Source organism: Podarcis tiliguerta, assembly GCF_965153285.1.
Source record: "Podarcis tiliguerta genome assembly, chromosome: 4".
Lineage (NCBI taxonomy): Eukaryota > Metazoa > Chordata > Lepidosauria > Squamata > Lacertidae > Podarcis > Podarcis tiliguerta.
In genome coordinates, this window is record NC_139537.1 from 23693542 (window position 1) to 23749503 (window position 55962).

The window sequence follows — 55962 nt, forward strand, 5'->3', positions numbered from 1 at the left end:
GATAAATAGGTACTGCTCTGGCGGGAAGGTAAACGGCGTTTCCGTGCGCTGCTCTGGTTTGCCAGAATCGGCTTAGTCATGCTGGCCACATGACCCGGAAGCTGTACGCCGGCTCCCTCGGCCAATAAAGCGAAATGAGCACCGCAACCCCAGAGTCGGTCATGACTAGACCTGATGGTCAGGGGTCCCTTTACCCTTTAAAGGACCCCTGGAGGGGTAAGTCTAATCAAAAGCGACTATGGGGTGTGGTGCTCATCTTGCTCCAGGCTGAGGGAGCTGGCATTTGCCCACAGACAACTTTCTGGGTCATGTGGCCAGCATGACTAAACCGCTTCTGGAACAATGGAGCACCATGACGGAAGTCAGAGCACAGAGAAATGCCATTTACCTTCCCACCGCAGTGGTATTGGATTACAACTCACATGATTCCTGATCATTTGAAGTGTTGGTTGGGGCTGGTGGAACTTGGAGCTCATTGATATCTGAAAAACCACAAGTTCCCCATCTCATAGTTACAAAGTTCTTTCATATCCTTTTCAAAATCAAAATCCCAAGTATATAACCACTCAGATATCAAGGTCAGATAAAGCATTCAAACTGAGCATGTTTTGTACTATATATGTTTGGGTGTTTTATTTGTGCATTATTAGTGCAAAATATGAAAGTTCTGAATTTCTATCCAACCCTCCCTGCAAGTAGATCAGGACACAATAAGAATTCCACTGAACCAAACCAAAGATCCTAGCCCAAATGGCCAACTTGGAAGCTCACAATGATCCCATGGCTGCTCCCCAGAAGCTAATTTGAAGTGGCATACTGCTGAACTTAGAGGCTACATATTGACATGACTCATTGCCATTGGTAGACAAATCCTTCATGAATGTGTCTAGTTCCCCTTTAAAGCCATCTACGCCAGTGGCCATCATCACATTTTGTGGCAGCAGATTCCATAAAGTCACTACTATGTGTTGAGTAAAGAAGTACTTTCTTACGTCTGTCCTAAATTTATTGCCAGTCACTTTCATTGAGTGGTTCCAAGATATAGTATTGTTGCGTGCACCCCAGTCTCTGAGCTGTGAGAGATTCCAGGGTTGCCGGCACTTACTCAGGGTTTGATTTCCTTGGAATAAAGGTCACTGGAGACTGGGGCATCTTTAGGATATATGGCTTTATTTACACACATATATAATGCGAGCATAAGATGGAAGGACTGACCAAATTTATAACAGGTCTTGCTTGCGCCCCACTGTTGTTGTTGGGTTTTTTTGGGGGGGGGGAGAGCAAAGAGCAAATTTAGCCTCTGTTTCTTTCCAGCTTCCAGCTCCAGACCAAGACTGGCTCCTGGCCTTTTGTTCTCCTACTTACAAGATGACACAGACTGCAGTCCAGTGAAGGGTCCTACATTCAAATCCCCTAGTCAACAGGACCATAGATTTGTACCAGGACCTGTGCCTTGCTAATGACAATGCTTTGTTTAGCTGGATCAGCCTTCTCCAACTTGGTTCCTTCTGGGTGTTTTGGTCTACGACTCCCATTCACCACAGCTAGCCCAGTTGTACTGGCTTGGTTGATGGGAGTTGTAGTCCAACACATCGGGGGGGGGGGATTAGGTTGCACAAGGTTAATCTAGACCCTCACATGTTCACTGTGTGAGTAGAGGTGTATTGCTCACATAATTTTTTCCCCCAGTAATGAAAAATGGGCACAGGTGTGTGGTGGTGGTGGTGGTTGAGAAGGTGGAGCTTTGAGTAACTTTGGTGACGACATGTGCTTCCTGTCCCTGTGCTTACTCATAAGCATATTAGTACTTTCCCATCAATGCTACTCCAGACAACAGAGGAAAGAAATCAGCATCCAGCAAGACCAGAAGAAAGAAGAACAGATTAAGGGATACAGAAGTACTTAACAGTGTTGCACAAGGTACCAGTAGCCATGATGAGCAAAGCAATGCAATTGTCTCCAAAGGCTCCCTCTTACTGTCATAGTTCATCCAGTTCACATTAATCCTGTGAGAGTATGCAGATTTACTTATCAGGAAGTCCCAATCAGCGGAACTAACTTCTGAGTAAACGTGCACAGCTTGGACTATGTCCCCCCCCCCCCCATTCAGAACACACTGGTGTCCAACTGAATTCAAGTTGCTTAAAAATTTGTAGACTTATTAGGACATTTTTCTCTAAAGCCTCTTTGGTACTGGAATTGAGTGTGGGAATCTGGTCTTTCTTTTGGTGGTTTCAATGGTAATTTATTGGCAGCTGTTACAAATCATCCTACAAGTTTATCATTTAAGCCCGTGTGGGAAAATTTGATTTTGGTCAGTCACAATGCTGGAAGATACCCTTACTTGAAGATTATCTGATAACTTTATTACACAAGGACATGTAAAATGCACTGCCTCTTTCGTGACTTCATATGAAAATTCCAAATAACAGAAACTTTTGAAGGACATTCTTGCACTGTTTACCACAGCTAACTCAATTAAAAACTGCACAGACTCTTGTTGCAGTTCAGCTGTGTTTCCCCACAGGCTGTATTATAGCTCTCCAACCAGTCCCACAGCATTGAATGATGTCATGGGATCAGCTCAGCAAGATGAAAGGCATAAAGCGGAACCCGCTGGCACTGGGGAAAGCTTCCAACACACAATCCACAACGAGCACAGCTTGGGAACAAAAAGAAAAGAGAGAGAGAGAGGACTACAGATCCAGCCATTCAGCTCCAAGAATCATGTTTTTCCCCTCCTCACAACAAAAAAGGAGGGTAGGTGGGCTTATAGCAATGACTTTTTATTAACCGTATTTGAGACAAGAGAAAGGCAGAGAATGGAGCACAACTACCTGCTATAAAGAAAGTTCTTTCTCTCCAGTCTCCCAAGCACTGCCTTTGATGTATGGCAACAGATCACTGATCAGATTACAGGCACTGCTCGTCTCCCTTTGATCTGCCTGCTTAATTTTATTTTCCTGGATTTGAATTTTGCCTGGGCTTGTGCTGACATACTTTTTTTTTTTTAAGGAGATGAAGGCATTTAATGCAGAAGCTCTGGCAGAGTGAAATTCAGTTGCAGAAAGGGTGGCTATTGGATAAACAACGGCATACATCAGGTACTGTATTTTTTATTTCATTTTAATCTTACAATGTATTGACAGGCTGTCGGTTTTGATTTTTTTTAATGGAACAAAAGCTAGCTTGAAAGTTGAATAAATGATATTAAACATCCATGCAGATAATTACAGTTTGAGAAAGGCATATGGTTGAATGTAGGAAATATTTTAACAACAGTCTTGTTGGGGGAATTTAGTGTGCGATATTTTAATAAGAATAAACCTCAAAACATGGTTCAGAAAAGAAATTGAAAGCACTGATAGTAACTAGTGTTCTTGGTACACTCTGTGTTTTTCAATCCACAGTTGGAATACATAAAAAAGTTACATATGTAAATCTTAAGAGTTGTTCAGGTTTGCTTAGTGAGTACATAAGCAGCTGATATCTTTACACATATGCATTCTCACAATTTCAGAAAATAAATGGAATATGTATTGAAATTATTTGAGGATCATGATCTGTACTTGTAACTCCATGCCTAGTTACCCTCATGCTATATACTCTTAGGGTTCCATTGAAATCGGGGGGCTCACCTCTAAGCAAATGTGTTTAAAAAATGGAATGGAGTTGTCCATGAAGTGAAAACACTGAACTATAAACTGTATGTGTTAAATAAAGAGCACAACTACTCTAACTTTGCATGTTTACTCTGAATGAAGTCCCACAGAATTCAGTGTAGCTTATTCTCTAATAAGCATGCTTACGCATTTACCTGGGAGTAAGTCCTGTTGAACTCAATGATACACTTCCAAGAAGTTATTATATGTTGTATCTTGTCGTAGCATTGAAAATTCTGGCTTCAATCCACGTGTCTGTGTGTTCTCCAGGTTCTCCAGCTGTCAGGTTCTCCAACTGACTACCGTACATTGTCAGGACAGCTCCATATACAGATGGAGATGCTGGAAGCACTCAATGCGCTAACCCTTGCATTGGCACAAAATCAGTGTGCACAGTTGCAATCCTATCCATTCAAGAAACAACGCATGCATGTCTCTGGGAGGCAATGCATAATTATCATGGCAATTTATGGCCATGTTTATATATTCATTAAAAGTTTTACGTTTTAGTAGTAACACCACAATCCTAAGCATGTTTACTCAGTAAGTCCCACTGCATCCAATAGGCATTACTCCCTATGTTTAGGATTACAGACTAAGGGCCTACTAATCATAAAAAGAATATCATAAATGTTACTTTTATTTGTAAATAAGATTAACACACACTTTATTTATTTTATTTATTGCCTTTCATCTGATGATCACTCTTAAAAATCCACTCTATTATTTTTTTGAATTTTAAACAGGAAAAACAATGTAAGCTATATTATATGCTTGTTCATATCTCCGTATCTTAATCAGACACTGCATACTTCAAACAATTTCAGGGTGTGGGTTTTTTTAAATAAAGAGAATTAACAAATCCCAGTATTTTTCAACATGAGAGTAAAAGAAATGAAATATAAAGCAGATCACTAACTCCTGCTTAAAAAGAAAAGCAGCTAATACCTAAAACATGCTAACTGAGGATTAACTGCTCTTAACATATTTTAGTCTTGAACATCTGTTAAAGGGTTTTGGATGTTATGTTTGAAAACCCAGCCTCTCAACATGAGATCATGACCATATTTTTTAGGACTGATAATCTATACCATGACCTCTGGCTAAACATTTATATACTTTGAAGAATATTAGTTGTTTTATTAACTTAAATGGAAGACTTTCTGAAAATATGGTCCTCAATTGCTGGTGCTCTGCATGCATGAAAACTGGATAGATGATAATTTTAAAGAACTCATCCCATACAGTAAACTGGGATCAATTTAGGTCTCCAGATAGTTGTTTAAGAACCCTAATGTAAAGTCTGTCAATATTTTAAATGTCTTTTCTTCCTGCTTTTAGAGCTACAACTTAAAGACATGACTCTCATGAGGCTTTAAACAGATTCTGTACAGTTACCCAACTTATTTTTTTTAGAACAAGTTTACAGTATTTCCCCATTTCAATTTCTTTTATATCCTTATTTTATAACAGATTAGTATTCAATCTCCAAAAATAAAAAAATAAAACATTTTTTTTTCTTCCTACACTAATTTTATTGTCACAGGCACATTGTGATCAACATAAATATTGCTCTCTTAATTTTACTAAATTATATATTGAAGCAACAGTATAATCAGTTACAGAAGATGTGCTGTGGTAAATTCAGTGCCTCTGGGATCTTCTTTCTTATTTACTAACCTATTGGAGTCCCTTGCTATTACAAACTCATTTTCAATCCACCCACCCACAATCCATTCATGAAATCTATTTTTCCACAAGGCTGCTTTTGGCTATTATCAGGGCAATACATATAGTATCAAGCTTTTCTAGGGTTTAATTTTACATCAATAATCAATAATCTGCCCTAATTGACTGTTATAAGATTTGTCTAAGAGTATATGTCTAGCAACTTTTTCTCACAACCTCTTCTTTTGGGTCTGTAGGTTATTATATAAATATTTCAAAGACTACTAATTTTATCTAATAGAGGTCTCTTGCTCCGTCTTTTCTTCCTCCAACAACTTTTCACTTTAAAAGGACTGTTTAAAATAGTCAAAATTCCTGTCATCAGTTTTAATTTATTCAGTATCTTTAGAAGATAGTGGTGGATTATCAAATTCTTTAACTCTTGGCACATCAGCAATATTGATAACTAGGTTAGTGCAATCACATGTTAATATAGTGACCATTAATGACATAAACAATTTTATATGCCATATTTTCCTTTTTTGAAATACAGCTGGCATGGAATTTTTAAAGCAAAAAAGTAGTAAATTGTCATTAGGTCATGTCAGTGGGATGCCCTCATTTTATTATAAATTACACTTGAATTTCTGAAGATATATTAAACAGGTGGGCAATCTCAGAAGCCAGGTGGGAAATAAGCATGCCCTGTCTTTGCTGCAATTAATATCCCTTCCAATATTTCACATTCTAGAAACACAGTCACTCTGGAAACATACCAGACACAATCTAATACAAAGTTAGACACACCTTTCTATTGATTTTAATAGGAATAAGTGAACTTGTCTATTGAATTGATACCTATAACTTTCACACACTAAGTAATAATTTCACCGCAGCCACCAAAAAACATTTTTAATGGTAGCTAAACAGAGTTCCAGCAAAATTCCAGAACCCACTCTAGAATTATTCTTCCATCACCAGCTACAATCTTGGGTTTGTTTTTTTTTTAAAAAAAAACAAAAAACCTTCTGTGTGACAATTATTAGGAAAAAACCTCCAATCAGTGTCAACGCAACATATAAGAACAACGTAAAAAACGTAAACCAGTTAAAATAAATCAAATTAAGAACAGATTTAAAGCCTGGCAAAATAGGCCTACACCCAACTTGATAGCAAGCTAGGAAAGCTGATAACTGGGGATGTTGTCACTTCTGAGAAGGCCATAGAAGGCCTCTTTGACACTTCACACTACAGGGCATCCCAAACAACCCCAAAACAACATCTTAAGGTTCAGTTATGCCAATATGCTGGACAGGTAGTCATTCAGGTACCCTGATCCCAAGCCAGGAAATGCCTTAAGTCAAAAGCAGCACTTTGAATTGGGTCTAGAGACAAAAGTTGCTCCAGATCTGAAAGAACATGAGCCCACAATCTTGCTGAAGCGAAGCAGGCCTGGGTCTGTTCAGTGCTTGGATGGGTAACTAGCTGTGAAATTACATGAGTTGTAAGAAGAAAACAAAATGGTATAAATTCTGCAACTCTGTTGAGATCATATTCAAAGCCCTCCTGTGGTCCCAGCATCCCCTAAAATGCTTGGTTGGGAGAGGAAGAGGACCTTTTTCATGGCTGCCCCTGAAAATCTGGAATTCCCTCCTGTGGAAAATATGTCTCACCCTATCCCCACCTGCCACTGGCCTTATAGAAACTAGCAACATGAACAACAACAAAACTTCAGTTTAAAGAAGAATTTTGGTTTTTATATGGTGGTTTTATTGTATTGGTTTTAACTTACTGCTATGGAATATTTTTTACCATTGCTGTTGGTATTATTGGAGGGGTTTTTGTGTTGCTTCTAACTGATATTTTTAATTGTGGTTTGATTTTGTTGTCAGCTGCCTTGAGCATTTGATAATGAAAGGAGGACTACAAATGGTTTAAATAAAGTCACTGTATACTTAGAACTCCTCAAAGTGCAGGATACAAATGTGAAAGGTATAAATAACTAGATATGTAGGCAGAATAACCAGAAGCAATGTAAAAAGCAAAAGCATAACATAAAAAAACACAGTGCAGCATTCTGCCACTTTAAAAAACCCGCTGGTGGTTTAGTCTTTCATGGGCCTGATTCATACAGGATTTAATAATAATACCTGGCACTTATAATACTTTAGACTTCCAAAGCACTACACAAACATTCTTTAATCCTTTGCACAATGTTTTCAACAAAACTGACTTCAAAAGCCACATGTACATATACTATTTATTTACTCAACAGATGGGAGCAATTATTGATTCCTTCCTACAATCAAACTGTCTCAAATAACACCATAAACATATTTTAGGACTAGTAGAAGTAAAGATTACTAAAACACTCTGTAATATAATATTGACATCAGTTTCCAACAGCTGTCATAACAAGTACAGATCTGTCTTTAGACTCTAACGTTTAGAGCTGTCTCTGTCATTGAGCTACACAGATAATATTCCATATACTTCTGCTTTCTCTTAAGGGTCAGTTCAGTTAACATCTCAAATAGATCATTCTTGCTTTTCCACAAGTGATTAAAATTAGGCAATAAAGTCGAACAATAATAGGCGAGTAAGCTTTGCTGTTACACTGAACTCTTCACCAGATATAACAAAGAGCTGGTTTGTTTTCTACAACTCATACAGGACTATTAAATCCACTGGTCTATCAATGTGCTTCTTAGAATCTCAAGAAATCATTCCCTATTTCCTAAGCTCATGGGTGACTAGCTCTTACTCATGTAGCCAAGAACGCACCACAACAACAGAAGGGAACATCCAATGTTTCCTGGTAGAAACAGCTGCTGCTTCCATAGGATGGCTGCAGGGATTAGGTTGTCACTGCTTCTGATAGTTCTTCATGTTATCTCTCTGTAAAAAGGTACACCTCTAGCGCACCTTGTCTCTTAGAGTAGTGCAATGGAAAATCTGCAGAGGACCAAACTGTTAATGTGGGAGATTAAACACATATTCGGTGCAATTATAGTTGATTCAGGCCTCACCTGTGCAAATGCCAAATGTAACATGTAGCTCATGTCTTCAGAGTACAGAAATTGACAGAGAAGCCTTGAAGTAATCACATCAGAAGGTCTGGTCTGAAGTAAGAGTGGGTGCCTTAAATGGATCTGAATATGCAAAACACTCAGAGAACCCTCAGCGACCTTTGAAATGAAGCCTATGGAATATTATGTATGTTCTATCTAGGGTACATTCTTCATTCACATAGGGTAAATAGAAAGTCCAATAGGAATTGGGAGGGTGAAGGCAAGAGTCATGTTCAAGGATACATTGTTTTCTGCAGGGGTTACATAGCTTTCCCTAAGAAACAAGTTGAAATGAAAAGGATTTCCTGAAGGCAGAATATCTGAAAGCTACTGCATCACATGAAGAGTCAGGCATATGCAAGATATTTCAGTAGTAGCAAGTGACTGACACTTTAATCCCAAAGATTGATAGAAAACAACATGGCAATCGGAGTCAAGTTCTCTTTGCTACTCCACAATGAAAGATCTAATATTACCAAAGACAGTCAGTGATGGCTTTTCTGTCCTAGAAATCCAAATGCAAATTTGCACTAGCACAAAAACTTTGTAGATGGCCCTGTATTTGTGCACTGTGGCTAGTTCACTAGCTTTAGTGATACATGCAGCAGTGAGCAATACTCTTGTTCAAAGCACAGCAGTCGTACTGGTGGTCCCAGGTGCATTTTCAGTGTAAATATATAACAGCACAATCCTATGCAAGTCTTATACAGCAATGCCAACCAGGCAGATATGCCAGTATTACCTGTGTAAATTCACTTGCATCCTAACTATTCAGAGTTTGTAGAACGGGTGCAATGTGGACTTTCATTTTGTTGCTTTCCATTGTCTCCTATATGGTGAATTCTAGTTACACCTGCATTTTTGGTAGTTAGGTTATTCCAAGCACCACAGGAAGAACCAGTAAACAATTACGACGCAGCTTAACTGTATTAGAAAAGCACCCAGCCAATTTGGTTGCAAATAAATATTCCTGAAGACATTTTTGAGATCATGGTCTTTGAAACCAATGGCTTTGTTAATTGTCTTACTTTAAATGTTGTGATGATCCTATGCCCTCTTAAAATATGGTTTGGGGTACTGGGGGGTTATTAGGGTTGTTGTTTTTATTTTGATTATGTATTTTGTGGTTTTATATTTTGATTTTCTTCTGTGAAGTGCCCTGAGACGTCGGGGTATAGGGTTGTATATAAATTCAATTAATAATAATACTAATCCCACTTCCCACCATCCAAATGCCCCTTATTGGGCATGATTTGCACCAGTTCTTTCAACTAGCATAAATAGATAAAACTGGAGGGGAGGGAGGTAGCAGTGAGAGAAGAGAAACAGACATCCCATCCCTTCCTGCAGCACTACTCAGAAGTAAATCTGACTCTGTATACAATGGGGCTCACTCTCAGGTGCATTTACATAGGATTATCACTGCGGTAGGAATTATATCTTTATATTGCTTTTAATTATCACCTGCCCCAGGAAGGTGACCTTTGCAAAATGAAATTCGCAAGGCTGCGTTGCAAGATCAGAAATACCGAATATAAAAGGGGTAGGCAAGGGGTGAAGGGTGGCGACGCACAAACTACCGATGTTTCATCCAGCCCACAGCACAGAAACGGCTCCCCGCTCCCCTTTGCCTTTTAATTTCGTGGCGGGGGTGGGGGGAAGAGAGCAGGGGACCCTTATCAGCCGCACTCAATAGAAACCATACCCCACCACATACCCGGCTATTAAAACTCCCTCCTCTTGCCAAGCGGCGCGTGGGGGGCAGGCGCTGAGGGAAGGCCCCAACGGCTTTCCCCCCTCAACCGTCACTGCGTCCGCCTCGAGTTTTAAGCGTTGCCGCCTCCCGGGAGGGTCACGTGGCGTGACAGGCTGCGATTGGCCCGTGCTTCCCAGCGCGGAGAGGGAGGTGGAGCGGCGGGTGGTTGCCTAGGCTACGAGAGGGAGCTGCGGGGCAGAAAGAGAGGCGGCGGGTGGGCTGGTTGGCTGGTGAAGGCGGAGGAGCCGCTGTGGGGCTGGATGGGAGCCTCGCGCAGCGGCGGCGGCAGCAGCAGCCGGTGGCGGGCGGCTGGCGTAACTTTTAACGGTCACGGACACCCCGCCGCCTCTAAGCTTTTTTTTTCCCCTTTCCTGGTGGGTTTTGCTTCGTTCGCCGACCACGATGACGGTGAGGCACAAGCCGTCCTGGAGCTGGGGGAGAGGGATGAGCCCTTTTGCTTTCGCGAGGTGGCCAGAAAGGCGTCGGCAGCAGCGGGGCTGAGGGAAAGGCGGAGGCGGGAGGGAGGGTTTTATAGGAAGGGTTTGCCTTGCCTGGGAGGCTGAGGGAGCAGTCGGCGCCGAGAACGTGGTTAGCTGCTCGATATTGGGATTTATTTCCCAACTTTTGGATGCCGCCTTTCTCCCGCTGCGCAACCCAAGGCGGAATACACGCAGTGTCCAGTTCTCCCGCTTGGGCGCTGGCCCGCTTAGCCCCCTAGAAGGTGGTGGGTGGTCGTCGTCAGACCATGCTTTCTGATTGTGTTATGCCAGCCAGGGGAGGGATGGTTTCAGTACCCAGGGTTGTTTCAAATCTGTTAAGGTCACCTAGTGAAAGCCTTGTTTGTGGTGGCGCCCTGACTTGAGAAGTCCCCTCCCTAGGGATGTTTCCTTGGTTATACTTGACTTCCTCCTCTTATTCTGAGCTTTTAATTTCCGACAATGTTTTTATATGGCTTTGCTATTGTAGTGCTATGGCCTTACTATTGTTCTGCTGCATGGTTTTGTTTTTGGGGATGTGTTAATGTTTAACACCAACCCCCCACAGCAATCTGTAATTGTAAGATGCTCTGTGGGTTCTTATGCTCCCACCTTTCAGTTATATGTGGGTACAATCCTGTGTGTGTTTTCTTGGTATTAAGTATCAATGTGCCCAGTGGGGCTTGCTTCCGGATAAGGATTTCAGTGTGTAGCTCTTAAATAGTTGAAACCTTGGTGTGTCAATGCAGTTTGCTGGTGCTGCCTGCTGAATTCTCACTTAAGTTGCTCTCTTTCCAGTCAAGAGACTCTGAGTGGAATTGTCCTTTCTTCTTTTTACTATGCTATGTGTCTCTTCTGCCCGTAACAAACAAGCCTAAAGAGGAAAATATAAATTGTACTTACAGAATTATACCCACTCAAACAAAGGCTGTCAATTCACAGATGAAAAGGCAGGTCTTAAATACAGAATATTGGAGTATGGGTATAACTATGCTATCAAACAAGATAGATGCTTAAGAACAGATAACTTCAGAACTTTAATTTAAACCCAAATGCCCGGATGGAGACGAGAAGTGGCAAAATTACTTCATGCAAGTTCAAATAAATGAAGCATTATTTGGCTTTCCAAATGGGACAATGTTGCAACCAGATAGCAGCTAGCCCTCAAATAGTGCAAAATTGTGTCGAGGGGTAACAACAACCGATCCAGTTGGAGATTTTGTAGCACATAAAGCCTCCCAAACAGGTGGCTTCAAATCGGGCAGTCTCTCCCATGCCAGATGTCCACTGGGAATGGTGTTGGTGGATGCGGAGAAGACCTTTAACTTAGTGGAATAGAGATACCAGGAATATATGCCTGTACAGAAGAAATTTTACCAAAACTCCCATAGGTATGGTATACCCAGAGCTATGGCGATGGCAACAACAAACCCATGGTTTGAGCTTAACAAAGATAACAGACATGGGTGCCTTCTGTTCCTCTGCCCTGTGCCTTAAATTGAAGGGTTCAAAATAGTTGACATTTAAAATAAGCTCAAATATGCACATAGATGTTGCTGATATACATGTGCAACCTCCCTTACTTTGAATGTTGAATTTGACAAATTCAAAAGTATCTCTAATTATAAAGTAGCCTTTAGTAAATCAGCAGTAATAAATGTTACTACTTCAAAAGTAAGAAAGAATTGTTTGAATATAAGAATAAAAGAAGAGCTTGCTGGATCAGGCCAATGTGCAAGGTTTATACCTTATTTCGTGGTATGATAAATCATAACAGCTGGGAGTGTATGCTAACTGGCAATAACTTTACCAGTTGAACTGTAGCCCATTATACACTATGTCAGAAAGGGATTTGAAGCACTGGCCTTTGGGAAAAAAAATCTGCTGGCATGGATTGTATGTAATAGTAAGTACACGTGTTGCTGCTGAGTTTTTTTCCTTGCCCTTAACAAAGTAGTAGTGCTTGGTTAGCTATTTTGTCTGTGCTGGTAAAAAAAATAAATCAGACTACATAGAAGTAAGTTCTAAAGGTCTGTGGCTGTGTGGGATCTTGATGTTCCTTTTTTTGGCTCAATATGCTGCTTGGCATTACCCTTAATTGCAGATTTATTAGAAGTTGATTCAACAATCTGCAGTTGACTCTTTGCCTTTGGATGTGTTGGTGTGGTTAGGGAGAAAAGACAGACCTCATATTTGCCAGGTCACCCATTCATTTACCTTTCATTTCTAGAATGGGTTCTCATATTTAACCTAGTTTATTGGAATTTGGAAATATGGGGGAGTAATTCATTAACTACCTAAAAAACTTTATTTGTTCAAAAGACCTTTATACTTTTTAGCATAACAAAAAGAGGAACAGAAGTCTTTTGCCAATCTATCAATATAACCTATTAATATATTTTTCATGTGACCCCATATCAGAGCTCAGGTTACTTGAGGTCTACCATCCCAAAGTGTAGGAAACATGTGATAGGGTAGACCTGAAGGAGCGTCTCCACCCCCATCGCTCTACCCGGACACTGAGGTCCAGCACCGAGAGCCTTCTGGCGGTTCCCTCACTGCGAGAAGCCAAGTTACAGGGAACCAGGCAGAGGGCCTTCTCGGTAGTGGCGCCCCCCCTGTGGAACGCCCTCCCACCAGATGTCAAAGAGAACAACAACTACCAGACTTTTAGAAGACATCTGAAGGCAGCCCTGTTTAGGGGAGCTTTTAATGTTTGATGTATCACAGTATTTTAATATTCTTTTGGAAGCCGCCCAGAGTGGCTGGGGAAACCCAGCCAGATGGGCGGGGTATAAATAATAAATTATTATTATTATAATTATTATAGACATGTTCTTCCAGATGTGCTGGGAATTTTTTTAAAAAATGGGATTTAGAATTGGCAAAATGGGAAAGTCTATTGTTTATAAAGAGTGTAGATTCATGCAATTCTATATTATTGACACTGGCCATCTTCTGCACTTGCATTGTTGTTGTTTAGCCGTCTTATGGTATTCTTTTTCCCCGTGGTGCTCAAATAGTATGGAGAAGTGGAGGTTCTAATCTTTTCTCAAACATAAGGATTGCCTGGGGAAAGTGTGAGAGGTTTATCAAAAGCTTATGTGTCAAGGAGGCCAGGACTCAATAGTCAAGTATCTTTTTATTAGACATTGTTCCTCTTCTCTTTGCATGTGAAATCTAAAGAAAATACATTGGTGATATGAATGTAGGAGCCTTTATTGATGTCAAGTTTGTGCAACTAGGTTTATAAGTTGAGGAGGCTGGGGGAAGCAGATAGGAGGCGCTGAGTGGGATAGATTAATGCTTTATTGATTTATTACACGTTGTATTTTGCTAATTGCAGAAGCTAATCTCCATGACATCTGTTTATATTTTCTTGTAGCTACATAAATACGTATTATGTTATCCACCTGAGCTGTTTGTGTTGTGTTGTCTGGCTTATTAGATCCATAGTGTTTTCCTTGTGTTAACTGTATGTAATTGACATAAATACAAAATATATTTGCTGTAAAGTAAGATCAGGAAATGCATACAGTGAAATTATACCAAATTACCACACATGAATACCTGAAATTAGATGATAGCAGGAACATTTTAGAGTGACAGTAATTTCAACCATTTCAATTTATGATTTCAGTGTAGCTAAGCCTATCCAGAACACTAATCAAGAAACAGTACAGCCATAACAAACTTCCAATACATTTGAAGTTGCTCATATTTACTGTTTCCTCAACAGTGACACCTATTCCCTGTTATTTAGCCCAGGGTTTTCAAAACTAGGGGGACTTTAAAAAAATTATTTTGTGATATGGTATAAGGGTCTAATCAATAATAATAAAAAAATGCAATCCCACTGGGGATGCCAAAGAGTTTGGGCATCCCTAAAATAGCTCTTTCTTGAGATCTAAACCACTGAGCCTAGGGCTTGCCAATCGGAAGGTCAGCAGTTCGAATCCCCGCGACGGGGTGAGTTCCCATTGCTCGGTCCCAGCTCCTGTCAACCTAGTAGTTCGAAAGCATGTCAAAGTGCAAGTAAATATGTACCACTCTGGTGGGAAGGTAAATGGTATTTCTGTGTGCTGCTCTGGTTTCACCAGAAGCAGCTTACTCATGCTGGCCACATGACCTGGAAAAACTGTCTGCAGACAAATGTCGGCTCCCTTGGCCAGTAAAGCGAGATGCATGCCGCAACCCCAGAGTCATTCACGACTGAACTTAACTGTCAGGTCCTTAAAGGTCCTTTAGCTTTAGCTTTTTATCCTAGCTATTATGCACTGCTTAAACTTGGGGTGGAGTGGGGGTTTTGCATCCCCATCTGTTCAGGCTCCTGGGTAGCCTGAGGACAATGCTAAGTGGAAAAACAGACTCTTCTCCCAAATCTGATTCTCCAAATAAGATTTCAGACTCCTACAGATGCTTTTGATTTTAAGAAATTAGGGTTGGCATACACGCAACTTATATGAAAGCTATATTTTAAGCTTAGTTGCTGCTTTTGAAACTACTTACCCCTGTATGTTCTTATATATCTATCACACCAACTTGGTGAGGTAGGTAAGGCTGAGAGACTGTGACTGGCCCAAGTCAGTTTCACGGCTTAGGGGTTTGAGCCCTGATTTCCCCTGTCCTAGTCCAATAGTCTAAGCACTGCACCACTTACAAATAGAAATGCAGTAATAGTAAAGCAACAAAGAGTAGTTAGCTTGAATAGTTAGTCGTATTATTTTTACTTATTTATTGCATTTATACCCCACCTTTTATCCAAGGAGCTCAAGGTAGAGTACATAGTTCTGCCCCTTCTTTAATCCCATCAAACCAGGTGAGGGTAGCTGATGGATCTCAAACCCTTGGTGAGTTAGGGACTTCTTCTGTTTATGAAGACAGTCTCTGGCAGATTGAGCAGACAAGCCCAATAGTGGGTCCAATGGTCAATAAGGTGGTTTCTGCACTTTCTGTAGAGGGAAGTGAGGGGCAGATGGGGTTTGTCACCCTGGGAAGGTAGCCCATCTAGGAGAAGGAAAACAATTATCCTAAACCTTGCAGGATAACTTCAGAAGAACAAAAGGCTAAGAGGTAAACCCTACACAAATCTGGAGTGGAGCCCTAAGATGGTTGGATGGTGCCTCCTTCCAGCAACTCCTGCAGCCAAGCTGGTGCCAAATGTATTGCTCTGCTTTCCTTTGGACCACATCAGCGAGGCAGGGGAGGAGGTGTCTTGTCGCCAATCCAGGATTTCCATACATACTGCCCAGGCTTGTGCTCTGGGAAGGTCACTTCAGTGCTGCTAACACAGTTTGATTCATCCCTGGAGGCATACTCCATTGTCTATTGAGATAGATGGATGTCAACAACCCTGTGAAGTAGGTTAGTCTGACAGGCAGTGACTGTTCCAAGGTCACTCAGTGAGCTTCATGGTTGAGTGGGGTTTTGAATCCTGGTCTCCCTGGTCTTAGACCAATAAACACCACACTGGCATGGCATGTGGTACTTCAGCTTTGTGGGGAGATGAATAGAGGCAGGGGGATTGAACATGTCAACTTAATACTACCACCCTCTACACTGCTCTCTCTCTCTTTGTCTTCCCTACCCAGTTACCAAAAAGAAACCTAGTTTGAAAGGCAGCAAACTATATGTGACATACCTGGGACAAAGTTCCATTGAACTTGTGGGGCTTGTGAATGTATTGCATAGGACTGCACTGTTAGTTCCTTGAGGAAGAGATCTGTCTTTGCTTCAACTTTGAAAGGTACTACGCATGTTGACAGCACTATGAAAATAATTATAAAAACCTTACAGCCTATTTGTTTGCCTATTAATTTTCTGCATGCACTACAAACAGAATATAGCATAAGAAGTCTGAGGTTTTTGAATATTTCAAGCTTTATAAGATATTTTATCTCTAACTTAAGCTGATCATTTTTATTTGTCATGTTATTATTATTTATTGAATTTATATCCCGCCCTATACCCAGAGGTCTCGGGGCAGTTCACATCCTGTGTTCATACTGTTAGTAATATGGGCTGTACAAAGTTTTTAAAATACTTAGTGACCATTTTTTCTAAAGCAATGTAATGGAATAACAGTTTTTAGTTATTCTAAACCATACAGAATGAAAATGAGAAATAGAGGTCCAACTTCATGGAGTCTGACTGGATGAAACAATAGGTGTTGTAGTTTTAAACTGTTGCATGTTTACATATGGAAAAACAAAATATAATGCTGCCCACCACAACATGCAGACTGATGTATGTTTTGGAACTTGGTGTAAAAGTTATGAAGGATTATGTATCCCAGATATATAGCTACATTCACATTAAAATTATTCTCTTGTTATACTTAAAACAAACTTGGGAGATACAGTACTTCTCTTTAGGCACCCATGTGCTTATATTACTGGCTGCTATCAGATGTGGATGGGGACAGATCACAGCTTAAGTTAGGATTTGGACAATTTAGCAGAAACATTGATTTCCTTTGCAAAACAGTATTTTCTAATGAATGTTTTATGTTGATGTGGCTATCCCTTGGTAGGAGAAAAAGTTTTTTATTGTTAATTAAAATTCATTATTAATATTAATAAGTAGAAACAAAATGTCTATATTAGTTGGATTTGGGATACAACATTTCTGGACATATTTTGCTCTCTGTATACACAGGAAAAGGATAGACTGAATGGCTTGTGTCCAACTGACATCAGTACAGTGCCACTTGATAGCAGTAGAGAACAAATTTGCCCAATAGCAGCCTATTATTAAGTGCAGTAATGTCTGTTTTTAAACCAGAAATGTTTGAACTGGAGACAGAAACAGGAAACACGCAGTTGGCACAGTTTCATTCCTTTCAAGACTTGCTTCCAGGCAACTCAGTCAGTTATTTGTATGTTCCAGTCCTTTTATTTTTTAATCTAATTTTCTTTGTGAAAAGCACTATGTTATTGCTGCATATTCCAATTCAGGGATCATACTGCATGCTACATTGAATACTCTTCCTACGTATATTAGCTGAGCCGTCTCCTGAGATGTTTCTGTGAATTGAAAAGTGCCTATAAAACTTGTGGGATTAGAAAGTTCAGACGTATCTGCTGTAAAGTACTCAAGAGAATTTGCAACTTTTGAGGCTAAACAAGTTCTCTGAAATTTAATATCCAGATGTTCTCAGACTTCTTTTTGGAAGTTCCAGCAGTTGTAAACTTCAACTCAGAGCCTTTTGATGAATTGCTCTATTTTGGAGGCTGAGTAATTATTCAATATATAGATGAGGCAATCGGCTTAGAGTTCACAGCAAGATGAGCAGATGTACTAGGCTAGTAGTAGAATTATGCGATGTGAAATGTTTGGCTTTTGAAGTGTACGACTTAGTTTCTGCATGTGAAATTCCTGACACTGGTATTGGGTTTGGCAATGTTCATAGGAAAATGTTATATTTGCTATTCAATATAAAAATACTTCTAGACATCAAAAAAAAAAAAAAAAAAAAAAGTAGAGACATCACCTTGCCAACAAAGGTCCGTATAGTAAAAGCTATGGTTTTCCCAGTAGTGATGTATGGAAGTGAGAGCTGGACTATAAAGAAGGCTGATCGCCGAAGAATTGACGCTTTTGAATTATGGTGCTGGAGGAGACTCTTGAGAGTCCCATGGACTGCAAGAAGATCAAACGCATCCATTCTTAAGGAAATCAGCCCTGAGTGCTCACTGGAAGGACAGATCGTGAAGCTGAGGCTCCAATACTTTGGCCACCTCATGAGAAGAGAAGACTCACTGGAAAAGACCCTGATGTTGGGAAAGATGGAGGGCACAAGGAGAAGGGGACGACAGAGGATGAGATGGTTAGACAGTGTTCTCGAAGCTACAAACATGAACCTGACCAAACTGCGGGAGGCAGTGGAAGACAGAAGTGCCTGGCGTGCTCTAGTCCATGGGGTCACGAAGAGTCGGACACGACTGAACGACTAAACAACAACATAAAAATACTCAAAGAATTGCATAAGAAAATAATATCTCTGTAGAAAGCTTCATAAAATAATATAAAATAATATGTACACATACTTTTTTGTATTATTTTGCTGGCATTTGTTAACCAGAGATAATTGGGTACAGAGGCAGATTTTAATTTTATTATATTTAGATCCTTCCCTTAGTTATTGATTGGAAAAACTTAGAGCAGATGGAACAAAAAGTACAAATGTGTCAAAGCATGCCAGTGGAACGAGCCTTTCTGTCTGTCCCACTACCTGAGAAGTGACTAGCCAATTGGGAGGGATCAGCAATGGAATGAGTCTTTTTCAGGTAAATACAGTAAGACTCATTCCATTATCTTAGCATGATTATTGTTTATTGAATTTATACCCTATCCTTTCTGCTCTCCAGAAAGTACCTGATAGAATACTTGCTATGATGTTTTTTCTATACTAGTTTAATTTCTGATTCTTTTAATATATTATTTGTTAGTCCAAGCCTTTGGATGGGATCAGATAATAACTGACAGTTATAACTGCAAATGGGCACCAAAAAGTTGGTTACCTCTTGTTCTGTTGTACAGTTTTATTATCATAGTATTGCCATATATCACAATTGTTCCTATTTAGTTTAGTTTATCATTACCAGCTTTTGAATTTTCAAATACCATAATTAAGCATATAAGTTGTAAGCATGCATCACCAGCGTGCTGTGCTATGAGGATTTTATGAAAGGCCTCTTGAAACTGGAAACCTAGAAAAAAAGGAGTGCACTTGGATATTATAATAGTGATTTGTTTTATTTTGCATTACAGTCTGCCAGTTGCCTTGTTACCAACAGTAACATTAATTGTCATCTAGCCCTTGGGATCAGCAGACCCAGAAATCAAGCACATAATCATGTGAGATGTGCACATAGCTCTTCGGGCACAAATGAGATGAAGATTTTTTTTTTAGAAGGCCTTGTGGGGGCTATTTTGCACACCTGAAGTTATATGCACTTGTGGTTGAGTCATTGGAAGTGACTGCTGCAGCTCACCTAGAACCCAAGAGCCCTAAGTCTGAGAGTGAGGAAGAGATCAGTGACTGAAGAATGGGATGGGTACCTAGTATTCAGACATTATTTATATGGCTGCTCTTTTTCAGCCTTAGATATAGATATATAAAAGTAATATATCTGGATCATAATAAAAAGCTGGCATACCCAGCTTTTAAAGTGTATGACCCATTATATATAAGAAAAGCTGCATCAAATTTGTTGTCCCTCCTTTGCTTCTTCCCACATAGTTTTTGCAGCACCAAAATGACCTACCCAGGGCGCAAGCTAAGACAGTGTGTATGGAGGGCCAGGGCTGCCCAGATGACGAGACCCGCTCCTTTTTGCTCACCAACCTCACCTATTCCTCTTTTGTTGTTGTTTAGTCGTTTAGTCGTGTCCGACTCTTTGTGACTCCATGGACCAGAGCACGCCAGGCACTTCTGTCCTCCACTGCCTCCCGCAGTTTAGTCAAACTCATGCTGGCAGCTTCGAGAACACTATCCAACCATCTCGTCCTCTGTCGTCCCCTTCTCCTTGTGCCCTCAATCTTTCCCAACATCAGGGTCTTTTCCAGGGAGTCGTCTCTTCTCATGAGGTGGCCAAAGTATTGGAGTCTCAGCTTCAGGATCTGTCCTTCCTCTTTACACCTTGGCAAAACAAAAACAAAAAAAAACCCTTAGCTCTTGCCATTGCTTGCCTTAGCCACTTGCTTGCACATAACTCCCTTTCTCTTCTTTCCTCCTCCTTCTAATTTTGTCTTGGCTGCTTGCCCATCCATATCTCCATCCTCCAGATCCCTCCTCCTCACCTTGCCTAGATCACCCTCCTGCTCACATTTCCTGGGTCTTTATCTCTGTCCTTTGGATCCTCCCTTTGTGAACCTTTAGCTATGTTCCTTGTGCATCAGGCAGATTTTCTATCTAAGTTTATGTCCAACATACCGTAGGTTTTCAGATTAGAATTGGGGTTCTAAATCAGGAAAGAGAAAGGTTCTGTGCTGAGTTTGGTTCAAGTTTATGTTTGGCTTGATTCTTAGCTCCAAACAAACTCTCTTGTGCATTGCCAGTAGAGATTTACTTTTGATGAGCCAGTGGCTGTTACTGGATTATTGGAGACTTTGCTACAGTTCAGAGTTGCGGTAACTTAAATAGTAATGCTGATTAGGATGTACCACTTTGGATCCCAGGTGAGAGTGAACAAATGACTGAATGTTCCTTTGTACAAAAACGTTTACTGCATGTAGAAAACTATATTGGAGGGCAGGGAGAATGCTAGGCTAAAAACCCTTCATTTTGTCATTTAGTATATATGTGGAGGAATGTATTTCTCTATGGAGCACGTGGAAGACTAAAGCAGCACAGCCCAAACAGTTCTGTAAGGACTAGGTCAGATTTTCAGGAGTTACCAGTTTTCCCATATGTGATTACTCACCATTGTGCAGGCCTCAAACCTAGATGCAACACTGCTAATTCATCCACCCTGAAGTTTTAAAATTATTTTCTTTTTTCAGATTTAGTACTTCATCAAAGGAAAGACTTCAGAAATGGATACAAAAAGGTCACAGTGGCATTCTAGCATGCTGAAGTTGCTGATACTTCTAATATGTTTTGTAAGTAGACAATTTCTTGATGTGTGCTGTGAATTTATGCTCCAGTGGGTTGCACAAGTGGTGGTAGTAGATGACTCCCTACTGAGGGAATCAGAGACAACAGTGTTCAGAAGTAACAAGATGTCCTGGGAGGTTTGCTGTCTTCCAGGTGCATAGATTTACAGTGTGACGGAGTTGTCGTCAAATTTTATAAACCCCACTGACCACAACCCTTCTGATTTGTGTGGGTACGAACAATACTGCCAGACACAGCCTTTGACATATAGCATGGGCTATGAAACTCTGGGCAGGAAGTTGAAGAGCCTTGGGGCAAAGGTGGCTTTTTGAACACGCTTTCCTGATGACATTTGTGGCCTAGGAAGAGAGAGGAAAATACTCAAAGTAAACCACTGGCTGTGCAAGTGGTGTTGTCAGGAAAAGTTTGGCTTCTTGGACTATGATCTCCTCTTTTTTTGAGGAAGGACATCTGGCAAGATATGGGTTGCACCTCACAGCAGTTGGCAAGAATATATTTGCTTAAGAGTCTTGCAAACCTGATCAGGAGAACTTTAAACTAAATCCTTATGGGGTGGGAGACAATTTTACAAACAGCAGGGGAACACCTGGTATTGGGTATAATAGCTTCATTGATGCATAGGTAACTGAGATGGTGCTCCAGAAACTGCTTAAAGGACAAGAAACTACAAGATGGAAGCAGCTGGAGGGATTGACTCATGATTTCAGTTATTCCTATACTAATGCTCACTATATGGGAAACAAGCAAGACAAATTTGAGCTCTTAAAACAGGATGGCAAATATGACCTAATAGGCATTATTGAAATCTGGTGGGAAGAGACTGATGACTGGAATGTAGAAACTGAAGCATATAACCTGTTCAAAAGGAATAGACCAAACAAGAAAGGAGGAGTAGCAACATTGTATGTAAAGGATGTATGCACTTGTGAAGAGATCCATGATCTGGAAGATGGAGGGCAGGTAGAAATTATATGGGTAATAATTGTTGTAGAGGCAAGCAACAGTTACCTTAGTGTCTGTATAGACAGCCAAGCAAGACTGAAGACTAAAGACTTGGATGCCTTCCTAGAGTAGATTACCAAACATTCAACAAAGAGATACACAGTAGTCATGGGAGACTTACGCTTCTCTCATATTTGTTGGAACTCAAAACTCCACCAAGAATGTACGATCCAACAAATTCCAACAAATTCCTCCATTGCCTTCTGACAAGTTTATTTCCCAGAAAATGGAAGAAGCAACATGAGGATCATCTATCTTGGACATGGTCCTCACCAACAGGGAGGAACTGATCGACAGTGTGGAAATACTGGGAAGCTTGAGAGGAAGTGTTCATGTCCTCTTGGAAGATATTGGAGATATTTTTTCTTAGTAATCAGTGGCAATTGCAGAATAACTGGCCAGAACTAGCATCCCTAATTGTTGGCCATGCTGGTTGGGGCTGTTGTATAAAACATCTGAAGGTCAACAGGTTGGGAAGGCTCTATAAGATTATTGATAAAATTCAGCTGATTAAGATATTGTGAATTAGCCCAAAGCAGTTCATGAATGTGGTGTTGTTACAAGCTTAGTTAAGGTTAGCAAACCTCTAGCTCATACTGGCAGAATAACAATACTTAGAAGCCACCACCCACGCTCTTGAATAATAATATTGAAAATTATGTGTATTTGTCTCACAAATGTATGTAGGACTTAAACACATAGTTAATTTAAGTACCACTGATTTTAAATGGGAGTTTTGTGTGTAAGGCTGTAATTCTAAATAGATTTCTCTGTGAGCAAGCCTTAGTGAATACAGTGAGTAAGCCTTAGTTAATACAGTGAGACTTATTTCTGACTAAATACCTATTTTGCACAATTTCAAATACTAAGATGTAGCATATTATTTTTGTTTTCGTGATTTTTAAAGATTTTTGTAATTTTAGTTTATGTAGTTTGTCAATAGAATTTTGATATTTGTATACTTTAAAAAATTAGTTTAAGGATACCTTAGCTGTGCCTAATAGATCCAACTTGCTTCAGTGAGGAGTGGTGCATTTCTGTTAATAGCTTCTACTTCCAGGAAAACACTTCAAAAATACAAATGTTAACTATATTTTAAGGTACCACAGATACATATCACCAATTTGACTTTGCTTCTAAACCAATTTAATTAGATAGATAAAAGTTACAACTATTTCAGTTACATGTCTTAATGATAAAATGAATCTAAGCACAGATGTTGCATCAGAAATTTGCTTTAAAAGATTTTTCCTACTGGAGGTGATTAGGATAAAGCATAGGTTTATTCACCAGTAAAGAGAGCTCCAATACTGTAAGGCTACTGTTTCAACCAGCAAGATTGGAAGCTACTGCCAATGGTCCTCTCACTGACTACTCTCTCACAGGCCTGCAAAAAGGCCTGAAATGGAGTATTTCAGGGTGGGGTGCCAGAGGCTCTGGATCCTAAGAAGGGCCACATGCCAAATGTTCAATGGCATTTACCTGCTCCCAAATAAGTGCATACAGGACTGCAGCCAGGGAGTGCAATCTCAATACCTTGAAAGCACCAGGAAGGGGGAGCAAAACATGTAGGATTACACCAATAGAAACAGATTAACTGAAGCACTATTAATTAATTTTATATTTTCATTTTTAGACAAACACTGTAATTTGTGAAACTGGAGACTGTAGAGAGCAAGAGTTCAGGGATCATGATGGAAACTGTATGCTATGCAAACAATGTGGACCTGGCATGGAACTGTCTAAGGTATGCATGTATATTCACATTCTCTAAACCATTTTTTTCTTTTGATCCTATATTTCCCAGTTATTGAGATTAACTTGAGTTTTATGTATTGAGTCACTGAGGGTTGTGAAATGGCACTTAGAAATGACAAGCAAGTGTTTTGTTAAAAATATTTAGATTCCCAGTATTAAGAACTTAAGAACAGTTCTGCTAGGTTAGACCCAAAGGCCCATCTAATCCAGCATTGCTTTCCCATAGAGGCCTACCAGATGTCTATGGGGAGCCCACAAAGATGACACGTGCACAATAGCACCCTCACATTTGTGTTCCACAGCAGTTGGTATTCACAGCAACCAATACTCTGTGATACACTTTGGCAGAGTCATAGTTATGAGGCTATTCATAACTTTTAGGCCATTCCTTTATATACAAAAACATGTGATTAGATTCTTAGCCATATTTGGTTCTGGAGTAAAAATGTTAAAACAGAAGCTTTGTGGTTTCTGCTTTCTTTGAACTGATTTTCTCAGGGCATCCACAAGCTTAAAATTCAGTAGGAGATTTTATTCTTAAAGAACATTACACCCTTTTTTCACTGCTTTTAGTTAAATGAAAAGCTGTGCATCTTATGAGTGTCATAAATAACATTTAATACTGCTACTATGTGCTTTTTGCCACTTGGAGGAGCAGAAAGTATTTTTATGCTATGGAGTGGTTGTATTTGCATGTAAAGCTAAATTATTATTTGTTGTGACTTGCTTAACATCTGAACCCACTCCAGGCAGCTTGCTGTTGTTAACAACAAACCAAGAAGTGAATCCATGGTTTGTTGTTACCTTACAAATTGTGTCTTTTTAAAACTAAAGTTTGGGGTTGTGGTCCAAGCCAGTGGATTTTTCTTAACCATGGTTGGTTTGCCTAATTTGAGCTCAACAACAACAAATCCAAATGTGGATGAATTCTGGTAATAGTCCTTTAGACAAGAAGTTTCCCATAGAAAGCAGTGTACACTGAGAGTTCATGAGAGTTGAGATATTCTGGTGGTGACTCAGATTAGATTTATTTAGGGTTGTCTAACCATCTTTTGTGAAAGCCTCTCCCTTGGTTAACTGCTTCTTTTCATCTTTTATCTTTAGATAGATGGTAAATATTAGCTCTTCAGTTTCTGACACCTTAGAGCAACGTTGCTCATTAAAATCTTACCTGATTTTTGTCCAACAACCTATGATACTTAGATTTCCAGGGGCAGAGTCTTCTCCTCCCATTTGCTTGGGTGGCCAAGTGCCTGTAAGTTTGGAAGCAAAACAGGACCACCCAAATATAAAGTCATTACTTCACACCTGCAGGCTATGGTGGAACTCATGGAATGGTGTCTTTCTGCTCTCCCTACTTCTTCAGAATAGATAACTATTGCAGTTTTACCTGTCCTTCCAATTTCTACCTTGTCTAATTTCCAAATCTTTCTACCATTGCATTATCCAGACTCCTGTGGTACACAACTGCCTCCATATTAAAGATCTCCAAAACCACATTTTATTTATACTTGCATGTGAACATGTATCTTACAGTGAATACACATGTAAGATACATGTTCACATGCAAGTATAAATCAAAACATTGGCTGTTCTTGTAACATACCTTCCCTTTCCTGCTGGGGCAGAACAGGAGTTTCATTCAGGCTGCAGCTTTCTCCTTTCTCAGCTGATTTGCTGCTCCTCTCCTCTCTTATAGGCTCAGGTGGAAGCTCACTAGAGAACAGAGATTTGGGGAGGCAGAATGAGGAGGGGGCTGTTGCCTTGGTTCTCACAGGAAAAGACTTCTCATTCTCTGCCCAGCTTCCTTGCTGGAGCTTCTTCTGGGAAGATCACATTTGGTCCTTCATATTCTTATCATATCCCCCCCTTCTGCCAGCCCTCTGTGGCCTGGGATATTTTGGTAAGAGAGCAGCAGAAGATTGAGTCAGTGAGGCTGACTGACTTAAAGGTTATGCCTCTACTCCAGTTCTGTCACTCTGTTGGATTAATATATCTGAAATGTCTTTTGGGGGGGCATGATAGCCCCAAGTAAAATACTCAAATGCTTAGGAATACACAGGGTTTTATGTTTTCTTTGAAGCACATGAAGCACTGAGAAGCGGCAGAATGTGGTTGCAGAGAGAAAGGAATGGGGTGGCTCGCCCCACCCCTGCGTGGCTTCCTCTACTGCTGTCTCCAGTTGGTAGATGGCATATTCCAGGGTGGACCCTTGTCCCAGCAATGAAATGACTAGACCAAGCCCTGATAGAGAAGCCAGTAAAGTGGGGTAGGGAGAAGAGAGGCAGGGCTGTTTGGGAGATGGGGGGTGAGGGAAGAAGAGGAAATAAACTTCATGTGTGTTTGTACTATTAACTCATGGCTATGGAATTCACTATACTTCCCCTTGTTCGATGGAGTCACTGTTAGCAAGTACACTGTTAGCAATACACAGCTTGTATCTGTTGGTTCAAGAAAATACAGGTAAAAATTCCTGGCTGCCAAGATCTTAAGTTTGGGACAAGTACTCTTTGATGAGAGAACCCTTAGCAGAGATTTAAAATCACAAAATATGCAACAAACTAAAGCGTGGAAATAAGGACTGTTAGACCTTTAAAATATGCCCTTGTGAGTTCCAAAACATCTCTCTACCCCCAGCATAGGAAAAGACCAGAGGCTTGGTAAGTTAAGAATTGGTTTACTTACAAACTGTCTAAAGGTCAGATTCATGTCCCTCCCACTGTTTTTAGCAGGCTTCATTTTGGGAGTGGTTGATGAAATGTGAGCTCTTGAAGAGCCATCAAGGTGGCAGCCGCTGTTTTTGTTTCCCTCCCTTAATACAGTGCCTCTTTCTTAGTGATATGGAGGTTGGGGGAGGAATGGCAGCCACCAGCCTGACAGAACTTCAAGAGCGCCACTGAGTGTTTTCTTAAACCCAAAAAATAATGCCCACTCAAAATACATTGCCTTTAATGCCTTGTCAAATATGCCTGTGAAATTTGAGGGGCCATTTGGGTTTAACCCTATTTAAAGCTCCTTGCTTGCATCAGTCTGAAGGCTTATAGATAATTTCTAAATAAATTATTTTACTTTGTCCAATTCTCTGTCCATTAAATTAGATACATGTTAGATCATCTTGCTTGCTTTTAACATAGTAATCAGGAAACTGGTCTATTGTATGTGCTATTTAAAACATATCTTCCATGTCTTTGTCAAGTCTTTCAAATGAACTATTTTGAAGCAGTTACTGGATAACATTTTGTCCTTCAAAATTAGCTCTTTCAAACAATATGCTTTGCAACTCTAACTACAGTATGCACATTTCAGAATATGCTTTTTAAAAAGAAACAAATTACTTCATATAAAAATGCTGTGTTTTTAGTTTATCTAGTATTTAAGGGAAGGGTGTGGGAGAAGTGTGTTTCTAAAACTCTTGTTCCTGATACCACCCCTATCCACTACCATTTGCCAGAACAATATAAATGCAGATATCCCTTGCAGTTTGTTTATGGAATATATTTGCAGTAATGCCATACTGGTGCTTATTATTATCAAAAAGGGACTACTATGAACATTGTAACCCACTCTTATGACTCTGAATAAGAATTTGATCTTAGTGATTTTTTTTTCAACAACAGGCATAACTTTAACCTCCCTAAAGCCAAATGAGAGAGTCTTTCAGCTGCTTCCTAAAGGCAAAGCTAATCATTTTGTCTAGCAGAGGGCTTTTGTAGAGTTAGCTTTTGCAAGAAAGGACACCACTTGGCTGGTTTTGGCAATAGAAAATTACAAGGAGGGAAAGGGTTTCCCAAAGAAATAGGAAAGTGTGGGATACACCTGCACTCCCTTTTTAGAGTGAGGACAACTGGAGAACTCAGTGACATCGCAGGACCATATCTGGTTGACTACATAGCACTTTATGTCATCATGCTTACTGTATGACCCCTAAACATTTGGTACCATACAGTGAAGAAACCAATTCATTTTAAATTTGCACTGAAACAGTAGCTGCAAACTGCCACAAAAATATGCAAGGAAGAGGGTAAGGTAAGGCTTTATCATGAGCACTCTAAAATAGCAACATGGTGGACTCCCACATAAACCTGCCTATTCATGGAGGTTATTTTCAGAAGCCCTCCTCCACATCAGTCAAATACCCTTTTTATTTTCTCAAGAATTTTAACTTAATGGTATATTTTATGTTGCTGTTTTTATTCAGTTTTGCTTTACTATTTTATTAATATCATTGATGCTGTTTTATTGTATTATATCATTTGTGTGAACCACCTTGGAAATATTGAAGGAAGGTGCACACATTCCTTAAATAAAGTAATTTGCACTCCAATTTTGCTAAATAAATTACTATCATATTCTAGCTATTTTAAATACATAGCACCAGCTCCTCACTATGTTCTCAGTGTTGCTAATAAACATTGAAAACATGTTAATATTGGTAGTTAATATTTGGGTTTTTAAAAATTGGATCCATGATGCCTTGTTTTTTAGTGAAAAGCAGAGTTTTGTACTTTATTATAAAGATGAAAGATGCATATTTCAAACCGTTGCAAATGGTTATTTACTTTCTTAGTTTAGCTACTATCATTTGATATGCTTTTATTTTTCCTGTTTTGGTGTAAGTGTCTAAGAACTTAGAGCTTCTGCATTTTCACAAACCTAGCTTAATTAATAATGGACAGCTCAATAATTCCCATAAGCCTGTAATAATGTAGCTGTGGAGTCCTTTATCATTCAAATGCTTAGCCATTTCTCAAATAAAGTAGATGAATAAGTATTGCTTATAGAAGTAAGGGAGATTATTAGTAGTGGAAGACACATTTGAACTTGCTGAAAGGATTGCTTTTGTCTCTAGAAAGTCTTATTCTCGGAAATAATTACACTGAGTCTTTGCTTCATCCTTGCAATCTCCCTTTATTCACGCTTCTAAATTTCTGAATAGTGTGTTCTTGCTTGTTAATCCCTACAGGAATGCGGCTTTGGATATGGGGAGGATGCCCAGTGCATGACATGCAGACCAAACAGATTCAAGGAGGACAGGGGCTTTCAGAAGTGCAAACCATGTTTGGACTGCGCTCTAATAAATCGATTTCAGAAAGCCAATTGTTCTGCTACCAGCAATGCTGTTTGTGGAGACTGCTTGCCAGGGTGAGTTAAGGAATCATAAGGAAACTAGAAATAACTTGTCTGCAGGGTTAGTACAACACACTTCAGATTTAGAAAGCCCTACAATCTGAGACTTGGCTGGCTTTCCCATCATAGACTGATGACTCTACCTTTTTGTTTTGCTGATTATATCTTCAGGACTGATTTCATGTCCTTGATGAATACTTCAGTGCTTCAATGAGAAACATTACGTTATTCCAGCACTATGAAATCCATTAACCACATGTACAATAACCCCTCAAATTACGTATATTTAGCTTGTGCACATTCAGCTTTACACTTAACAAATAAATAGAGGGTGGGCATCCAGGAAAAAAAGACTTTGGCAATCCCACCTGCCATTGAACCCGATGTGTTTTGACTAGACACTATTTTGGCTTTAGGCACGATCCCCAGAACATAACCCAATGTAAATTGCAGGCTTACTGTATTCCACATGCTTTTCTGGTCATTTTAAAAAAGTTGTAAACATAATATCACTCTGACATGAAAAATTCTAATTTTCATGCTACCGTGCTTAAGCTAGTGCTGAAGAGTTGGTTTCTTTCACAGCACAACACATAGAATTTTATCAGAAAGATGGCACTACCTCTAAAAAGGTAGAGATCTCTTTTATTTGAGTGACCACAGCTGTGGAACAAGAGCTTAAAATATTCTCATATATGGTTAAATATAAGACTTGGTCTTATATTTGCATATGCACAAAACCATGGTTTAACACTATGTGGATGAGCCTCCATGAGCCCTTAAACAAAGTTTCAAACTCTGTTATTTATTCCTTTCCACTCCTGTTCCATGGCTAGAAGGACTTTTCCCAGGTTTGGTTTCAAAGAATCTCAGTTTAGCATTACTTTAAAAACATTAAATCATATACAGTGGTACCTTGGTTTGCATACGTCTTGGTTTGCATATGTTTTGGATTACAAACACGTCAAACCCGGAAGTGTATGTCCGTTTGCAACCTTTTTTTGGATTACAACCCCTTTTTTTATTACACACAAAAAAAGTTTGGAGGCCACATTAGCGAAAACACGCCTTGGGTTACAGCCTGTTTTGGTTTACAAACGGACCTCCATTTGGTTGTAAACCAAGGTACCACTGTAATGGTTAGTTGCTAAACAAGCAAACTTCAAACCATGAATTTATTAATATGGTTGTTTAACTAACCATTTGCCATGAATCACGGTTCCCAGCTTATACATAACAGTTAGCCAAGATTCTTTGAATCGAAACTTGGTAGAAGTGCTCCTCCCAGCTGCATGGGAGGACAGATGGGAGAGTATGCTAGCCTAGTGCTTCACATGGTCTTATAGAGGCTCATCCACACAACACGGCAAACCATTGTTTATCATTATGTACAGACTGTTGTCGGGTGAGGGGGAAATGGGCAGAAATTCCATACATAAGCTGTTTGGAATGTTGTACAGGTCCCCACACTCATCAGACCCTTTCTCAGAATGCTGCTCTTTGGTGATGTGGTGTTGGAAATTGACTGTTACTACTGTGAAACAAGTGGTGGTGGGGAAATAGCTAAAAAGAAAGCTGGTTTCATTGCTCCCTTCCCCCTCCCATTGAGAACTTTAATATCTGTCCTTGGTATTAATAGACATTGGATTTTATCCTCTAACTTAGTCACTGATTTACTGCATGATCTCACATTTTTCCAGAGCTGTTCTCTAGGTACACTCTTCCATATCTATGAAAGATGTCTGTATGTCCTGCTATTAAAATTTTGTAGACAACATGAGGAATGTGTGATCTGTTCCTCTGTCTTTCAGATTCTATAGAAAAACCAAGCTTGGGGGCTTTCAGGATATGGAATGTGTTCCTTGTGGTGACCCTCCACCTCCTTATGAACCTCACTGTAAGTGCTCCTGACAGTAAAATAGTATGATATTGAATTCAGGTTTGTTTGGGGGGTTTTTTGAACATGTACAGCTGAATTGAATTTGATAATTGAAACTGATATGTTGCCACAAATACCTCGCCTGGAAAAGCAAATGGCATATCACTAAAATAAAACTGCTTGATAATCCTAGCCTTTTAAAAGAGGCTGTCTAGCCTAGGCCCTGCTGATTTCCCAGTGCACTGTCCCAGGTTCTAACATGGGACAAACACTAGGCAGCCCTTCTCCAGGCAGAACTGGTACTCGAGAGCCTTTTCCCTTGCAGAATGAGGCGCAAGCTTCAGCCACAAATGGATGAATAGTGTACAAGCATGTTAACCAGTAATTGTTTCTCTGAGTGGTTTCCCAGCCCTTGTTCTTGTTGACCTTGGCTCCTCTTCACTTCTGAGCAGAACAATCCCAGATTTGAAGCTGAGCCTGGCTGTGGGGATAATCCTGGAGTTGTTTGTATGCCCTTGCTTCCTTGTGGTTTTAATGGAAGCCCTCTCTTTATGGCAAGAGGAGGAATGAAATGGAGTACTGTGCAGAAGGGCATGGCTAACCAGCTGGAACTGTGAATGGCTTTGTCCCACACTAACATTTTGCTGTGGGTCACATGTGTTATGATTTAATATTGACATGAACCGACAGTAGTTCTGTTTCATAATGAGTTCTGGTATCAAACTATCTTTCTAGTATTTTGATGCCATTCATGGTGCAGTTTTCTAATTTGTTTTTATTTGTGCGAAGAACAGTATACATCGGTGCAATATAAATAATAATTAAAATAGTAATGTGTGAATAAAATAATGCATTTTTAGTAAGAACATATAATGTTTTGCATAATGCTTCAAATTCATTCAAGTATTAAGCATACATTTGTACACTGCTAATTCTTTATCTCAAATAGATAAAAGTTGCAAATATGAAGGTTATGTGGCTATATAAATTAATCACAATGTGTATGCTTTGGCAAATTTTTGTTTGCTCTTGAATACAAGTTGAGGCTACACTTCCAGAGTTAAGGTCCCATCATATGGTGGGGCATTAATGAGGACTACAGAATGCTGGAAGCAGTTGATTATTACCCAGCTGGCTATAAATTTCAGGGCTAGCTTTCATCTTCACTCTCTCTGTAGACCTCTTTAAAACATGGTTTAAATATTTACTCATGGAAAAGCTGCTTGTGAATTGTTAAAAGACCATCAGAAAGTTGAAAGGATTTTGTAATGATCAAGTAAGGAGTGTAAAAGGCCAAGAGAATTGTTATCGTTCTTGGGTAAACTTTATAGGGTAAACAAAAAATTCTGTGTCATATGATAATAGCAACTGAAGCCTATGCATAAATTCATTTAAAATAGCAAGTCCAAATATTTGCATTTACTTACAGAGAAATTTGATTGTACAATGGCAGTGCAAGATTTTAAGCAGAAATTAAAACAATACTAAATTAATGTACAGTATATTCAATTATTTCTGTATTGAGGAGAAGAAAAAAACTTTTAATAAAGGTAGGAAAGTGTACCAAAAAAAACCTTACATTAAATTTTACTCAGTTATCTTCTGATGGGTTTTATTTATTTAAAACTTTTAAAAATCAGATGGAATTCATTACAACAAATAATAATCAAGCCCTTGTTAAGTCTTGGCTCTCCAAGACTGGTTGCAGAATGTTTAAAAAATAGTAGACATTAAGCTCATTGAGAATGAGAGCTGAACAATTTCACTGGCAGTACCTATTTTACATAGCTTACTTTAGTCAAGATGTGGGCTAATCTTATTTTCACCACCGATTGTCCAAAGCTGTATAAAACGTTTACTCTTCCACATTTGCGTGGACAGGCAGAGACCCCCCCAAGCCCCAGGGGACCCTCAGGAGGAATAATGACACCTGACAATGTGTTACGGGATTAAAATTGGCCACAACTTTATTAAATTCTCAGATGTAGGAAGACCTTGGCTTAGGCATTGGGCGTTTCTCCCTCCCAGTCCCCAGCCGAGGATCTGGGGAACATCAGGGTTATCCAAAGTGTGTGGGGATTGGGCTGACTCTGGAGAACATCTGTTCAAGCAGAGAGTCCGCCTCCCATTTCACCGCATTGTAGGGGAGAGCACTAACAACCCATTGGCGTATGGCCAGTGCCTCCCCTCAAAATAACCCCTTTAATGGGGAACCCTGGGATCGCCCCCCCCCCATTGAGAGAAGAGAGCCGACTGAGGACCAACAGGTAAGTTACACCCTCTATTGTGAGTGTGGGTGGTCCTAACTCTACCTGGCCAATTCCGTTGGCAACATCCCCCCCCCCAGCCGGGATTGGCTGATTGATGAGGCTAGGTGGAAACCTCCAGGCATCCAGCTTTGGGGGGGGGGGGCGGTGAAGCCAGCTACCCTGCCGGGGGTCTAGTAGTCTCTGGGGGGGGGGTAGCTGCTTGTGACCACGCAAAAGCCGCCCCCCAGTTAATGTGGGGAGCCATCATTCTGGATTGCTTCATGTTTCAATGTCTGGAATAAAAAAGCATTGATTTTCTGCAAGATTTTCTGACTAAACTATAGCAATGTTTTGAACTTTAGGCCAGAAGATGTTTTCCTAACACATGGCTCTTGCCAAAAACAGCAGCTGCATGTCTAGTTTCCTGGCTCCCTGTAACTTTTAGTACAGTTTCCCTGTTTTCACGACATCAAGACATTGTGTGTTTCTCTATTCCATTGCTTTTGACTGCTGGTGATAAAGCCTTTTATCTTCACATAATGTGTTTGCAAGACATACAGTTTCATAATACTATTTTTATATGAAGCAGTGATGTTTATTTTTCCCAGCATTTTGAATTCTGAGGTTGATATGTATCATCTTGTAAACAAATGTTTTGCCAGATATTAAGTATATTATAGCGGTTTTATTGAAGGTAAGCTTGGCATGCAAGAGAGTTTTTAGAAAGTTGAAATAACAATATTAAGCAGTTTAATAAGTGTGATGTTAGCTTCAGATCTTTTGCTCATTAAACTATGAAATAAGAACGTTAAACAAGTGAAATCAGTTTGATAACTTAGTTTAATACAAACATCCTATAAATGAATTTAACTACAGGTTTTCTCTGATTTTATCACACCCTTCTTTGTTACCTTACAGTGATTATATCTTTTATAAATGAAGGTCATTTGCAGAAGTATCATAAATACAATCAGTTGCAACTAAATTGAATTTTAAAAGCGTGCCTTGTCATCACTAATAGTTTAATTATACATCATTAGTGTTTAGTTATACGAGGAATAAATGTCACCTCAGATATTGTAATCATATTTGCCCTTTGTGTGATGTAGTAGCTAGGGTTGCCATATTTCAAAAAGTGAAAATATGGACACAAAAGTTGTTGAGCTTTGAGCTTTTTCTGGCAAAGTTGACAACATATCTGTTGTCATTCATCCAGGTTTTCCCATTTCTGCCTGTACACTGCTTCCGACTGCAGCAACCCTAGAGTTCTAGGACTAGGACAAGAACCTGGGAGATCGAGTTTCTGATTCCCATTTCACCATATTTCAATCTAACCTACCTCACAGAAATGTTGTGAGGATAAAATGGGGAGAGGGAGGACCTTTACAGCACCTTGGAGGAAAGGTGGAAAATAAATATTGCTTTATATCAGTCTGACTAGAAGAGAGTCTTCACAACATTTTATGTCGGTTACTCTGCTGTTCTATCACATTCAGGTAGGACTGCATAGGTTTGTATTTAGTGAGATGCCTGGAATGGAGTAGCAGTAGTCTTATATTTGGGCTGCACTGAATTTTGGAAGAGTCATATAAAGGACTATAGAACTTTCTTTTAATCCCAGCTTATAAAATCAATCAATATGGCTCTTATTATGCTTTTAAAAGAGTGGCAAAACTAGAACTGAATTCTGTAGCCCCTATTCAGAGGCCCTCTGCTTGACCAGCAACACTGATATACATGGTATAGTTTCACTATTCATTGCAGTGTTGCCAAAATTTCTATGCACGCCTTCCCTAAGGCCTATCCTATGCTAGCCAAAAGCACAGTGTGCACCTAGCTGGCTTCAACTAGTTTTGCCACAACTTTGCTACTTACTGGAAAAAAACCTTGGGTGGGTTGGTGGGTGGGTGGCAAAACAAGATAATGTAAATAGTGTCATTTGACAAAGACATATTCTAGAATCGAGGTTTATGGAAAGAGCTTCACAAGTTTGTAGTTTTGTTTCATTCTGTAATTTTTGTTCACAGCGACTTCAAGTCAGAAATGAAAAGAAAGCTTAGATGATAGGAGTTTTGGGCTGGGCTGCCATCAGTATGCTGATGACACCCAACTCTATCTGTTGATGGATGGCCACCCTGACTCGGCCCCAGACACACTGACCAGATGCTTGGAAGCTGTGGCTGGATGGTTACGTGGGAGCCGGTTGAAGTTAAATCCTTCGAAGACAGAGGTCCTCTGGCTGGGACGGGACGATATGGGATTGAGGGGGCAACTCCCATCTCTAGCGGGGGTGCAATTAGTGCCAGCACCATCCGTTAAGAGTTTGGGTGTAATCTTCGACACCTCCCTCTCCATGGAGGCGCAGATTGCAGCTATAACAAAGGCGGCATTTTTTCATCTCCGCCAAGCTAAGCAGTTGGCTCCTTACCTCTCTCGCCCTGACCTAGCCACTGTGATCCATGCGACGGTCACCTCCAGACTGGATTATTGTAACTCGCTCTACGTGGGGCTGCCCTTGAGACTGACCCAGAAACTCCAGAGGGTGCAGAATGCCGCAGCGAGACTCCTTACAGGGTCTTCACTGCGAGATCACATTCATCCGGTGCTATACCAGCTGCACTGGCTCCCGGTGGAGTACAGGATCAGGTTTAAGGTGCTGGTTTTAACCTTTAAAGCCCTATACGGCCTAGGACCCTCGTACCTACGGGACCGCCTCTCCTGGTATGCCCCACAGAGAAACCTACGCTCGTCAAATAAAAACATCCTGAAGGTCCCAGGCCTCAGAGAGGTTAGGCTGGCCTCAACTAGAGCCAGGGCTTTCTCGGCTGCGGCTCCAATCTGGTGGAACTCTCTGTCACAAGAGACTAGGGCCCTGCGGGACCTGACATCTTTCCGCAGAGCCTGCAAGACAGAGTTGTTCCACCAGGCCTTTGGTCAGGTCCCAGCCTGACTCCCTCCTCTGGCAACCTGCACAGAATTTTGCTCAACGGTTGCCATTAATTTGACTTTAATTAATTTTTATAATGGAATGTTTTTAGAATGTTTGATTATTTGATTGTTTGATTATTTAATTGTTGTTAGCCGCCCTGAGCCCGGCTTCGGCTGGGGAGGGCGGGATATAAATAAAATTTATTATTATTATTTATTATTATTATGTCATGAAATGTAAGCAATACACTGGGGGTGTGGGGGTGTGAAGGACAAATCTTCCAAGGCTCCCTTTGGTTTGGCTCAGGATTTTCCAGGTTTCCCAAAATAAAATTTGATTGCCTTGGAGCAGGTTTGCTTACCTCCACTGGGCCCATGGCTGAGCCATGTGCCTCAAACATTCCCCCTTCCATCTCCTTACCTGATGAATTGGCTGGGTGTAGTAGCAGCAAAGGAGAAAAGGGTGGCATTTTTTCAAGCCTCTCTTCTCATTTCCCTCAATCACTTGTCATCTAAGTGACAAAATGCAGTGCACTAGAGGATCATGCTCCATCATGGCTTCCTCATGCTGTTAGCCAGATTGCAAGGTGATAGTGGGATGGTGTGTGGTGCAAAGTGAAAAGTGTATTTCTTTCAAGGGCTCTTAAAAGCTAGTGGAATGGGCTTTTAAATGTTTATTTTTAGAGGGGGGTTTTAAATGTGAAACTGAAAAAATAAATTGAACTACAATGCTGTGAACTGCTCCATGGGTCCTTCAGCTTACATAGCATGTCCTTTGTCACAGAGCTGTAGACTTTCCATGCTGGCTGTTCATGGATGATGCTCATTTATGTTACATTTTTCTCCAGCTTCCTTTGGATCCATCTGATTGTACTATGGGGGTTAGGAAGCAGGTTTGTATTTGATTAGAATTAATTTTACTAATTGCAGGTAGTAGAGATTGAGATATTATCTTTTAGGTGACATTAGTATTCCCTTTTACTTTCTCCTGTGACCTGCCAGTCACTGGTGGCTTTATATTTTTCTCAAGGAAATAAGGCACAATGAATGGCTAGTTTGTTCACTGTACAAACCTCCCTTCCTGCTAGTGTTTTCCTCAAAAGGTCTACAAAAGCCAAAGACACGGCCTATTGTCTCAGGGCTTAAATAGATAAAAGGTATTCTTAGAGACTTCTGCATTAGCATTAATCCTTTTGTATCAAGAGTCGAGAAAGAAAAAAAGCAAAACTAATATTACCAGTAAAGGAAGGGAGGAAAATGAGTAGCTCAATGCATTAAAGAAATAGAGAAATAAGTAGTCAGATGGGCAGGGTACAACTAATAAATTGTTATTGTTGTACTTAATTGTGCACAATTAAGAACAACAGCAGGAAGAGAATTTTCCATTTGCTTTTCTTCCCTGTGTTTTGTTATAAGCAGTTTGTAGCTAGTTGCTTTCTCCATATCAGTTGGTACACACTTCAGAAGCTTGTAATGCCTAGATTATAGCTAGTTCATCTGCCTGGCCTCTCAGAGCTATCAGGCAGAAAGAGGTGTGAGAGAGCATTAGGCAGAAATAAAATGTTTGTGTCTGTATAACAGAAACATGTTCAAAACATTGGATGATGTTTTACTCACAGACCCATTGAAATTAATAAGCATACCTAAATTAGGTTCATTAATTTCACTGGGTATGCTCTGAGTCAAACTAAATTGAATACTACCCATTCCTACTAGTTTCTTAATTCTATTTTCTTTTTTAAAAATACATCCACGTTGATTTCAGCTGGACACACTTTGAAATAAATGTGCTGCCCAAGTCTTTTTGTCCCCATTATTTCCACCAAACTCCCTTGTTAATAAGTAGCCATGTATGGAGGCTGAAAAACACAAGTCAGTGCTTTTCTTTTGACAACTGAGGTCTTTATTTATCATGCATCATACTGAGTTGCCCCCCCCCCCCAAATTTTGTGTCTAGACTGCTCCTTCCCTGGAGCTCAGAAGTCCTCTGAAGCACCTCTAAGACAATCAGCTAACATATTTTTGCCACTCATGCTTTTGGCTTACTGACTTGACTTCTTTCCCTCCAGCTTTTCTTAAAATTACCTTTAAAAGTGCTGTCTCAGTATTTTATTCTCTGACTAGGCCTCACCCTCCTGAGGAGACTCCAGATGACTGAAAACAGTGCACCCCAGGGATGTCCCATTGTGTTTATCAAGCAGGTTGCATACTCAGTGTTTTGCAAGTCAGCTCTGTACATGGTTATTCACACTACTTGATGGAGAAAAAAGAAAGGTCGTTTGTATATCAAAGCTTTAAAGATAGAATATATTATTCCTGCTCAATCTGTAAAAAAATGTACCTTTTTCTGATGGGTACCGTATTTTTCGCTCTATAGGACGCACTTTTTCCCCTCCAAAAATGAAGGGGAAATGTGTGTGCGTCCTATGGAGCGAATGCAGGCTTTCACTGAGAGCCCTCCAGGCTTCAGGAAGCTATCCGCAAACCTTAGGAGCACTCCCCCAGCCCGCAAGCTCTGGGAGCGGCGGCAAGGCTGTGCAACCTTGCCTCCGCTCCCAGACTTGTTCTGGGGGCTGGGGTCGGGGGAAGCTCGTGCTTCCCCCGCCCCAGCCCCACGGCGAAAAACGAAGCCGCTCACAGCCTCTCCCGGCTGGAGAGGTTGTGTGTGGCTAAAGAGGAAGCCAAGACAGCCAGCGGGATCCATCCTTTGCTGGCTCTCTTGGCTTCTTTGCTCTTTGAGGCTGGGGGGGGGGAATAATTTTTTTTCTTTATTTCACCCCCTAAAAACTAGGTATTTTGTGTGGTATTCAAATATCTTACAACGTACATTAAGCTGGCTAATTTCCAGTTTCTTTAGGAACATTTAAACTGAAAACTGAACTCCTCTTGTGTTTGAATAGCTATCCATTGACATATAAATTCAGTTATGTTAGAATTCCTGTTTATCCATATTAATTACTTAGATACATATATGGAGCCCAGAGGATACATATAGGCCACAACAAATACCTGTCTTATTGCTCCTCTCTCATAAAGCACTTACGGCTATTGTGGCCTATCACGGGGTGTGGGGTGTGATTTAACCTCTTCCCTCACACTATGATTAGTGAAATCCTAACCATGTCTACTCAGAAGTAAGTTCTTTTGAATTCAGTGGGGCTTCCTCGCAGGTATGTGTGTTAGTTTTGCAGCCTAAAGTTGTGAGAATCCAAGGAGTTTCAGTTGTCCAAATTTTTCCCATCCTACCTGTGAGTTTTGTTCTCAGACTTGCTGTCATACATATCATTTTTATTTCTTGTTCTGGTTGTTGAAATGGTGGGGGTACCTTGTTTTGTTTTTATGTGTTGACTTGTCATTTTTATTTTTATTACGGATATGGACTTCAAAGGGGGAAGAAGCCTGGGCCTCTTTAGACCTCTGAGGGAGCCTAATTCTGTCTAAAAGGAGGTCTGTGCATGTCTCTGATATCCCAGCTCAACTTTCTCCATTCTGCCGTAAGACCGTAGAGCCACATTATTTCATGGTCAAACTGGAAGGAGATATGGGATGCATACACAGTCCTTCCATTTCCCCTAACAGGCACATCTTGGTGCATATAACCAAGGGTAGAAACATGAGTTTTATGAACTAAAAGGATTATACCAATAGTCTGTAATGTTTTAACTTTATGATGTGGAAAGGGTGAAGAAGGTGTTAATTTGAACTACAGGGATTGAGAATGTCAGTATTTCTCTTAACCAGCCTTCTGCACAAGTTAGTACTAGAAGCAACCTTTCATCTCTTGAGTCAATCCTATAATTAGCATCATTCTTTGCCAGAGGCTGAGTGAGTGTTTGTTTTAGGTATAATATGTCTGCAAGATATTTAACTTAATCATTACTTTTTATTAACAAAGAGCTAGCTGCTCAGTTATCAGATTTAAGTGAACTTGAAATTCCTCAGAGAAAATGGGATAATGATTGACCTATACTGTGTGGATGCTCTTTGCGGTTGGCCTTGTATATTTATCAGTAGGCTGACCCTTAAGGCGACTTACAGTATTCATGCTTTGAATTTAGAAAGCAGTATTGAAGGCTAAGTAGTGACTAATCTGCTAGATGCAGCTCATTGAACAACTAGATTGCATAGATCTTATCTACATCCATTCTGTTGGGTTTGTTCTCTGAATTTACTGTATTGTCCATCTCAGTAAAGGAGCATAATTTTTCAGTGGCATTTCATTTGGGTTTGCATGAGAAGCTAATATGCTTGAAAACCAGAAATATTATTTTGCTCAGGCTGTACATTTCAAATTGTTTAGTTTCTCAAATCTTTCCTTCCAGAAGTTGTAGGACAAGGCTTCATGTGCATTGAACAAATGTGGCATCAACCCTTAGGAGCTAGTTTAGCAATGTGTTGTATTCATCTTTAGCTGCTAATATGCTGCCAGGTGTGCAGCAAGTCAGTAGAATCCAAAGTAAACTTTCAGCACTTCACTTGGGAGCATGCAGCAGCTTGTTCTGCCTCAGGAGCCCAGTGCGTTGGCTAGTCCTGGAACAAACACGCAGATCCTTGAAGAAGAACAAGTTTTCTAGGTGCTTTAAGGCAGGTGCAGAAGGCCTCAACTTGGTGTGTGGAGACTAGCAGACAGTGAGAAACATCTAACAGCATCCTGTAAGCAGAGAGGCAACACAGCAGGGAAGTAGCAGTTGTACTAACTTCTATAGGATATTGTGTCTGAGGAGCCAGCAGGATTACACCCAGGGCTCTAATATTTTTGTGTTCATCTGTGTTCGTTCTATTTAATCATATAAAATGTTCAGTGCTTTTTGCCCCCTATTTTTAGGGACTCCGATTTAAGAGAAGGGGGGGGGGGGCGAGATACTATCTGTGTACAAAACAAGCCCAAATTTTGAACATTATTTTAGAGTAAAAAAATACATGGAAAAGTACGGTATATATGTGTGTGTGTGTGTGTGTGTGTGTGTTTTAGGGTTTGCAAACACAAAATACATTTTTATTTTCTTATGAACACTATTACAATTCCCTTTATTAATGAAAAACATTTTTAAAATTAATTTAGAAATAAGACTTCTAAGCGAACATAGTAGACAGTGGAAAGCATAGCCTGATGTAATAAGCAGTTGGCTGTGTTCCTTGAATGGCTTTGTGTGTAAAGTTATGTATACTGGAAAGTACATGGTCACAAAGGAGTGGAGGGGAAAGAAAGAGAAAACAAGATAAATTAAGGATTTGTGTGTGTTTTATTTCTAATCCAATATATGAATACTGTATTTTTTAAAAAAATAGCTGGGGAAATGTCAACAGTTCTGTATATTGGCAACTGCTTATATTATGCAGCTGGGATTACTTAGTATAACCACAAATATTGCTCAGGTTTTTTTGTTTAAAGAACACCCTGCGTTTGAGTTTACATCGAGATTGCAAAAACGTTATTGACTTGCAGAATAAAGAATTTTTATTTGAAATAATCCAAGAAACAGTCTGAAAAATATTTATTACTAATATTATGTATATACAAAGAAAAATAAAATGTTTCCCATCAATAATAAATCTATTTCACTACAGCCACAATTTCACTTAGTTTCATTTTTATAATGAAATAACAACTCATATATTTGCTTAAAGAGAAAAGCTTTCCAGTGTTCCATTGGTCATATTTTTTCTGTTCCCTTTATGAATCTAAATAAAAAAGTAATATTGAATCATACCACTTTTATTATTGACTCAAATTGATTAACTATTCATAACAAATTATATCTTAAAGTTCCAGAATCAGGCATGGACCACAATACAAAAGAGATAATCTGCAAAGTTATCATCATTGGGAATAAAAGGGCAAAGAAGAGTATACATCTTGCATGAACATACCGTACTTTTCAATATATAAGATGCCCCCTATTTGGGGGGACTCAAATTTCAGAAAATGTGGAGATGGCACAGAGTTGTTGAGCTGATTACCGAGTGTTGTAGAGCTTTTCTTGGGGGGGGGGGGATTGCTGAAAACTGCTCACCTGCACACGTCACAAAATCCACCTCACATCTGTCCCCTTGCTGGCAAAAGCTGCCAATCGCACAACCAGTTGCCGCAGCGTCAGCCAATCAACACCACCCATTGACACAGCAACCAATAACATGCACACTAGCCGCTAACAGCCGCAGCGGCAACCAATCAAACGTCCACCCTATTCACTACCCATGTATAAGATGACCCCAATTTTTTAGCTTGATTTTTAAGGAAAATAACATAGTCTTATACACAGAAAAGTATGGTATGTACTCAGGCTATGGAATACCATGCTCTAAAGGCTCCTCCATGAGTCCCCTTCACTAAAACTGTGCTTTTTTTCCTTTTTTTAATGATACATTTACTAAACATGCATTTGTAATAAACTAAAATAATCATGTCTTCCCAGTTATACCCCAGTCTGAACTACTTGTCCCTGTCAGTGTATTTTATCGTCCCTTTCGTGTTGGAGTAGCATTGGCTTGGATCCACAGTTGCACTTCCACTCATTGAATATTTCTTTCCCTGAGTGGAAGGAGCACCTATTTGATCCAGCTGTCTGTTCGATCCAGTCCAGCACTTTTTTGTTTTTATTTGTTTGCATTGATAAAGCTCACCCCAGTCTACTGACACTAATGAAATCATTCCATTAGTTTCAGTGCAACTAAATTGTCTTGAGTTCTGGTACACTGGTTTGTGGAGGCTGTAAATTTTGTAGTTACAGCTAGAAGTTTATGAAGAAAGAAGGAATTGGGAAGTATTTGTGTTAAAAACATTTTAAAAGGATGAACAGAGCAAGATGAATTATGTACTGAGGACTCATGAATCATCCCTTTTAACATATCTGTACAATATAAGTGTGGATGGAGCTTTTGATCCAGGCATGCTCTGTTATTAACCTGAGCCGCCTTTCACATCCCACAGTTGTCTGGTTACTTCCTTTTCTTTCCTGCCCTTTCCATGTACCCCGGTCATTCCTTCACCCTTATTTTCCCCATACATATATTTTTATTCTTCTCTCGCTTCCAGGTTGCACAGGCAATGTAGGAGCTCATAATAGAGGTCATCGCATGAAAATGACTCCTCACTACAATTCAGTACATTTTGTAGGCTTGGCATAGCGGCTTGTTTTTTACATGTAAGAGTTTTATAGTTATTTTACCATATTTTGGCAGTGCTTGGTCTCCTAACTAGCCATTATGACTACAAAGATCATTTTTCAGGAAATTATAGACTTTCAGTCTTGTCCAGGCATGCTTGTGGGAACAGGCAGATTTTACATGTTTTCAGAAGCTAATACGTTTGGGCTGCTTTCTTCTGATCTTTTGTCTCATGAAATCTTTGTTGTTTTTTGCCTGTGAAGTTGCTGTACTGATGTGGGCTTCTGTAAGCACTGCAATTCATGTCAGTTGCAAGAAATAAGCCTCCTAATGTCTTTTACTGCAATGAGTGAACCTATTTGGGCTGGAGACAGATTATAGCTTGCTTCCAGAGAACTGAAGGCAGTCTGAAAGAGGAACCAATGGTTGTTGTGTGCACAGTGATCCTAGTTTGCCACTGGTGAACAGGTTTTGCATATTTTTATAGAAGCCTCTGTGAACAACAGTAATAATAACTAGCCTACTTCAATCATCCATCATTCACAGGGTGGCATTATGGCAATAGGATCTGCCCTTGACCAATGTTCATTATAACATGTGTAGAGACCAACTGTACATATGAAGAAGTGGTCTGTACATCTAAATATAAGTGTGTAGGTTGGACATGACACTGCACCTCTACACACATTACAGACTTTGTTAAATGTCTGATGAAGGCTAATGAACAAAAGAAAAATGTTTTTTATCTATTCGCAAAAATGTTGTATCCAACTAAGTTCTCAGAGGAGACACAACTGAAGTTAATGGACCTAACCTAGTCACATTCGTTAATTTCAGTGGATCTACATCTACCCAAAGTCTTTACCGGTATATACCACCTTATACCAGCGAGACACTGTACAAATAACAAAGAATGCATAAATGAACAGAAAATGAACAATACATTAATATACCAATAATAATAAAATGCAGCCCTAAGCCAAAGGCTTAATTAATTATTGACATGAAATGCCAGAAAGGCTTGAGTTCAGAGGTACGTTTTTAACAAGTGCCAAAATATCCTCCCTTGCACATGTCAGAACTCCAAAGTCAAGTGATTCAGTAGAAAGCAGGTCACCAGAGAGAAGACCCCCCCTCCAATTGCTGCCAATCAAGATTAGCCCAGTAAGAGGGTCTCTACAGCAAAGCACAATGCTCTGACAGGGCAGTAGGAAGCAAGGCACTCCTGCAGGCATCCTGGTTAATAAATAATAAATTAATAATAATAATAATAATAATAATAATATCCCACCCATCTGGCTTGGTTTCCCTGGCCATTTGGTTCCAAGTTGTTCAAGACTTTATAGGTTTAAACCTGAACTTGATCTGGAAACTTATTGGCAACCCATACAGGTCTTTTAGGTGCAGTTCAATATGTGTTTGATAGAACACCTCCAAGTAACCATGCTACAGCATTCTGCACCAATTTCAGTTTATGGACCCAGCTCTGAGGAAGCCCCATATAGAGCACTTTAAGGTAGCCCTTTCTAGAGATTACCAATGCATCAGACACAATGGCTAGATTATTAAAGAATGATGATGATGATGATGATGATGATGATTAATTTATTATTTATACCCCGCCCATCTGGCTGGGTTTCCCCAGCCACTCTGGGCGGCTTCCAACAAAATATTAAAATACAATAGTGCGTCAAACACTTAAACACTAAAACCCTAAACAGGGCTGCCTTCAGATGTCTTCTAAAAGTCTGGTAGTTGTTCTTCTCTTTGACATCTGGTGGGAGGGCGTTCCACAGGGCTGGTGTCACTACCGAGAAGGCCCTCTGCCTGGTTCCCTGTAACTTGCCTTCTCGCAGTGAGGGAACCGCCAGAAGTCCCTCAGCGCTGGACCTCAGTGTCCGGGTGGAACGTTGGGGGTGGAGACGCTCCTTCACATAGTTGGTATACCAGCCACTAAAGCCACTTTGGCTTCCAGGAACAAATAAGAATTGAAAACTCTCAAGCTGTGTACCTGTGTAATCTAAAACATGCACATTACCCCACTCCCAGACCTGGAAACCACCCTCCCACAGGAACTCAGTCTAGCTAGGATTCATTTTCAACTTATTGACCCTCACTCAACCCATTACTGTAAACCAGTACACAGTCTATAACAGACAAATAAAGCTGGGTATCATCAGCATAATGCTGACACTATGCTCCAAACTTCCACAGGGATCATTACCAGCAAATTCATATAAACATTAAGTAGCATGAGGGACAGTATAGTCCCCTGTGGCACCCCATAATACAAGTGGCAGGGGACTGAGGTGCAGTCACTCAAAGTTCTTTGATACCTGTCCAGCGGATAAGAGTCAAACCTTTGCAACAAAGTGTGCCCAACTCCCATCTCACACAACCAGTCAAGGAGTATACCTTGCTCAATGATATCAAAAGCTGATGAGAGAGCCAGCAAGAGTTTACAGGTCTGAACTCCCTCTGTCCCTCTCCTGGTAAAGCTCATCTAAGTGACCAAGGCCAATTCAGTCCCAAAAGCAGGCCTAAGCCTGTGCCTGGAGCTGAGCTGTCACCACTCTCACAAGTGGTCCAGAGTTGGAGTTTTTAAGCAGACGTCATTGCACTACCTTTTCAAGATGGCTGCTTCCTCATTAAATGACATCTTCATAACTCCCTGGACTCACCTGGATAATACCCCCCCCCCAGCAAGTACAAAGAAGCAATGAGGGATCAAGACAGCAAGCTGGCTGAACAGATACAAGCACCTGATCCACAGCCTCAAGCCTCAATCGATGAAAATAATTCTACAGTTTCTGAGCAAATGGGGCATTGGACACCTCTCAATGGCCTGTCACAACTGTGGCATTGAAGTCATTACAGAGACAGACAATTTTGCCTTTGAAAGTGCCTCTGCAGATTTGTCACTCATGCCTCTGAGGGCTGTAAAGCCTCACGTAGCAAATCAATGTCCATTGCTTTACACCTGGAAAAGCTCTGTTGGACTACTTAACAAAGCAAAGGAAACTAAAAAGTAGACCTTTTCAGTCTGCAGTAGCATGCAATGATTGTGTGTGTGTGTGTGTGTGTGTGTGCGCGCGCGCGCGTGTGCTCTAGCACACATTCAGTCATCTTTGCAGCAAGTCCTTTGCTATTTATATTCAAGCCATCTTTCGGTCTGATTCATTGCTTGCAGCTCTCCAGTATACTAGTCTATCTATTATGAGAGAGAATGCTTTTCACTGATCTCTTAAAAAACACTATTTTGTGTTTTAATACTGTAACATTTTAATTAACAACAAGAAGAGTTCACGTTTGCAGAATGGAGCTTTCCAGCTCCTTCCCTCTGCAGCCCCTTGCATGCCCTGAAAATCTGATGCTGGGGCTTGAAAGGTCCTTGGGAATGGTATGGGATGCAGGCAGATTATTGCCCCTCCCTTACATGAATTGAGGAACAACTTCAGATCCAAGCTCTGTTCCCAGCTTTAAACATTTTCAGCCCCTGTTGTTTGTGGCATGCTGAAAATAATAACCCCCTTTATTTCTGGCCACTCCCTGAATGGCCCAGATCATTAGTATTCAAAGTTGGCAAAAGGTCCTTGGATGAATTCCTTCTGAGGACATTGATCTCCATTTGCAGCTTAAGACAAAATGACTCTTGGAACATCCCAAGTATTTTAATAAGTTTCCTTAGCATGGAAAATATGTATGCTACACTCATCAGCTGTGTGGCTTATGAATCCTTCTAGTTGTTAAGTATCTGTGCATACAGGCTTTCAAAGCTAATACATTTTCTGTCTTAGATTCTTTTTCTGAACTTTTTTATGCTGTTTCTTCTTTGGGGTTAACTTTGTGGCAAAATATCTGAACATTTTAAAAATGAAACTTAAGTTTTAATAAATGGTGATTTGTGATAAAGAAAACCTGTGGAAAACATACTGTGGTGGACTCTACTTAATATGCTAGATGTAGAAAACCTTTAGCAGATATACTGTTCTAATTGCTGAAATATTTTATTTTTCATTTATAACCATTAATTACTTAATCCAAACCAGTGATGCAATCAGTAACCTGATCCTGGAAAATCTGTGCAAACAATAAGGCTTGTTGTCTTGGATGTACCAAGAAGTTACTTTTTTTAAAGCTAAGCACATGAGAGGAAGGAGAGCAGGGTTCATATTTGATACATCAGAACCATCACTAAATACTCTTTAGTTCTATGATGGTGTAAATTGGGCAAAGCTGGTAGGAAACTTTGTCTGCTACAGTGTTGCTGTGAAAACATGTTTAAAAATTCCATTTACATCAGAAAAGCAGAGAAGAAAGCAAATCTATATTTTAAGTTCTGCTCAATCAATAGAATTTGTGCTCAAAGGTTTGTTTCCAATGTATTTGATATTTAAGTAGTTGCTTTGTGGCTTGGCTGATTCTTCATTTATATTGCTTAATCAGTGGATAGATTCTATGGCATGAATTTTCATATAAGTTGATTCTACAATAGAACATGCAATTCTTATACCACTATAGAACTGTATTTGTCATAACGTTGTTGTTATTACCCGTCTATTACTATTATTACTACCCGTCCTTCACCAGAAAGTCCCAGGGAAGGGTTACAGCAATATATAAAATACAGCATTAAAAACAGTTTAAAATAAATTACAGTCACAAGTAGTTTGAATCCTAATAAGTATCAAAGGCCAGAGTAAAGAGGTGTGTCTAAAGCATGTGACAAAAACTACAATGAAAGTACCCCTCTTTGAGAAGGGAATTCCACAATCTGCCAGAAAAATTCCTTCTCCTGGGTCCGCACACCCCAGACCTCTGAGAACAGTGAAACTACCAAGAGGGTCCTACTCTGGTGAATCTTAAGGCCCAAGAGGGTCTTTAGGGAAAGAGGTAGGCTTTCAGATATTTGGGGACCTAAGCAATTTAGGGCTTTGAACTGGCAGCCAGTGCAGCTGTTATAAAACAGGGGTCATATGAGTTCTAAATGCAACTCAAATCAGTAATTGGACCACTATATTTTGGACCACTTGAATTTCTGAAGTAACAAGGTTAAATCCAGGAGCACCCCCAAGCTGTTTAGAAAACAGTTATGTCAAAACAACTAATGTCTGGCATTACATTTATGAATAAGCTGCATTAAATATGCTTATGTTATATTTGTTGTTGAGGATGTTGTTCCTCTGAGCACTAAGTGCTTCTTGGGTGTTCCTTGCATCTGATTTCATATAGCTAAAAAGTATATGTACTTATCTTTATTTAGGCACTACCAAAGTGAATCTGGTGAAAATCCCATCAACTGCTTCCAGTCCACGAGACACTGCTTTAGCTGCTGTGATATGCAGCGCACTGGCAACTGTACTGTTAGCCCTTCTCATCCTTTGTGTTATCTATTGTAAAAGGCAATTCATGGAAAAGAAGCCAAGCTGTAAGTTTTCCATATTATATGTTTAATAATGTTGCCTTTGTTTTCTTTGCCTTTAAACCAATAACTTTTTCACCTGAATTTTCATAATGAGCATCTTATTACACTTTGGAGCTGATTCTCAAAGCATTTCCTTCACCTTGAGTGATTACATCATAGACAATAATTGATTGAAAGGTTGTTGTGTGACTCTGATGAACATACGCCCAACCACCACATGTCTAGATGCTTGTTAGTCTTGCCTGGCATGTGGTGAACCCATTCACAAGACTACGCATGCATCAAAAAACGACCCAAACCAAAATCATGTGTGAAAGATGTTCTTTAAATTAGCAATGTCAAATAGCAGCAGGTGGACCATAATTTCCTATCAGACAACCAAAAGTAATCCATGCCTGGGTTTTTCTTATAGGGAAAAAAGCAGACAAAGAACATTTCTTATTCAGCAACTTTTGATTGCTTTCAGCTCTACACTAGAATTGGGGTCTACCCTGTACTTCTGGTTGGAAAGAACTTCTTCTTCTGCAAATGGTTTCTATTACACTTCTGCCAGACTAGGACTGGGTACACGCTATACCTTTAAAGCACATTTAAAGAATTCTGGTTTAAGCTTGTTAAGAGTTGCTGTGAATTGTAACTCTGTGAGGGGTAATGTACAATACCCAGAATTCTTTGAGGAGCAAAATGCGCTTTGAATGTGCTTTAAAGGTATAGTGCATACTCAATCTAGATAGTTACTTCACAGTGCTTTAGAATCTTAACTGTGGACCCAAAAGCAGAGAGATCTAAATGATTCATAATGAAGTGCTTCGTCACTGAATAAATTTTGTACATGAATGTGGAATTATGCTGGTTATGATTAGAAAAAACTGTAAACAAAACCGAGACAGTTTAACCATTTCAAATGTCTTTTCTATTCTTAAGGGTCTGTGCGATCACAGGATATTCACTATGAAGGCTCTGAGCTTTCATGTTTTGACAGACCACAACTTAATGTGTATGCTCATAGAACATGCTGCCAATGTCAGCGGGACCCATCACAGATATGTCGTAAGTGCATTCATTTTGGGTGAGGTTTATGGGGAAAGGACAAGTGCAAGCAGCAGGGACATAAGAGATAAAGAGAAAAGTTAAAAGATCAAATTCTGAAATTATACTCTTCATAGGAGTTTGAATCTCTGTAACCAAACCTTGCTACATGGATCTCAATATTCTAACATAACAAAAACAATTGGCATTCTACTTCTGAGTGTACAGTTCGCTGTGTAGATCCTCAGGAGCATATTTTTACCTGCCTTACATCTTAAGCTTTCCTAGCAATTACATTCTATATGAATATAGGGAATGGAAAAAAAGAAAAATATTAACACATTTCTTCAGAGGCTCGTGGAGAATGCTGTAATTTCAAATGGTATCTGGCAAAGAAATCATAATAAAATTGTAGCATATAATAGTACTACGTAAGTTACTGGCAAGCACTTTAAGAGACTGTGCATTAGATTTTCTTCTAGCAGTTAAAGATTGGAATTCAGCTTCTCTTAATTAAAGAAAAAATTGGGTCTCTGGTGTCTGATTAAAATGAAACTGAAAGTTTGCCATGTTGAGACAGCTGTTACGTTATATGCTACAAGTGGAACCTGCAGCAAAATATTGTAGCGTGTGGTTCTCCTGCACAGGTTTCCAGTTACTCCATTATTTCCTCCTGTTCCCTGATTTTCAGTCCTCCCACACCAACATTTAGGCAACATTCCATGCCCATCAAACGTGCTTAGTCCTCATTGGACTGTTGTTATTGCTTTGCCAGTGGCGGGGCAAGGGAGTTTTTGTACTTCTGTAAACTTATAAGATATACTACATATCTTACCAGGGGTATCTGGTTAGTGCTGCCACTTTAGCTATGACCTGGCTATGGTTATGCTTTACAATCATATTCCCTAAGTGTGGCTAAAGAGAACCTTTAAATAGTTGTGTACATGGCTCATGTGGTCTTTCATCTAGAAATGGCTAGGTGTCATCCTTCATGGTTGTAGACAGAATAACACTGAATGACCTTTTGAAAAGAAAATCCAATATGAAACTTTAAAATGTTAAGATATTACTTTTAAGCACACGTAGGGTTGTAACTGGCATCAAAGACCTACACATTGTCAGAGGCAGTTGTGAGCTTTAACTTGTCATAGGTGACCAATCATAGGTGACCAATTTTATGTAACTCATGCTAATAGTATCCTGCTTCCCACCCCCCGCCCCGCAAAAAGTGTATTCAGTGGTACCTCGGGTTACATGCGCTTCAGGTTACATATGCTTCAGGTTACAGACGCCGATAACCCAGAAATAGTACCTCGGGTTAAGAACTTTGCTTATGAGAACAGAAATCGTGCTCCGGCTGTGCAGCAGCAGCAGGAGGCCCCATTAGCTAAAGTGGTACCTCAGGTTAAGAACAGTTTCAGGTTAAGAACGGACCTCCAGAATGAATTAAGTTCTTAACCCGAGGTACTACTGTAGTTGTTATAAATAGTGGCTCTGCTTGTGCATATGAATATTGTTGCACATTGTGTTCCAACACATGTTCCCAAAAGATCTTATATCTGTTAAGATAAAAGTTTTATTTATTTTTAGGACCAGTGCATTTGATTCCATCCCTGTGCTGTGATGAGACATGTAGCCTGGAACACAGCTGCCATAGCTGCCCTTTTCACTCTCGGAATACACTTCATGAAAGGTAATTCAGGACCTTTCTTTGAGTCGGCTGCTAACTATTCTGTTCTTATATCCTGTAATAAATATTAAATGAACTAAAAGAGTCAAGTGAAAAACTTTGAATTGACACATGTTTGCTGCCAGCTTTGTGGAAAATTCATATTCATGGCAATATCATTATTACTTTTGCTCACTAAATAAAAACTGGTTGTGGGTCACTTTCTGTGGTGTGAATGCTAGCAAGTTAAAAGAAGTTAATGATCTGTTTCTGGGTGGGTATCCATATACCCCTTTGAAGACCCTGAGGTGATTTCTTAGTACTTGATCCATAAAGTACTATGCATACTCATTCTAACAGACACCTTGCTTGGAAAAATGTTATTGCCAGTAACTGAAGTTCTAAGAGTGTTTCCAAACAATAATTTTCAGAATTGCTTGCTGACTCTGTTGCAGACATCTTAGCGCAATGTAGCCCTTCTGTTGCAAGTCTATTGCATATTTGCACCACCAAAGCCACATGATTTTGTCATGTGAGAAAATACAAATCTCTTGCTCACCTTGCTTTGCAGGCATTTGCAGCTGAGAGTGCTGCATGAAACATGGTTGCATATCACAGATTTTGCCATTTTTGAACAAAATATTGTTGGGCCCCACGTGCCCTTTTTCCCCCAACCCACACTTCTGTGGAGCACACCTTCTTCTATTACATGCAACTGGGTGCAGGCCTCCCCTCCCCCTCCAACTGTTCGCAATACATTTCTGCCTGCCTCGCCTGCCCCGCACCCCTACTCACCTGCTTGCCTCTCCTCTGGGCCTGCCTCTCTTACTGTCTTGCCTACCTGTCTCTCCCCAGCTGCCCTGGTTCAGACACACTTGGAAATGGCACCAAAAGCCAGGAGGAAAGCTGGGAAAAGAGGGTGACACTTGGTGGCTGCCCAAGGGAGAGAGAGAGCAGTGCTAACTTGCATAAAATATTGGAGGGGCTGCCCACCCTAAATTGGGGGAGTTGAAGGGATCAAGATCCCATAGAGTTGACACCTGCAAATCACGAGTAACATAAAAACACTAGTTCTTACTCTAGTTCTTGATTTGCAGTGTTACTTTTTGAACCTTATTAAAGTTGCCCTTTATTTCCTGTGACTTCTTGCAGGAATTCTAATTCTGTTGGGGAAATGATTCCAGCATTCCTCGGTTCTCTTTCACATTCAACCTGTGGAGATCTTTCAGATGCCTGGCCTCTTATCCAAAATCCAGCTTGCTGTGATAGTATTTCTTTCTGTGAGTCATACCCTGAGCTAACGGGAGAAGATGAAAATTCTTTCAGCCTAGAGACTGAAAAAACAGCCATTGTGGATTCAGATAACGAACAGGATTTAAGGGTATTCATGTCTACAACGTCTCATTTTGGAAGCTTGACAGAATCAACTGAACTTTCCAGTAAGAGTCCTTCCAGTATCACTGCTTCATTAAACCAGTTTGTAACTGCTGAACCACTGTCAACAACAGAGCTTGACAAAACAGTTAGTGATTCTATAAACTGATGGCCAGGTAAGAACAAAACATTAGTTGCCTACCAGGTGAAGTACTATGTAGTATCAATTAAACTTTTACTAATGCTATCTAGGATAGTTTGTAAATTGTCTAGTTGAAATTGGTGTCTCAGTGATCCTTCACTAATAATTCTGCCTCCTCTTGTATATATTTTACATGCTTTATAAATGCAGATTTATGCAAATTCCTAACGCTTTTAAAATCTTACTCTGATTTGCATAGCCATTCCTATTAAAGTCAATGACCACAGCTCCAATCACGTGTTCACAACTAAGAGCTCCCGAGGAGGGCATGGATTATTTCTGTGCATCTGAAGTTGAACTCAGCTCATCTGGATGAGCACTGGTTCCACGTCACTTGCATATGGATCTCCCTTGCTGTTTTAAAGTCCATATTCCTGTTTTGAATTGTTATCTTGCATTATTTTTGAACAGTACTTAAGCCCTTTATATCAATATTATATTTATTATAACTTTAAAAAGAATGTGACTGTATAGTACATTTGCAGGCTTATAATGTATAGGACCTGAATTTAAATAAGATTGTGACAAGATGGCGGATTTAGGAGTGCTGCTGCGGGGATTAGGCTGATTCCTGGACAATCCCACCAGCAGGGGACAGCAGGACAGAGACGGGATGGGGTTGTCAAAAGACACTTTGAATATCCCCAGAGGGAGCTGGGGAAGCGGTATAGACTTGCTCTGTGGGCTGAAAATATTTTTCTTCCCAATGTTTCTGATTGGAATTGACTGGCTGAAAGTACTTTTCCTATTAATTAGAATATAATTAGTATACAAAAGCTTGTGTTCAGCAGTAAATAATAAAAATGACAGGCATCTTCTTATGACAGTGACATCTAGAATGTGGCCAGTTGTAGGTTTTGTGCATATGGCTAACCCCTGCTATCTTGCTCTCTTTTAGGAATCTAAAGGACCTTTCTTGGCAGCCTTTAAACTGAATGCTTCCCAACGTGCTTCTCTTTGAATGCTTGTGGATGGAATGTGGCCTGGATCTCGATGTTACAAGGTTTCAGAAACAGCTGAACTAAATTGGCAGCATTTCAAAGCTCTCTCAGGCAGTTGCATTTGAAATACAGCAGCTGTATGAGAAAACTTCAAGGAGCAGCTTGGTAAAAGACCAAAGGCAGATCCATGCTACTCTGTCTCTTTTCTGAACAGCAAGCTTCTGTGTCTCATTGACACAAGGAAAGTTTGGTGGACTGATCTTACTGCTAAGCAGATTATGTAAATATAAAGAGCAATAGAATTGTGTGTGTGTGTGTGTGTGTGTGTGTGTGTGTGTCTACTAATAGCAGGTGTTTGTTTGTCCATTTTTCTGTTGGCAAAAGGAAGCATTTAACAGGATTTTCAACGAGCTGTACTGAGTCAATACATAATAGGCCAAATATACAACAGTAAAAAGAATCTTAAAATAATAAAATGAAACTTCATTGGGAACTTGGGATCTGCCTGTTACAGTACAGAATGCATAAATACTTGTGTGGAGAAAACATGCTGTGAAAATTGCAAGACTATACTAAAGTGCTTTTTTCACAGCTATTTACAGTGCAGTCCTATGCATGTTTACTTAGAATTCTAAGTCCCACTGTATTCAGGGATGAATATTCCCAGATACATGTGCAGTTCTAATGTGGCAGCAACTTTGCTTGCCAAAAGATGTTAACTCCAACTGCCAGCCAGATATTTCTCCCATAATTTTTTTGCATTTCTATGATGGCGTGCTAAAACTGTGGGTACTTTGGCAGGAAAGCTAAATACTTTTAAGTCCTATTGATTTCATTTGGAATGCTTTTGAGTAGTGCTGACTCTCACAATAATACCAGGAGGACTTGAAGTGTTTGCTTTTGGCTAAACTATATCCTGTAAATTTGTATTCTTTGAAACAAAGAACCGAAACTTTTGTGTTATATTTAGTGGAGAATCCTTTAGTATCATTGAAAAAATAAGGCTGTATTCCTGTATACACACCAATGTGGGAAGCAAGCCTCATTGAATCATAGAATCAGAGTTGGAAGGGACCTTGAGGATCATTTCCTTCCAACTAAGCATCCATGACAGAAGGCCATTCAACCTCTGCTTAAAAAATACGTGTTGTTTCAAGCAAACATCCAATGGAATTATACTATGTTAGAAAACTAATGTTACAAAATTCACGTTTTTATACGATAGTGAAAACTTGCAAATAATACGTATACTTTTTGCATGAAGAACCATATATGTGTGTAAACTTTGTAAATAAAATAATCCAATGTGCATTTCAGTATTCTGCAAAATGGTTAAGACTATGCGTGGAGACTACTGTTTACCTCTAAAAACTGCTTTCAAAAGGCCTGTGGTATGTGCCCCATTGTAATGAAGATCAAAAGTTTGAAGCAAGAACAGGATTTTAAAATGTGCATATTGTGTAAATGCAGTTTACAAAATGTTTGATTCAACCAAATTGGTCTTGATTATGTTGCCTATGGCAAGCAATTTTGTATATGCCAATAGAAAACATACACTGAATTTTTTATACTATTTGCTTTCAAACAAAAATGCTTTCCCAATATTCTTTTACATGCAGGAATTCAAAGGGGTGGACGAAGACTGTAAATTACAACTTTGTGTATATGTTTATATATTTTTCTATTTGTTAATAAATAGTCATTTAAATACTATTTGTATATATGTGTGTTTCAAACATAGATCTTCACCTAACTAATTGTTATATTTTAGAAACATGTCAAACCATCTCAGTATGATTCTGCCTTCTTTTAGTCCATTTTTATTTCTTTAGGCTATAAGACTGATCCATGCTTCCTTTTTGCTACTTCCAAATTTGGAGCAAAGCAGGGAGGGGAGAGGGAGGTGCTTGTATCTTTTGTGTCAAGATGCACACTCTCCCTCAAATATAGTAACCTATCTGTGCATATGCGCACCCACAAACTGGTAGTGACGATGGGTAAGTAAGTCACTTAGTGTC

The 55962-nt window shown here is 39.8% G+C and overlaps 1 protein-coding gene across 9 annotated transcripts; it reads left to right on the forward strand.

The window, feature by feature from the left end:
- Positions 1-2623: 2623 nt before the first annotated feature.
- TNFRSF19 (TNF receptor superfamily member 19) lies at positions 2624-55657 on the forward strand. 9 transcript variants are annotated; one of them, XM_083436683.1, is made up of 11 exons: positions 2624-2760; positions 3016-3104; positions 21140-21238; positions 23893-24003; positions 28978-29156; positions 30953-31038; positions 48568-48732; positions 49654-49779; positions 51349-51451; positions 52580-52977; positions 53902-55657. In XM_083436683.1, exons 3-10 carry the CDS (start codon positions 21173-21175, stop codon positions 52968-52970), a joined length of 1227 nt encoding a protein of 408 aa, XP_083292809.1. In that variant the 5' UTR covers positions 2624-2760; positions 3016-3104; positions 21140-21172; the 3' UTR covers positions 52971-52977; positions 53902-55657. The 9 variants fall into 9 exon arrangements, with proteins under 9 accessions (XP_083292809.1, XP_083292813.1, XP_083292810.1 ...); XM_083436687.1 differs by having other exon boundaries at positions 2629-2760; positions 52580-52866; XM_083436684.1 differs by lacking the exon at positions 2624-2760 and adding an exon at positions 2784-2919.
- Positions 55658-55962: the final 305 nt, after the last annotated feature.

Bases quoted from the DNA above. Each gene is read 5' to 3' on its own strand.
- TNFRSF19 (XM_083436683.1), top strand. From the start codon at position 21,173: ATGGATACAAAAAGGTCACAGTGGCATTCTAGCATGCTGAAGTTGCTG. The intron at 24,004-28,977 runs GTATGCATGTAT...TAATCCCTACAG, and splicing joins CTGGCATGGAACTGTCTAAG to GAATGCGGCTTTGGATATGG. The intron at 51,452-52,579 runs GTAATTCAGGAC...GACTTCTTGCAG, and splicing joins CGGAATACACTTCATGAAAG to GAATTCTAATTCTGTTGGGG.